This window comes from Saccostrea echinata, unplaced genomic scaffold (assembly GCF_033153115.1).
Source record: "Saccostrea echinata isolate AGI-Se365-2 ecotype Australia unplaced genomic scaffold, CSIRO_AGI_Sech_v1 ptg000033l, whole genome shotgun sequence".
NCBI classification, from domain to species: Eukaryota; Metazoa; Mollusca; class Bivalvia; order Ostreida; family Ostreidae; genus Saccostrea; species Saccostrea echinata.
Window position 1 is genome coordinate 12,660,307 of NW_026889782.1, and position 56,277 is coordinate 12,716,583.

At 32.8% G+C, this 56,277-nt stretch overlaps 2 protein-coding genes and 1 long non-coding RNA gene across 5 annotated transcripts; 1 reads left to right on the forward strand and 2 right to left on the reverse strand.

The window, feature by feature from the left end:
* Positions 1-1,079: 1,079 nt before the first annotated feature.
* Positions 1,080-23,210, forward strand: LOC133198995 (uncharacterized). Of its 3 annotated transcripts, XR_009722706.1 has the most exons (6): positions 1,080-1,225; positions 4,030-4,125; positions 9,717-9,821; positions 10,035-10,132; positions 20,324-20,396; positions 22,346-23,210. It is a non-coding gene; the product is annotated as an uncharacterized LOC133198995 (long non-coding RNA). The 3 variants fall into 3 exon arrangements; XR_009722705.1 differs by lacking the exon at positions 20,324-20,396; XR_009722707.1 differs by lacking the exons at positions 20,324-20,396; positions 22,346-23,210 and adding an exon at positions 17,274-17,361.
* Positions 23,211-30,848: 7,638 nt separating this feature from the next.
* On the reverse strand, positions 30,849-31,424 carry LOC133198138 (cytochrome P450 2D3-like). The gene has a single exon (XM_061334281.1). It carries the CDS (start codon positions 31,422-31,424, stop codon positions 30,849-30,851), a length of 576 nt encoding a protein of 191 aa, XP_061190265.1.
* A 9,907-nt stretch (positions 31,425-41,331) lies between these two features.
* On the reverse strand, positions 41,332-47,945 carry LOC133198671 (steroid 17-alpha-hydroxylase/17,20 lyase-like). The gene is made up of 6 exons (XM_061334708.1): positions 47,393-47,945; positions 45,489-45,698; positions 44,946-45,075; positions 44,166-44,428; positions 43,652-43,779; positions 41,332-42,233 (listed from the first exon to the last, which is right to left on the reverse strand). The coding sequence occupies exons 1-6, from the start codon at positions 47,939-47,941 to the stop codon at positions 42,020-42,022; spliced, it is 1,494 nt and encodes a 497-aa protein (XP_061190692.1). The 5' UTR covers positions 47,942-47,945; the 3' UTR covers positions 41,332-42,019.
* Positions 47,946-56,277: the final 8,332 nt, after the last annotated feature.

Consider the following 56,277-nt stretch of genomic DNA (forward strand, 5'->3'; position numbering starts at 1 on the left):
AATCCTTCAACGGTCAACTTTGTCCTACTCTCTTTACATTTTAGATACACTCGCCAAAGGTCTCTATCACGCTGAATACAGTGAATGTTATCCCCGATCTTATCATGAATCGCCTCATAGAGTTCAAAATCAGTTACCCTGTTACTTTGGTCAGATTGAAGATCTCTGTTCTTCAAATAAATCGGCTTGAACATTATGTTTGCACCGTCAGAATTCATGATTGTTGACAATAGGCTTACCTGAGGAGTACTCACTCGTGAACTCCGCGACACGGTAAACAATTGTATACAAATACACAATACTCAAAATTCCATATCCACATTACAAAATCACATAAACTTGGTTTGAACTTGATAATCACCACTTCTTATGTTGCTTTTGAAACAGAATGGAATTCTATATTCACACAAAATACGAAATTTAATATTATTGTTAATGTTTACAAATAGTGAAATACTGATACTATGAAATTTTAATGGACATATAGAAAATATACAAGTACAACCATTTATTGTAAATCACATACATGAAAAGCTTCTTTTTTTTTCAAGCAATTGGAAATTCTTCATTTTTTCATGAAATTATTTTATTTCGTATGTATGATAATTTATTTCGTATTTTAATTCAGTCAACAAATCATTGTCGCAGCCTAGTTCCCTTCATTATTTTCAGCAGTTCAGTGACAGAGATAAAATGATCATTTGAAGGTTTATACCCCCCCCCCCCCCACCAAATGAAACTGAAAAATGTTTGGTTTTGGTCCCCTTCAACTGAAATTGATTCCTACTTACCATGCTTACAGGCTTAACTACGAAGATGTGACAGGGAGTGTCATAACAATAATTGTTCAGACGGATACATATTAAAAGCTGATCAATATACGTATCAAATTTTAATGGATAGATAGAAATTAATAAACAATTACAACCATTTATGATAAACTACATAAAGATAATTTTTCAAGCAATTTGAAATTCTTCATTTTTTATGATAATATTTTATTTCGTATATATATGTTTATAGGTTTATTCGTATCAACAAATCTGTGTACGAGTTAATAACGCAGCCAGGTTCCCTGCATTTTCAGTGACAGAGAACCAGAACGCTGATACTAAAACAAGTCCCACGGACGTGACGGAGAAAATAAGTCCCACATGAGTCCTACGTGAGTCCCACAGAACCAGAATAAGATTGCAGGGAAACAAGCCTTGTTACAAGGTTTGAGGTTTGTTTATTTTATATTTTAATTTACACTTTTTAAAAATTATCATTATTATGCAAAAATCTGTGTGCATATGAATATTTACATTTTAATGTTATAAGTCGTTTTGTGGTTCATTTATTTGCGGTGACTGTCCCACGTGTGTTTACCTGTTTACATTCACTTACTGACCTAGCGTCTTCAAAATATACCTTCTGTAATCATGACTGTTGTAATCTTGTTTTTATGTTAGTTTACCGTATGTAACTTGACTGTTGTATAGATTTATAGCGATCACTGCAAGCTTTTAATATTTAGGTGAAGAGAAATTTCAGACTATCAATCACAGGCACTTGTTTCATATACGGTGCACCCCTACTTATTTTTACCACAAGGTGTCTAACTCAATTTCAGGCACCCCCGCTTCAAGCTCGTATTTTGTTCATGTATCATTATCAATCATTAACCTACTTTAAATTATTAAAATGACATCGTTCGCTTCAAGAGACTTTTTTCTTGTCAAATAAATCGTTTCAGACGTCTCTGGTCGAGCCTCTTTATTGTAAACCACTCATTTATTCCTCGAAAATTACCTCGATATATTTTTAGGCTTTAGATGGGATACAACTTCCAGTTGGGGGTAGAATAAAACCAGAGACTTCCGAGTATTCCATTCCAAGGTCTCTGGTTTTATCCTTCATTTATAACCCCAACCGCAAATTTGTATCGAAAAATTACCTTGATACATTTTAAGACTTTAGATGGGATACAAATTTCATTTTTTTCACAGGTCACGAGGTTTCAACTTAAAAAAGAAAAATTCTCACCATTAAGATATGTTGGAAATTTTAGCTTGATGTGTTGATAATTTGCCAAATTATTATGTAATAAAGGGGACTTTATATGATCACCCGGCGCTGTCGCTTTAGTTCAGTCTTCACAACAATTCTTTTTCAGCACATGCCCTTCGGGCATGTAGACCTATCATTTTTTCCCAGCCCATTCAAATTTGTACATGTCCTACTCAAAATTCTTACATTTACCAGTATTGTGCAACAAAAAAAAAACCATTAGGTATAAAGGTTTTATATTAATTTTTTCAGCGTCGTAAACCAACCATGGCCTGTGATTGCCATTCTCTAAAGCGTTTTTGTTCATAAATAACTTTTGAGTTGCATGCTGGTCATTTGTTGGCCGGTTTAGCTGAACTGAATTTCAGAAATGGGATCATGACTGTAGTGCCACAGTATGTGGCATTGATGAACATCTCGTAATTTAGCAAGCAACTTCGAGAAAACAAATAGGTTAAACTAAACACTTCAATGATTAGATTGACAATCATTTGACAGGTCGTATCGAGAATGTAGACAGGCAATCCATCGACATTGCATACAGCAAGGTTTAAGCGAATAATGGGGGTAGGACAGAATAAATGGCAAGTAAAGATCATACAATGAAAGAAGATTCACATATGCCCTCTTCGGACATGTAATTTGGCAATTTTTACATGCCCGGCTGCAAATTTAACAGGTCCCTGGCATTGGACTCCCGGGTTATTTGGAAGACTGTTAGTTTAGTTTCATGAGGTCCGACAACATTGATTCTCAATGTCTGCTCCCTCTACCCCATACACTTATCTTGATAAAATTATATAAATTATATTATTAATTATATAAATTGATATAAATTATATAAACCGGTCTTGTTTATATAATTTTACAATGTCATAAACAGCTGCTTAAGTGCATATAATATTGTAAATGGATTTATATATAGGATTAGGGAAAGATCCTCACTTGATTATGGCAGCATATTTAGCTCGTAGGGGTTTATTATCTACCACACATGATCAATGTCACTTTTGGACGTGAATGACTTTTGACACCCTAACTTCAGTTCAAATCAACGTTAACTTTATGTGACGTCTCTCTGAATCTTTTTTGGCATGCAACTTGGGTAAAAACAATAAAAGTACTCTTGATGCATTTGATTTCTCTTAGCCCGTTTAAACATTTCCAAGGTCTATACCAGTTTTTGCAGGGGCGAAACTATGTAGAAGCTGGAAAAGAAACCCATCCCCTTTTTGACATATTTGGTTTTCGAGGGGTGAAAATTTTCAATGTTACACTCAACTACATGCAATATTTATTATATTATACTGAATGTTTTATACAAATACAAATAATAGTGAACCTTGAGCGCATAAATCTGCGCAGTCACTGTCACTATTTTTTGGAATATCACCCGTCGTCAAGCAATGTTGACTGTTGCGACACTGGGCGTAGCTTCATTATTCAGCGGATAATAGTGCTTTTTAACAAATGTTTCTTGACGAATCAGATTAATTCATCTAATATACCTGAAAGTACAATATTAATTAATTGTCATCATTTTCCTATATTAGCATTTTTACTGGTAATGGTTTTGAAATGATAGGAACATGCACTGTTCAAAAAGTCTTAAAATGTTGTTTTGGCTCAATTTCTTTGTTAGATTACTGTGTTGAACTAAGGCAGGTCAATTAAAGTAACATGATCCTATAGATTCCATGTACATTTAGTACTGTAAAGTAGACAAATTTATTGTTCTCAAAAGTAGTTCTCAAACATTGATTTAAGCTGGTCTCCTGAAGGATGTAATAATGCAATTGGTCTGCTTAAGGTACAGTGTATAATATAGAGATGCATATTTTATTTTGAATTTGTATTATGTCAATCATTAGAAATATATGGATCTTAATTAGAAAACATTGTTTTCATTAGAATTTAAGATATGTATAATAGGCATATATTCTTCATGCTTTTCCATAGTTAAGTCCTTTTTTACAGGGTCTCTGCTAGAATCATGTGGACCCCAGTGTAACAAATCTATGGAAAGAGAGAAAATCTCAGCTCAAGGGTCAACATGTCTTTATTCCAAGAAAGGTAAATTGATAATTTTTTCTGCTAAAATACTCTTTTATAAATTATAATATCAATGCAAAAGAATAAACAAACAATGTACCTAAAACATTTTGAAAATGAAAGTGCAATAACAGTTAATAATTATGATCAAGTGAATGAATGTTAATAATCCAATCAAAGTCCTTGTTGTATATCATTTTTGCTAGGGCTGTGTATTGAGCAAAAAAAAAAAAAAAAAAAAAAGATTGACATTTTTAATGCGATATGCAATATATTGAATTCTTTAACAATTCTGTCAAAAAAGTCTTATAAATCATTATGCATGAATTTTATAAAAATAATAATTGTTTTTTACTCATTTTTAATTTTTTGTCTCACCGTTTTTAAAAATTACACTTCAAATTCAAACTTTTCTTGACTGTAAAATCAACATGTTAAGTAAAGTTGTCTATGTATTTTTATGATTTTGTAATAATAATCTAAGATGTGCTACCTCCTTAATGATTATATCATTTTTGATCAGTTTTAATTCAAAACAGTTAAATATAATCTTTGGTGATTGCATCTTCGCTAGCCAAGGGCTTCTGATACGCTACTCTCCTCATAAGCCCTTGGCATACGGTGTTAAAAAAAGTTGAGATTTTTTTCTCAAGTTGTGATTGGAGTTGATCGACATCGTTCGACCAATCAGCAATTGTGATTTGTAAATGACGATATTTGCGTTCGGGATATATCTTGACTCTTTAATATCGGTAATGTAAAACGCAAGTAAACAATGATCCGTAGGATAACATGCCATTCTATGAATAGCAATATGGTGTCATCCAATTTCTAAAGCAACGTGCAAAAGATGTGATTAAGAATCTATACTGAAGATGTAGATTTGCATTTTTACATGTTTAAATAACAAATTAACATAACTCAATGCCTTCTTGTTAATTATTTTTTAAAAACAAATTTTTTTTAAATACGCTTTTTATTTCTCTCGATGACGCAATCTGTGCGTACCTGGTAAGAATCATGATCACGTGACAAAAACAATCCCGTCTTTTGTCAGCACCGTATGCCAAGGGTTTATGAGGAGAGTAGCGTATCAGAAACCCTTGGCTAGCGAAGATGTGGTGATTGAAATTCCCAACTTTTTCACAGAATTACATAAAAAAACTGCCTGCCCAAAATGTTTTGGAATTAAGTTATTTTTAGCTCACCTGAGCCAAAGGCTCAAGTGAGCTTTTCTGATCAAAATTTGTCCGTTGTCTGTCGTCTTTGTTGTTGTTGTTGTTGTTGTAAACTTTTCACATTTTCATCTTCTTCTCAAGAACCACTGGGCCAATTTCAACCAAACTTGCCACAAAGCATCCTTGGGTGAAGGGGATTCAAGTTTGTTCAAATGAAGGGCCACACCCTCTTTCAAGGGGAGATAATTAAGAATTAGAGAAAATTTAGTGGTATCTTTTAAAAATCTTCTTCTCAAGAACCACTGGGCTGTAAAAGTTGAAACTTAGGTGAGATCTTCATTACATAGTGTAGATTCAAATTTGTTCAAATCATGACCCCCAGGGGTAGGATGGGGCCACAAGGGGGGATCAAAGTTTTACATAGGAATATATAGAAAAATCTTTAAAAATCTTTTTCTCAAGAACAACAAAGCCACAATTAAGCATATTGATATGGAATTATCCTCAGGGTAGTGCAGATTCAAGTTTGTTCAAATCATGACCCCCAGGGGTAGGGTGGGGCCACAATGGAGGATCAAAGTTTTACATAGAAATATGTAGGAAAAATCTTGAAATTGTTTTTCTTAAAAACAACAAAGCCACAATTAATCATAATTTATATGGAATCATCCTCAGGTAGTGTAGATTCAAGTTTGTACAAAATCATGACCCCCCGGGGGGGGGGGGGGGGGGGGGGGCACAATGGGGGATCAAAATTTGACATAGGAATTTATAGGAATAAAATCTTTAAAAATCTTTCTCTCAAGAACAACAAAGCCACAATTAGTCATATTGATATGGAATCATTCTCAGGTAGTGTAGATTAATTTTGTACAAATCATGACCCCCAGGGGTAGGGTGGGGCCACAATGGGGGATCAAAATTTTACATAGAAATATGTAGAAAAAAATCTTGAAAAATCTTCCTCTCAAGAACAACAAAGTCACAATTAGTCATATTGATGTGGATTCATCCACAGGTAGCGAAGATTCAAGTTTGTATCAAATCATGACCCCTCGGGGTAGGGTGGGGCCACAAGGGGGGATCAAAGTTTTACATAGGAATATATAGAAAAAATCTTTAAAAATCTTTTTCTCAAGAACAACAAAGCCACAATTAAGCATATTGATATGGAATTATCCTCAGGGTAGTGCAGATTCAAGTTTGTTCAAATCATGACCCCCAGGGGTAGGGTGGGGCCACAATGGAGGATCAAAGTTTTACATAGAAATATGTAGGAAAAATCTTGAAATTGTTTTTCTTAAAAACAACAAAGCCACAATTAATCATAATTTATATGGAATCATCCTCAGGTAGTGTAGATTCAAGTTTGTACAAAATCATGACCCCCGGGGGGGGGCACAATGGGGGATCAAAATTTGACAGGAATTTATAGGAATAAAATCTTTAAAAATCTTTCTCTCAAGAACAACAAAGCCACAATTAGTCATATTGATATGGAATCATTTTCAGGTAGTGTAGATTAATTTTGTACAAATCATGACCCCCAGGGGTAGGGTGGGGCCACAATGGGGGATCAAAATTTTACATAGAAATATGTAGAAAAAAATCTTGAAAAATCTTCTTCTCAAGAACAACAAAGTCACAATTAGTCATATTGATGTGGATTCATCCACAGGTAGCGAAGATTCAAGTTTGTATCAAATCATGACCCCTCGGGGTAGGGTGGGGCCACAAGGGGCGATCAAAGTTTTACATAGGAATATACAGGAAAAAAAACTTGAAAAATCTTCTTCTCAAGAACAGCAAAGCCTTGTTAAGTCATATTGATATGGAAGCATTCTCAGATAGTGTAGATTTAACTTTGTTCAAATTATGACCCCCAGGGTTAGGGTGGTGCCACAATTGAGGATCAAAGCTTTACATAGGAATACATAGGAAAAAACTTCAAAAATCTTCTTCTCAAGAACAGCAAAGTCATGTTTTGTCATACTGATATGGAAGCATCCTCAGGTAGTGTAGATTCTAGATTTTTCAAATCATGACCCCTGGGGGTAGGGTGGGGCCACAATGGGGGATCACAGTTTTACATAAGAATATATAGGGGAAAAAAAACTTGAAAAATCTTCTTCTCAGGTCAACAGCAAAGCCATGTTTTGTCATATTGATATGGAAGCTTCCTCGGGTAGTGTAGATTCAAGTTTGTTCAAATCATGACCCCTGGGGGTAGGAAGGGGCCACAATGCGGGATCATAGTTTTACATAGGAATATATAGGGAAAAAACCTGAAAAATCTTCTTCTCAGGAATAGCAAAGCCATGTTTTGTCATATTGGTATGGAAGCATCTTCAGGTAGTGTAGATTCAAGTTTGTTCAAATCATAAACTCCAGGGGTAGGGTGGGGTCACAATGTGGGATCAAATTTTTACATAGGAATATATAGGAAGAAATCTTTTCATCAACAGAAAAGCCATGTTTAGTCATATTGATATGGAAGCATCCCCAGGTAGTGTAGAATCAAGTTTGTTCAAATGATGGGGGGGGGGGGGGGTTAGGGAGGGTCCACAATGGGGGATCAAATTTTTAACAAGAGAATATATAGGAAAAAAATCTTTAAAAATCTTCTGCTCAAGAACAGTAAAGCCACTTGTTATATTGATATGGGAGCATCCTCAGGTAGTTCAAAATCCAAGCCCCCTCCCCTTTAAACTTTTCAATACTGAAGTGATCTGTGCTTTTTCCTAGCCAATGTGCTCAGGTGAGCGATGTGGCCCATGGGCCTCTTGTTTTTGATACAATATATTCATTAATCTAGATATGTATTGATATATTTGATGCAGCCCTAATTATTGCTGGTTCATAAAATAACTAAAAAATAAACAAATGAAAATTTCGGCATGGTTGGCATTGCAACTGTATCTTACACATTCAAATCAGGCCATTATTACGAGTTTTGGAACATGTTGGGTTCTTCACTAGCTAGTGCCGCTACTACAGAGAAGACAGCTTGTTTTCAAACTGTGTCATTCAAAGTTTCAATATATGAGAAACACAACAAATCTAAATGCTTAGCCATTACACTAAATGATGAATCTACTTTATTGTGTTATTTATTGACATTTGACAATCATGATTCATAAATCATTTTGAAATTTTATATGTATCATATCATAAGGTCTGTGTATTATCCCAACCCTATATACCTACATATCACGATGTATCATTTCAGCATTTACTCATATTGAGATGCCACTGTCCCACCTGCCTGCTAACATGGAAACAAAACTCCCCTCTGTAACAAAAGAGTGCACCAATGGAGATAATCTCAAAACTTGTGTAGTAGGATCAACTCCTAACAATGCACCACTTTTCAGCATTTATATTCATTGCTTAAGGGTTTATTCTTACTAATGAAATAAGTTGTGGTGATGCATATATTTACTGTAAGACATTTGTAATAACGAAGCATTTGTGAGATATACCTTTTATCAGTTATTTACAAACAAGGCATTTGAAGAGGACGAGCACAGTGCATTTTTTTTTTATCTGAAGTTAGGTGATTTTAAGCAAAAGAACATTTCTTGTCCATATTAAGAAAGCAAAATATTTTGACCTAGTTTGAAGTTTTTTAAACCCATTAAACTTAATTGTTAAAAAATTAAGTATGTAAACTAAATTTTGAATAAAGAGTTGGTCCTCTTTGTAAAACTTGCTCTGTGAGCAAGTTGAAATTACAATGCCTTTCATGATTCCTTCACAAAAAATGGGGTGATGACCCACAATATTAATAAATGTAGGTTTTAAATAATATTTTATATTTCATAAATTAAACAGTGAAATTTAAAAAAAAAAAAAAATTAATCATTTTTAAACTGTTGTTACATTTAGGCATGTGGGTATATGTACATATCCTGTTAAAGTCTTTGTGTATCACATTATATCATGATATACTTCAGACAAATTAGTACACCCGTAGTTTTGAATACAATTCATACATTGATTTCATTTGCCACAATGGTCTCTTTAATATTGCAATAATGCATTTGGTCTTCCTAATGCATGTATAATGCAGGTACTGTATATACTCTATGTCCAACTTATAGGTGAGTCATAAAAAGATTAGTATTTTGAAACCAGGTTAAAACATCAGAGCATTGATTTGAAATTGTCAATTGTTGTACCGATTTATAAGCGAGTCAATAGCAAATCCCTCCAAAATAACCTCAAAAAATACAACTGACTTATAGGTGGACCACCTTATAGGCAAGTATATATATGGTATAGTTTTTGTTGAATTTTGCTAACAGCAAAACACTATATATGAATAATGAATTTTGGAAAAAAAAGATTATTAACTAAAGTTTAATGATGGATGTATGTAGTATAGAAATATTGTTCATATGCCTGTACATGGTACAAATATGCATTTTACAGAGTGTACATATGCCAGAATCATATGGACCCCAGACTGGCCCTGGTGATTCCGTTAAGAAAAAAGAGGAAAAATCAGTGCTTGTGCTCATTGGTCATTGGACAAAGGTAAATAGATTTATTTCATGAAACTAAACATGTAAATTACTAGGATATTAAAATATCACAATTAAAATACATGTACTGATTTATATATATATGGATATCAATTGGTCTCCTTGATGGAGTTAAATGCGTTTGTTATCCCTTTTAAGTGGATCATTTAAATATTATGCAGTTTATTTAGAAGCTCTTTATTATCTGCACTGTTCACTTTTACAGGGTGTATGCCAGAATTTTTTCAAGAACAGTCTGAATCTGACATGGAAAAAATGAAGAAAAACAGCCTTCCTGTTTATAAATCTACATTCTGACAAAGGGTAATTTTGTTTAGTTCAATTAGAAGTGCACATTTAACATCAGTTGCTTTCCTTAATGATATATTATAGCATTTTTATTCCCTTAAGAACAATATGTATACTTGTAAAGCATGTATCACAAAATCTTCTGCAAACAAAGTTTTGGGTGTATAGTGTTTGTTGTTTAACGTCCCTCTTGAGAATTTTTCACTCATATGGAGACGCCACCACTTGTCGGTGGAGAGCTGCAAATTTTTGTCCTATACTCAGCACTTACGGCCATTGAGCATTGAGGGATCTTTATCGAGCCAGCACCTACTGTGACATGGGACCTCGGTTAATACCTCTGTCTCATCTGAAGAACTGGTCTCCATGTCCCACAGTGGGATTCAAACTCGCGATGTAAGGATCAGCTTCTTTCTCCGCGACTCTAGAGTAGACGCTCTAACCACTGCATCTGCTCTACTTTGGCAACTTTGGGTGAATATAAGCATAGGAATCATCATGTCCATCTGTCTGTTCATGTGTTTGGCCACTTTTATGATTAGCTTTTTTGTTCCAATTCTGGCTGAGATAAATTGATTTAAGTCATCTAAATACAAACAAATTAAGGGAAATTACTATGGTATTGGAATGAACATTTTGGAATACTGTCTAATTGTTCCATTGTAGTTGGTTTCTTTAATGTTGAAATAATGCATCTGGTCTTCCTAATGCATGGCATACACTGTATGCATGTGTAATGTTAAAGTTGGCTGAATGTAAAACAGTTCTTGTGTTATGACAAAGGTAAATAGATTTAGTTCATGTAACTAAACATGTTAATTATTAGAGTATTAAAATCTCAAGTTTTGAATACTGATTTACATGTGGAGAGTAGTTGGTCTCCTTAATGCAGTAATAATACATTTGGTCTCCCTTATGCATACTGTATATTATATAAATTTAATGACTGACATGTACGAGGGTTGATCCAAAAGTTCGTGGAATTTCTTCTAGTGTTGTACCAATAATCAGAAAACATCGATTGTCGACAAAAAATGCTACCGATTCCGATGATCGATTATAGTTTTTCATAGTCGATCATCGGAAACATACTTCTAATACAATACATTCCGGAATTATCCATTTCTGGTTTAAAATTTATTTCTTCTTAATGAAAGAAAATGGCATCTGCATCTGATACTAGCCAACTAGCACGAAGCAGAGGTGATTAAGAACCGAAGATGCATATACAGTCAAACCTGTATTAAGCAGTCACCTGCGGGAACCATTAAAAGTGACCTTTATAGAGAGGTGACCATTGAAAAGAGGTTCATCTTTTTTTCAAGAAAAATTCTTTTCCAAGTTATGTTAATTTTGTGTTTTAAAAATAGTACATCATAGAATATTAAAGAAAGATGTGTTTTGGACATCAATGGTCTCAGTTAGATTTTTTAAAAATTTAAATAGTCTCAAGATTAAGTTCAAGATAAATTTGATGACTCCAACAAAAAATATATTGAGTCTAATAAGGGTATTGCATTATCCTCCCTCCAAACAACAACAAAACTTTCTTTTATTATAGAATTACATTATCATGTTATGTCATGAATAAAATAAATTCTATTTTTTATCTAAACTGCCTCTAAAATATCAAGTTTAGTTAGTCTTGATAATTGTATGTTTAACAATACAGTGGCGCCGCGTTTATCCGGACGCCATTTATCCAGACGCTTCACCATCCGGACGATATATTTTGGGAACCAATTTTTTCCACGTTATTTTGTCTCATTAATCTGGAAATTCGCGTTCCATATCCGGACGGTCAATTTCTACTACAAAACGTAATAGTTTATTGAAAAATGACTTGTTTATCCGGACGGTAATTTTTCAAAAAACGATTTTTTTCACACTTCGCTTGCATTTGTGTTAATTGTTGTAAAAACATTGGTCATGCAGTCAGTTTGAAGGCGGTTCCCTGTGACCTACAAACAATAGCGTCTATAATTAGCATGTGTTTACCCTAATTCAATCACACGTATATCTTTAATATTTAGCTTACACTGTGCATTAATTAAATAATAATCTGTTCAAAATCATATTGCTAACCGTATGTACATCGGTAAATTCATGAGAATTTTGGAGAGTTGTAAATAAAATGAACAATAAATAACAAGCGATTTCGTAATGCTCTTTATCATGTTGATCATGTGTTGATTGCGTTAGTTTAAAATACTATTTTCCATTTCTAAAAAACGTAAATGTATTTGAAATGCTTTTTTCCCCACAAGACAGTTTAGAAAGGTACATAACTGAAGAAATATCTCTATTTAATGTTCTACCGTTTACAAACGTCCATTGCTTTAGAAAAGATATATAAAACTGGCATTACGTACAGAAGTTGATTACGTTTATCAAGGTATTTTTAATGATCGAAATTCAAACTTAGCGTCTGTAGCAAAAAATATTTTTAATGATGATGCTGAACAGTTCTGTCATATCATATGAGCTTCAATAATTATAATATATGGCTGAATAAAACAACTGTAGATCAAAATTTGCTCAGCCCATAAAGTTACAGGCCAAAGAGAAGGCGAATTAAAATAGGAGGTCTCAGCATAAAATTGCCCATCCATTTTTTTTATTGTGTAAATTACATTTTAACATATTTTTTTCTTTAATCAATTACTGCTTTTAAAACAATAAACTAAAATATAATTTAGAAGTTTTTTTTCTTTGCTGTCACATTTGAAACAAGAATGTGCATATATACAATGTACATGCTGAGCGAGTGCTTTTTGAGATGTGATTCAATTATCCGGACGATTTCGTTGGGGACAGAGGCGTCCGGATAAACGAGGCGCCACTGTACATAAATTGTAGCGTAACAAACAGACAAGTTATAATATTCTCAGTTTATCAAAGCAGTGCATAATACAAATTGATATATGAAATTCACAGGTGTTGTGAGCAATGAAGCGTGACTAATCCTAACGGTCATCTTACCTAGTTGAAAATCATGATAATCAGAACACATTGTGTAAACAAACACAGTTAATTAGGGTTTCTACAAATAATATGTTTCCTATGTGTTAAAAACGGCCTGTCATGCGTTTACACAATTACACCTATCGGAGTTGGGCATGCCAAACGTGAACTAACAATTAGAAAACAACTAATTATTGTCTCCATTAATGAATAGGTAAATAAGGGTGCCTTGTGTATCACTCAGAATTTTTTAAACCAGATTCCAATTCAATAAGATTAAGATTCTCGTACGTCCATTTTCCTTATAACCTTTTCGGTCACTAGCACCCTTGTTTTGTTTTGTTAAAAAAAATTAATAAATTATCCAATATTTTAAATGGTTTTTAATAAGGCCAATTATTTTTTCCATGAACCAATTATTTACATTAGTGAGAAAATTGAAAGTCACCTGACTTTAGGTCTGGTCACGTGATCGGACAAAATAGCCACTATATACGAGGTAAAACAGCAATTTTACATGAAATTTGACAACCGCTGACCGCGTTACACAGGTGACTGCTTAATAGAGTTACATTATATAGGAAAATTCATTGGGAGGAAATAAAATGACCGCATAGGACAGGTGACCACTGGATAAAGGTGACCGCTATGTCAAGTTTGACTGTATAGGGCCTAAAAAAAATATTTTTGTTTCCTGTAATAACCCGACCGACCCATTCAATTTACCCCCGGGTGAATTTTTTTTCTGCCAAATCTGTGTTTGCTCTTTGGTTTGATCAATCAGCTGATTCTTTTTATTCAAAAAATGTTAATTGTATCTTTTATTTGAGATATAAAATATGCAACTTAGTCAACATTTACCTTAAATATAAAAGGTGATCAATTCCCCCCACAACTTTTTGAAGTTCGTTTTCTGCCGCTAGGCAGCCATGTTGGGTGTCCACTGTAAATATTTTTAGGTCTAGAAAGTGTAAAAGAAGCAAAACAACAAAGAAAATAATATATTATGTATTTTATATATTCATGTTAAAGAAATAAATGAAATTATTGTAATAGTCTGCTTTTTGTATACAAAACTATGAAGAAATCCGATTATAATCGGTGAAATCGCATCAGAGACAGTAACCAATTCCAACCGATGATCGATTATGAAAATTAACCGATGTCTCATCACTAATTTCTTCATATTTATTTTAATTTATTAGTGAAAGCAGTTGAATACTGATTTACATGTGGAGAGTAGTTGGTCTCCTTAATGCAGTAATAATACATTTGGTCTCCCTTATGCATACTGTATATTATATAAATTTAATGACTGACATGTACGAGGGTTGATCCAAATGCTCATGGAATTTCTTCATATTTTATTTTTTTATTAGTGAAAGTGGTTGAATACTGATTTACATATGGATAGTGGTTGGTCTCCTTAATGCAGTAATAATACATTTGGTCTCCCTTATGCATACTGTATATTATATAAATTTAATGACTGACATGTACGAGGATTGATCCGAAAGTTCATGGAATTTCTTCTTATTTTATTTATTTATTAGTGAAAGTGGTTGAAAATTACAAATAAGAATATAGACACTTGTTGAATTTTTTTAATAAAAAAATATTTTAAATATAAATGATAGTAACTTTATGGCAGTTGCCATAGCAAAGGATGTTTTAAAATGCAGGGGAGACATTTACTCGTTCATTATCATTTTAATTCTTAATACGTGATATAAGAAAAAACCTGCGCTAAGTGGCAAATAAAATGAGAATTTTGTCATTATTACGATTGCTTGACCACTAATATACCTGTCTGTGAGAGTTTTACTGATTTAACTTGATATTTAGATTATTAGTTGATGATTTCTTGTTCATCTTTTAATTGTTAGAGAACGTCACATTTCAGTCAAGTTACAAGTTTTGTTAAAATCTTAGGAACACTCTGACTTAAAGGGGTATTCTACTGATACAGGCTGGAGAAAAATGCATTTAGCAACTGATTTTCCAGTGGCGTGAGAAATTTAAGAACAATAGAACTTCCATGAAGGTTGATTAAAGGTGTGGCTGCTTTTGGAGGGTCTGTTTTTCTCGTAGACAAATTAAGCGTTGATGGATGTTGACCGCTGACTTACTGTGCTGGACTTTGCTACTGAAATTGGAACATCATATGGAAAGATGGGGAGTATTTTTGAAATATGATTGTAATATAAAGATAAGTCGATTGGTGTGAGAGGATACCCAGGCTTTTCTTGAGAGAAAAAGGAGAAAAAGGCAGAATATTCTGTAGAATTACTTAGTTGAATTGAACATGAGGGTGAGATGCTCCTATAACATGACATGACATACTTAACTTGACGTTACGTCGAAGTCTCCCCCGGATTTTACAACTATCAGTGTTCAGAAAGCTCATGTGACCTTATTGGTAATTGGAATGTGGTGAAATTTTCCAGTATTGTTGCATAATGACTATATTATAAATATGCCTATTGTTTGCTTTCATCAAATTTTAGAAATAATTAAATTCCATGAACTTTTGGATCAACCCTCGTATTAGAAAAAAGATGGATCTAAGATTGAACAGGTTATAATTCACCTGAGTCATTTAAATTACTTATTGCTATCTGTTTTTGTTCAGTCATCATGTGTCAAGTATTGTCTGTAAACTATTGAACATTTTCAGCTTCTTTTCTGGAACCAGTTTCAACTAATTTCTCGGTTGAAGTACTGTATAGGGGATTAATTTCAGGGGTTGTAATTTTCATGTTTTTCTCTCCTCTGACACGATCGGGGTTTGTTGAATTTGCGGAATCGGTATATAATAAAGGTTACATGTACCTCCCTTCAATGTCTATATCAGTTTAATCCATAGCATAGCTAGAAGGCAGTAATCAGCATTATGTATTCACTTCAGGAACAACAGGGTAGATTTATATATACATCAGCAAGTTCGATAGTTATTTGAATGATTTTTTAAAACCAAAATGTCGATAAAAACATGATAATGCAGGTAACAAATACACGTCGTAACATAGTTACGTACGGGTATTCAAAACCCATGACCCTAGTGTTTTGATTGATGAAACATGTAGCGTTGGCTATTAAAACAGTTTTTTTTTTACAAATACAGGTTATTATCTGCTGAGTGATCTAAATTAATGTCAAGCGTGATAATTAAAATAATTGAATGACAAGTACGATTCGTAATTACTGAAATGACCATGCACTGCACGTATATTTACCTATCGTAGCCTATTCTCAAATTTCCAAATATAACATGTAGGTTATTGAGAAACTTATTCACTGTTTCTTGAATTCACGGATTTATTCACACCGTAAATATAGCGAATATTAACACCGCGAGTTATTTCCCCCCTATACAGTATACAGACATAATATAGAAATGATTTTATCGACTTTCTCAATCTATCATGAATTTGAAAATGTAAATATAAGCATTTAATTGTAAATATTAAACATTTAGCATCTCATAACCAGAGTTGGAAATTACTGACTGCCCGAGGCAGTCTGTTTTTCAGGTAGGTAGGGACAAACTTTAGATTAGCCTTGGTGGTCGGGTCATTTAAACAGGTAGTTCCTGTTTTCCTTTTTTTTCAGGGTATAGTAAGTCTATAGAAATTAAGTAAAATATAGTATATCAAAGGAACACTTCTAGTTAAAAATATGAGATGACCTATAGGACCAATATTGGTTTCAGTCTTTAGAAAAAGCTTATCGATATATGTTCCGGTCACTGACTTTAGGTCACATGTGTGTAGTTTCTTGTTTCTCATGTATTGCTTTAGTTCTACATTAATGGTAATCTAACAACCAAGCTTTATGATAAACGTGATGACTTTAACTTTTCAATCGTCAACTTCCCTTACTTATTCAGCAATATACCTTCATCACCTGCATACGGGGTTTATATCTCTCAGTTGATTCGATACGCAAGAGCATCCTCTATGTATGAACAATTTTTAAAATGAGGTAAGTTATTGACAAACAAATTGCTGAAACAAGAATATCAGCTGTCTTGTTTAAAGTCATCATTTTGTAAGTTCTATGGTCGATACAATGACCTTGTCAGCAAATACAATTTATCATTAAGTAAAATGCTGACTGACCTTTTTCATACTTATTGTTAGGCCATTATTTACACACTGAATTGTGTATGGATTTTTCCATTGTTTCCCAGTCGTGACAAGGAGCACACAGCGGGTGTGACTGGTCTGCAGGGGATGCTCACTCCTCCATGGCACCTGATCCCACCTCTGATGTTTTGGAGGTCCGTGTTTTTGTATTTTTTGATGGGCTTTTGAGCTTGAATACTGATTGTTATCTCGATATATTTCATTCTACTCAACTGTGTGTTCATGTGATCCTACCTCAGTATTTACAGAATGATACATCCTTTGTTTGAGGGTCATTCTTGATGTCTGACTGAGTAATGGCAACGGGACATAAAACCTTAACTGACCTTACCACATTCTTTTCTAATCTGAAAACCCTCATGCATTTTTAGCATAACATATCGCCAATGCACACATTTTTCCCGAGGAATGAACTGCATCTACTCTGCATAGAACAGTATCTCTCCCACTGGCACAACAGTACTATTACATGTCATTATGTTCTTGAAAGGCAAACACAGCAATTATTGCTCGGCATGATTTTTTTTCGTGACACCTGCAGTATCGAGTAACACAAAGTGAATGATTCATGTCCTCGAACAAAGTGTGCTTACAATGAGGTTTAGTTCCGGTTGATTGCGTTTAGTTAAAGAGAATTTATGATGTGCATTTCCATAGATGTCTTTTATATCAACACCAAACATGTATTTAAGGAAGAAAATATATTAAGTAAAATGCAAAAGCCTGTATTAAAAAATCAAAGGACAAGTGCACTTAAGCAATGCTTAATGGGCCCTTTTTCAGTGCCGTATTACTTTAGAATGTATTACCAAATTGTTCTCTTCTGGTAATAGTTAAACACAAGTGGACATTTCTAATTAAAATCACATTAAAACATCACCTAAATCAGCATGGATTTGAAACAAATGAAGTTTTTTAAATGCCTATAGATACTCCAAATCCGGAAAAGTCGTACCGAACCTATTTTGAGTTTCGTTTATTTAAATCAAGGGGAGGAGACATTTAAATCAGACACTTGAACAATCTGATGGTGGATCATTGACAGGTGCGTTTGCCGAATGATACTTCTTGTGCTATTTTACCCGAGAAAAAAATCGAATGAAGTTGTATAGATACCTGTATCCATAGTGATCAAATTAAGAAATTTGCATGCTTGCATTTGAAATAATACAATAAGTATTAACATTAGTTCCTGTAAATTTTAAAATGAAAAAAAGTGTATTTAGGTGGCTTTCAATACCAGTACCATTGTCTGGCATGAATGTTAAAAATGTTTGAAACTTTTATTTATGATGACATTTTAACGACACTAAACTCTCCTAACCATCCCGTGTTCCTAAAACCAAATACATACAAACTTCTCTATGCGGCTTGACTTCGATATAATGATATGAAACGTGGCTATGTTTTACAGTGAGCATCTTTGAGGAATGTTTACCCGGGTAGAACTCACGTGACTACCAGTATTTTAAATAATTTATTCCACGGGTGGGTTCAACATAGGTCATACAGGTAAATAGCTCTTGCTTGTTATAGGAAAAACATTGAACTTTTCATACATTTTTAATATTTTAAGTACAAGCCTAATCATGTACAAATTTCCTACTTTCACACAAGTTTTGTAAATGTATAATGCATTTTTTGTCAATCGCACAAGTTTGTACAATGTTAGGCTGACAATAAACAAAAGCTTTGAAATGAATGACCGTCCTCGATTTACTATAGAAAATCACGAATGTCGGCTGACCCCCTACCACATTGTATGGCTTTGCTCTTTGTATATTCATGAATTTCAGCGATAAAATTTGTTGAATCTTATGGTTTAGATATCAATTAATGATCTGAGATGGAAAATTATGCTTAATTTAATTCTTCATTTTTTCACATTTTACCGGGGCCCATAAGTGCACTCTTTCTTTAGTGTTTATACAGGTAAAAAGTTTGAAAAAATAAAAATGTGCCAACAAATGGTTTCGAACCAGGACACTAAAAATGTTCATGGTGAGAGTCTGCGGTCTATCGTTCTGGGCTATGCTGACTATGAGGACATTTGTAATAAATATAAACCAGTATGATAGAAATAGGTTTTCACGTTTTTTGTAGGTTTTTTTTTTTTTTTATGAATTTCGACCCTAGGCACCTCTAAAAGAACCTTTTTTTAAATAATTGCTTACTAGATCAAAATCTATCAAAATTTCATATTTAATTTAGGGGCAGGCAAAGGGTGATTATATTGCATCTATCGGGTATAATTTTCTTATTAGAAAATTGTAGAGATATGCAAGGTTAATTAATGACAACATTTATTTTTCCGTTTTGCCTTATACTTTTATGATTTTCACTAATAAATTGATTATTGAAAAAAGCCTTTAATATGACTGCTGATTTTATCTCCATCTGTTAATTATACCCCCGCTCCGAAGGAGAGGGGGGTATACTGTTTTACCCTTGTGTGTCTGTCCGTCCGTCTGTCTGTCTGTCTGTCTGTCTGTCTGTCCGTAACAAACTTTGGTCGCAGTTTTCTCAGCAACTACTCATCAGAGGTGCTTGAAATTTTAACACACTCTTTGTTTAGGCATGCCATATGGTGGGATTCATTTTTGTATGAATTCGATGTCAACTTCCTGTTTATCCGTGCGTCTGTCCGTACCATACATAACAAATTTTGGTCGTAGTTTTCTCAGCAACTACTCATTGCAGATGCTTGAAATTTTAGCACAATCTTTGTTTAGGCATGCCATATAATAGGATTCATTTTTGGAACAAATCTGATGTCAACTTCCTGTTTATCCGTGCGTCTGTCCGTACCATACATAATAAATTTTGGTCGTAGTTTTCTAAGCAACTACTCATCGCAGGTGCTTGAAATTTTTTCTTTGTTTAGGCATGCCATATGCTGGGATTCAGTTTTTACAAATCCGATGTCAATTTCCTGGTTATCACTGTGTTTGTCCATAACTGAACTTGTGTATTCACATCAGAGCGGGGGTATTATTAGTGAGCATTGGCTCACAGACTTCTTGTTTTCAACACCTTTTCTCATGATTATAGTAGATAGAGAACAGATTATGATTTCTAACATTTACTTTTACAGATCATTTCCTTGAGATAGGTGGAACCAACAGTCAAATACAAACACTTTTAAGAAAAGTAAAAATCTGGCTCAGGTAAAAAAAAAAAAAAAAAAAAAAAAAAAAATCATTTAAGTTTTAACAATAAGTAATTTTACCTTAGTTAACTGGAATTTGACGAAATACAGGTCAAGAATGTAGAGTTTAAAGCCTAGTAGGGAGTTTGGTCAATCATTACAGGTAATCTGCAGTCCCTCTCGAGAATTTTACACTCATATGGAGATGCCACCACTTGCCAGTGGAAAGCTGCAAATTCTGTCCTATACTCTGCACTCATGGCCATTGAGCAGTGAGGGGTCTTTTTCATGCCAGCACCTACTGTGACACGGGACCTTGGTTTATAAGGTCTCATCCGAAGGACTGGTCTCCATGTCCCACAGTGGGATTCAAACCTGCGACATTAGGATCAACTCCTTACTTCGCGACTCTAGAGCAGACGCTCTAACCATGGCGCCACGCTTGTGACTAGCTCCGTTTTAAAGAAATCATTCAAGATATTTTTTATCAAACTTAATATGCTGATACATATATAATTAGTAAGACCTATTCAACTATTTCAAAAACTTTTGACCTTTCCTGTGACCTTGACCTCACTTTCCTTCAATTTGCATTTTGCATGGTTTTAAAACCATTTAAAATATTGATATCTAAGGCTATGCATCTATACATAATTTGGTGAGAATTTATCATCTATATCCATTTTTTTTAGATTTCAATTTCAATTTTAAAGAAACTTTTCAAGATATTCTCATCAAACTTCATACACTAACACAAAATTTCATGTTGCATTACTATACACTCGGCGGGCATACATGTCCTATGGACATATTTCTAGTGTATTGCTATTTCTGTTGTTTGTTTACTTCCGGTCAGTAAGTGCCCCCTAGGGGCAAGCCCCAGTCCTGTTTTCTTTTCCAGGGTTGCAACAGCGCCCCCTAGAAAAACAAGTTGCACCATCCAATCAAATTGTGTTTTGTGCTGCTTTATGCCAATGATATTAACGCTGGACAGCATATGTATTATATTCTGACCAATGGGGTTGCAGTATTTTCAAAGAATTAGGATAGACTTACCACTTCAGCATTCCTTTCATCACTGAAGTGATATACATTGTCAAAAATTGACTAACTTTCATTTTTGTGTCAACTGCAGAGCAGAACGACACTTAGAGATCACTTTACCTGGTGTCTGTCTGTCCGTCTGTCACACCTTATATCTCCAAAATTTTGAGAGGCAGGGTTTTGATAATTAGCATTTATATATGTTTTTGAGCTCATGATACTATACTTTGAAACTGTATGAAATTCAGTTACCACACAAACTTATATTTAAATACTATGAAAATACATTGGGATCAGTATTCCACAATGAATCGTGTTGACTGACAAAGTGACGTCAATTAAAGTAAAGACAGTCTGAAATTCCTTTCCTCCGAGGATTGTTGGAAGCACCTACATGTGTATTAATAAAATGATAAATAGTTATTCCTCATAATTTCAATTAAATTATTCATTTGAGGACTGTGGAACCATATTTTCTTTGATTGCCAGATTCTATCCCAGTCTTTTACTTTTGGATCCTTTTTTTTCCTTGCAGGCAAATGCATGAACCTCCATGCTAATATTAAATTAATAGCTGACCACTCTTAGATTTATTTACCTCTTTAATGATGATACCTAGCAGGTGTTATATACATTCCTTGAAACACTCTAGTTCCTATTTGATTTTCACTAATATAAAGATTATTGAAAAAAGACTAAGGTGCTCTATAGTGATCAGTCTATTCATTCATCTGTCTGTCAAATACACATATCCCTTGTTCAGAATACAGGTGACTCTAAATACTTCAAACTTTATATTTTTTAATTAGATAAATGTAGCTGCTTTGGAACATCTGAAAGGTCTATTACATTATCACTAGTTTTACTAGTTTTCTTCATGTAAGTTGAATATATTTTAAACTTTTAAATTTTTATTTTTTCCAGGTAAGAAAGAAATTCAGGAGTTCTTAAATTGCCCTTGGAGTTCTTGGATTGCATCAAACTGCTAAAAGACCTCAACAAAAACAGCGTCTTGAAAATAAAAATGAAAATATTCAGTGAAAAAAAAATGATGAAAGAGCCACTAAAAATCTTCAAGCCTTTGAGCTGAAATCTGGAAGTCAATCTGTGGACTTTACTAGTATGTCTTACTAAGTCATCATTTGTGTATAATAAATACACTAAACTGTAAACACTTGTTAAAATGTGTATAATTTTTAGATATAATTTGTAGCTCACAGACTTCAATAGTTTCATGTAATTTAAGTAATAATGAAAATTTCCTGTTGTCTAGCTAGATTAGAAACTATTATTGTCCAATTTTGGATATTGTGAAATAATTCAGCTGTTGTTCAACTGAATATGATAAAACTGTGGATGAAAATAATTTGATTTTTGTACCTTTGAATGTATTGAATTAATTTGTAAAAGCTGTTATGATACAATGTTTGATATTTTATAAAAGTTTTTAGCATATGCAATCAATAAATGTATCAACATTTTTATTTTATTATACTTTTTACCCTGCAAACTTCTTAAAAACAGAATAGTAATGATCCATTTAACTGATACTAGGTTAGTGTCACATTGTACTGGTATATCATGTATACTGAACTGTAAATAAGAAACATCTAAATAGGTAAAATCACAGCATGAATCATTGGATTATGTAAGAAGTGCACTATCTTGTGCTTTGGTATGGTATTAATAATAAATGTTAAACTATCATTTTTTTTTTTTCAAATTAACAAAGGATATGCTTGAGTGACTGTATTTTGACTAGCAGTAAAAATAAAATGATTTTTAAGCATTTGAATTATTTTGATTCATGGTCTCTGCAAGTTTAATGATAGCAAATATGTATATTGAACATGGCATCCACATATTGCTATACTGGATGGGGCATAACTTTTACTGAATCTTAATCACAACCTTGAAATTTTATGCAGTACATGTACTCTTGGTTTCAACTGGTCAAATGTATTCTTAAATCACAAAGAATTTAAACAAATATAGGCATAGGTCAGAACTTCATCAATTAGTTGGAAAGCGAATGCACTCGGTGACTATATGGTTTAAAAGAAGCTGGGTATAAATAGCAGGAAAAACTACTTGATGTCCACTGTACATGTGAACTTTGTGTCCTCAACAAAACAATATGGAGTATACTATACTTGGTCTAAAGAATAATCTATGTCTGCATTCACTTTAAGGTTAAACTGTTTTGGACATTGAGAGTTTGTTTGTTGTTTAACATCCCTCTGGAGAATTTTTCACTCATATGGAGATGCCAACACTTGCCGATGGAGAGCTGCAAATGACCTATGCTCGGCACAGTGGGATTCAAACATGTGACAAAAGGATCAACTAACTCCACGACTCTAGAGCAGAGGCTCTTTCCACTGCACCACGTGGGCGACAGCATAGAGAGTTAAATGTGGATATCAGAACAAGCTACTCTAGGCTTATACTCTCTATATATTGATTGATTGTATGTTGTTAAACATTCCTCTCGAGATTTTTTCACTCATATGGAGACACCACCACATGCCGGTGGAGATCTGCAAATTTTGTCCTATACTCAGCACTTACGGCCATTGAGCATCGAGGGATTTTTTTCGTGCCAGCACCTACTGCGACACAGGACCTCGATTTATACGGTCTCATCTGAAGGACCGGTCTCCCCATCACACAGTGGGATTTGAACCTGCGACGTAAGGATCAACTCCTTACTTCGCTACTCTAGAGCAGACGCTCTAACCACTGCGCCACGGGGGCAACTACTCTACTCTCTATTTAAGTCACTTGTGCAATGACTTTAATTCAAAGTTTTGTACTGATCATGTTGAGTCACATTAGCACAAATATCTTTCTGCTGACCTTGACTAATGACCATCCGCAACTATTCTGGTTGGAAACAATATGTTAATCAATGCATAATAAGTGAAATTACTATGAAAGAAAAATGGTCTACTTAAACCACAAGTTATATTTATAAAAAATATACACTGGTCTCCTTAAGTCATATGAGAGAAACATAAAATATTAAGGAGACCATTTTTTTCATATATTTTTAGGAGGCATTTATTATGAAAAAATAAAGCAAGAGTCGACTAAATGGTGTTCTATAGATCTTTGATCTGGTATTTCTTTTTAGAAAAAAGCTAATTTAAAAAATCTGTATATTGTCTCCTTAAGCCATATATAATGGTCTGGTCTCCCTAGTCCTTAAATCAGAGTTATATATATATATATATATATATATATATATATATATATATATATTTATTTATCTGTCTATTTATTTATTTGTTTGTTTATTGATTTTATTAATTCATGTATCTGTTTATTTATTAATTTGTCTGCTTATTTATCTATTCTTTTTTTCTCCATTTATATATTTATTTTTTTATTCAATCTATCTATTAATTTATTTATTTTGTTTTATTTAATTATCAATAAACAAATGGATTTATTTAAAATTTTTATTTATTTATTTTATTTTATTTTATTCAATTATTTAATTTATTGATTAATTAAATTTAATTCATTTTTTGTAGTTCTTCATATACAGTGTCCGGGTAAAACAAATTTGCTTCAAACTATTTTTTAAGCATATTCAAATTACTTTTAATTCTTTTAATTTCATGATGGGTATCAAAATCATCGTCTTATTACACACAATCTGAATCTGGAATTTGTTTTATTGTTTTCTTTTACTTTGGTAAAATGAAAATTTCCTCAAAAACTTGTCACGGTTGTGAAAGAAATAACACCTGCAGAGTGGATACGGTCGTGCTGCCACAGAATAAACAGTGTATAGTGGTCAGTCAAAAGAACAATAGGTGTCTGATCTGTGTACCCAGAGTCACTGGTCAACTATCAACAGCTCAGAATTACTTTGACAACCGAACAGTTTTTGAGGAACATTTCTATTTTTCGTAACAAAGTAAAAGAAGCAAACAAATTCCGAATTCAGATTGTGTGTAATAAGACGATTATTTTGATACCCATCATGGAATGAAAAGAATTAAAAGAAATGTTAATATGCCTAAAAATAGTTTGAAGCATCGTTTGTTTTTCCATAAGACTGTTTATGGGGAACTACAAAAAAAAATAGGAATTGAAAAAATTAATTAATTAAAATAAAATGAATAACAAAATAAAGAAAGAAAGAAAAGAAATAACATTAATTAATTAATAATTGAATAAAACAAATATTTAAAAGCAAAGAGATGAATATATTAAATAAATAAATAAACAGATAGATAAAAAATAAATAAATAGAAAAATATACAAATAAATAAGTAAAAAAATAAATAAAATATTGATTTTGTACATAATAATGTGTTTGAAGTTCTTTAGTAAATTTATCAATTTAATTGAATTTAATTTTATTGATGTATAATTTTTTATTTATTTCTTTGTCCGTTTATTTATCTATTTATATTTTCATTCATTTATTAATTTTATCTATCAAATTTATTTTTTACTGTGTATTTGTTTTATTTACATGTAATTTTTAATAAATTAATATATTTATTTATTTTTTTTATTTATTTTATTTTATTTTATTTATTTCCTTTATTTTAATTTATTGATTAATTTTATTTAATTCAATTTGTGTAGTTATTCATTAACAGTCTCCGGGTAAAACAAATTTGCTTCAAACTATTTTTTAAGCATATTCAAATTACTTTTAATTCTTATAATTTCATGATGGGTATCAAAATCATTGTCTCATTACGCACAATCTGAATCTCGAATTTGTTTTATTGTTTTCTTTTACTTTGGTAAAATGAAAATTTCCTCAAAAACTTGTCACGGTTGTGAAAGAAATAACACCTGCAGAGTGGATACGGTCGTGCTGCCACAGAATAAACAGTGTATAGTGGTCAGTCAAAAGAACAATAGGTGTCTGATCTGTGTACCCAGAGTCACTGGTCAACTATCAACAGCTCAGAATTACTTTGACAACCGAACAGTTTTTGAGGAACATTTCTATTTTTCGTAACAAAGTAAAAGAAGCAAACAAATTCCGAATTCAGATTGTGTGTAATAAGACGATTATTTTGATACCCATCATGGAATGAAAAGAATTAAAAGAAATGTTAATATGCCTAAAAATAGTTTGAAGCATCGTTTGTTTTTCCATAAGACTGTTTATGGGGAACTACAAAAAAAAAAATAGGAATTGAAAAAATTAATTAATTAAAATAAAATGAATAACAAAATAAAGAAAGAAAGAAAAGAAATAACATTAATTAATTAATAATTGAATAAAACAAATATTTAAAAGCAAAGAGATGAATATATTAAATAAATAAATAAACAGATAGATAAAAAATAAATAAATAGAAAAATATACAAATAAATAAGTAAAAAAATAAATAAAATATTGATTTTGTACATAATAATGTGTTTGAAGTTCTTTAGTAAATTTATCAATTTAATTGAATTTAATTTTATTGATGTATAATTTTTTATTTATTTCTTTGTCCGTTTATTTATCTATTTATATTTTCATTCATTTATTAATTTTATCTATCAAATTTATTTTTTACTGTGTATTTGTTTTATTTACATGTAATTTTTAATAAATTAATATATTTATTTATTTTTTTTATTTATTTTATTTTATTTTATTTATTTCCTTTATTTTAATTTATTGATTAATTTTATTTAATTCAATTTGTGTAGTTATTCATTAACAGTCTCCGGGTAAAACAAATTTGCTTCAAACTATTTTTTAAGCATATTCAAATTACTTTTAATTCTTATAATTTCATGATGGGTATCAAAATCATTGTCTCATTACGCACAATCTGAATCTCGAATTTGTTTTATTGTTTTCTTTTACTTTGGTAAAATGAAAATTTCCTCAAAAACTTGTCACGGTTGTGAAAGAAATAACACCTGCAGAGTGGATACGGTCGTGCTGCCACAGAATAAACAGTGTATAGTGGTCAGTCAAAAGAACAATAGGTGTCTGATCTGTGTACCCAGAGTCACTGGTCAACTATCAACAGCTCGGAACTACTCTCACAGCCATGACAGTTTTTGAGGAACATTTTTAATTTTTTTACCAAAGTAAAAGAAGCAATAAAACAAATTCCGAATTCAGATTGTGTGTAATAAGACAATTATTTTGATACCCATCATGAAATTAAAAGAATTAAAAGAAATGTAAATATGCTTAAAAGATACTTTGAAGCATATTTTGTTTTACCTTACGACTGTTTATGCGAAACTCACAAATAAATTGAATAAAATAGAATTAATTAATTAAAATAAAATGAATTAAAAACTAAATGAATATATAATATTTATCAATTAATTAATAATTCAATAAGGAAAATATATCTAGAAAGAAATATATGAACAGATTTAATTAATAAATTAGTCAATAAATAAATAAAACAAATAAATAAATACATGTGGATATATAGATAAACATATAGATAAATATAAATATTTTTACTTGCCATTCATAACAAGACACAATAAATTTGTAATTCATTCTTTTCAAAGTAACTGGCATTTATTCTCCTTAAATTTTATCTAAAAGCTACATGTAGTAAACTAAAACAATCAAATACAATCATATTAAGAAATAAATTACTCAAGATATTCAAACAAATAACAATTGACTAAATATATATTGTCACAAAACTTAAGAATTGCCAAGAGTAACGTATTTCTCACAAGTAAATAGCAACAAAACATATTTTAACCCTTTTTCCTGGTCAAAATGAATGTCAGGGGACGACAGGGGGTTGGCAGGGTGGTCAGGGACTTAGTCAGGGGACATCAGGGAGTTGACAGGGACGTCAGGGAATGTCAGGGGACATCAGGGGTTAGACAGTGGTAACAGGGGCAGAGTCAGGGGACGTCAGGGAGTAAACAGGGTAGTCAGGGACAACGACAGGGGATCATAGGAGAAAGTCAGGGGGAGACAGGAAAATGTCAGGGACAGACAGGGGAACGTCAGGGGATTTTTTGGAATCTAAGTGGAAAATCATCACAGTAGTGGATGTGCCAGAAACCATCTTTGCAGTCGACAACAGAAAAAATCCTAGCTTTGCTCAGTTCTGGCAATATGTCTTCTATAGTTGGTATTGTGTAATGGTTACGTTTTAAGGCTTTGTTTAGCTGCTTTTGGTCAATGCACAGTCGCATTTTCCCACTGGGCTTCTTTACGGCTACGAGTGATGAAATCCAGTTGGTCGGTTCCGATACTGGTGCTACCACACCTATGTCTCTCAGTCTGTCGAGCTCATTTTTTAGCAGAGCTTTCATAGCGATCGGGACCTTTCTAGTGGGAAGTTTAACGGGAGCAGTCGAACTGTCAATCTCAAGATGCAGCTTTCCACTTAATTTTCCAAGACCATTGAATACGTCATTGTATTTCTCTTGAATGCTTTTGTTTTGACTCTCGGAGTTGACGGCAGCAATGTTTTCTCTGTTGACGGTAATCATGTTCATTCCTTAAATTACCTTTGCTCCTAAGATTGGGTTCAAATTTCTTTGAACAGCAACAATTTCAATATTGTAACGCTTATTGTTTTTGGGATTTCGCACACTTACTCTTCTTTTGCCAAGAGGGTTGCATTCAGTTTTGTTAAACATGACAAGAGTCATGTCTGCTTTCTGAAGCATGCTGAGATTAGGGTCATTGCATACCTGTTTATAGATTTCTTCGGGTAGTACATTCACGGTTGACCCATAGTCTAACTGGAATCTCACAGTTTTCCCTTCAATTTGGATTTCTGCATACAGTTTTTTCTCAATGGAATTTACGTTTTCAATCATGAGGATAAATTCCTCATCACTTGTATCATTGTTGATTTGTTTGATGTGGCCACGCCTTGGTTTGAGTTGTGGGCATTTCGTTGAGAAGTGGTTCATCTGGCTGCATTTTCTACACTTTTTCCCCATGCTGGACACAATTCTTTTCTAAAGGGGTGTTCCTTACCACAATATAGACATTCTTTGTGACTTTTAGAGGTAGTCGGAGATTGTTTAATTTCTTTCCTTGTTGTTTGTTTGGTTTTTATAAATGTCTGCGGTTTGCGTGGCGATTTCATTTTTACGGCATGTACCTCTTCCATAGTTTAAAGCTGGGAGGTGGATTTTTCATTAGCCCTGCAGATGTCAACACATCTCTTTAAGTCCAACTTCGGTTCCTGAAGTAATTTTTTTTCGCGTGCCAATTTCCCGTATTCCTAATACAATTCTGTCACGGATTATGTCATTTTCCAGCGCATCAAATTTGCACGTTTTTTTCAAGTGATCTCAGAATTGCCACATATGTGTCAATATTTCCAGTCGTTTCCTGATCTCGTTTATAAAACGTATATCTCTCATAGGTTTCATTTGTTTGTCCAATGTAGAAGGCTTCAAATCTTTCAAGTACTATATCTGTATCTTTTTTGTCATCTTCATTCTCAAACTGGAGGCCATCAAAAATGTCTAATGCATAAGGTCCAATGCATGTTAGAAAGGTAGCAGTTCTCACGTCTTTGTCTTTCTCCTTTAAGTTGGATGCAGTTTCGTAGTTACATGTAGTCCACATCCGCTTGAACTTTTTCCAGTTTGTTGAGAGATTTCCCTTGAGATCCAATTTTCCAGGTATTGGAATTGATAGATTCACAACAATAGGAACGGGAGCATTTGCGTTTCCCTCGTCACCCATGGTATCCAGTTAAATCCAGAGATTCACAGAAAGACTCAGAAAAACACTTCTGACACCATGTAAAGTAATGGTTCTAACACGTGTGTGTTCTACACACACGAGTTTATTGCAGACTGTTTAGTATAAACAAAGAGCATATAGATATAGCATGCAAGCACGTGGTTACAGAGTGCACAGGAGATAGGGATAATCTCAGAATACAATATATATACTACATAGGTAGAGTAACCACTGCATGATCACCCCCCCCCCCCCCCCCCAGTCAGATATTGACAACAAAGGAGAAATATAAAGATAAAGGAAAACATAAACATAATATATACACAAAAATATATAAGTAAAGTACGAAAAAGAATCGCCATCCTGAAAAAGAATATATTTTGTATCATAAAAAATCGCCGATATTTCCATTGCGCACCTTAAGTAGTAAATAATCATAATTACATTTGTCCGATATTAGTAAAGTACGAAAAAGAATCGCCATCCTGAAAAAGAATATATTTTGTATCATAAAGAATCGCCGATATTTCCAATGCACACCTTAAACTGTACTGAGTGGTTTTCATTGGGGGTTCTCTTGATGTAAGGTTTTGTATACATGCCAGTTTATTTGGGGATAGATTTCACATTTTACTCGAAGACGTCACCTCGATTCAGTACTTTCAGTACTTTGGTTAATGATACACATGTATGTAATTGGAAACTATGCGAGATAATAAATAAAAAGGAAAAGCAGAGTTGCCGAGTATTATGCTAAATGTCATTAATACCGCGACTTACCAAAACTTCAATTGTTTCTAAAATGAATCTCTCTACAAGATCACTAGGATCAATGCTTTGACCTTCTAAGGTATCAATCTCTTCCTTCATAGCAAGTAAGTTGCCTTTAATTAGATGTTCAATCCGCACCAAGCCTTCGCCATAAGCGTTTAACATTTTGTACAGAACTTTCCTTCGTTTTGCCCACTGCTGATCCGGCGATGAAAAAGCAACATCTTTTTTGTGCATATAAAAATATTTTTCAAAGAAGAAATCAGGTCGTCCGGCCATTTTTGTTGCGTTTGGCTCCCGGAGAAGAAGATCACGCATGATGTCTGACGAGTTAACGCAGACAAACTTTCTACCAAGACACATGAACTGAAAAACGTCACCATAAAGTGTCTTCCATTTATCAAATGTAAAATAAAGGCGGATAAGGTCTAGCTCCATCAAAACTCCCAACACAGGCCAGCCCTTTGGTCCAGGTAATGGTTGCTGCTTTTGCCATCGAAGCAAAAGGATAATCAAAAAGTAAATAAGTGCTATCAAGAGGAGGTACAAAACGGCCATTTTTACGGATTTCAAATTTTACAAGCCACCGAGTTTGCCACGGGTATTGGTTATCCTTTAGTGTAATACATATTGTCTGAGGAACTATGACACACCAAACGCGTCAAGATGACGAAAGTAAAGGAAAAGTTGCAAGATTTGTGTTTTCATGATTTATTTACAACAAACGTCTTGAAAAAAAATTAATCTAGTACACAGTTATATAAAAATTAAGCACATGCCATAGCTTAACACAGAAAACATAATTATGGAAACTATTTTTTTAAGAAAAAATCAAATGTAGCTTTACCCCCTTCCAACACCCCCCCCCCCCCCAATGCAATCGAAAGAAATCAAAATGCAAATATTGAGGCTATGGGTTTGTATCTAGATAAAAAGTTCGTATGTTAAGACTTTATTTGATTTTTGTTCATAAATATCTTAGTAACTGGTGTAAGAATAATGCATTTCATTTAATTTTCTTTAATTAGGTTGACAATACTGGCATACCGTAATTTGACATACATAATGGTGAACCTGTACATTACGTAATTATACATTGTTATCTTGCTTTCAAAATCTTCAAAACTAAAACGCTGCATGAAACTTTAGTAATCTTCATAGCCAGAATATTTTGTTGCCTTTTCATGTATTTAAAAAAATTCAAAAGTAAGGTAGCTTATACTATTTTATTCTTTGTCTGATTTTTTTTTTAAAAATGTAAGAGTACACAGAATGTTTCTTTATTTTCAACCTGATAAACGTTATTCCATAATAAGTCCATAATAAGTCAATTCAATCAAATAGTACCTACAAGAGTACATATGTTGACCCGTCATGCAGGCACGCACATATTGTCATTTTGGGTGGGGGGTGTTTTTCTTTTTTTCTCGAGAATAAGATTTGGCTATTAATCTAGTATGGAAATTGTCAATAAAAGTATGGTTTGAATCCCCCAAGAATATGTATTATTATATACCTCATCATAATTATTCTTGGATATCATGATATAGGTTGCATTTTTTCCGTAATACTTATCTTTCGAGAGCAAGAAGACGTCACAAAATCTTCAAAGTTTAATCTACCAAGCAGTGACCAATTAGCGATCTTCCTTCCAACTTAAAACACAGAACTCGAAGACAATGGACGATGAAGTGTCCATGAGACCGCAGTACAGTATATCAGTGTTTTTTTCATCTGACTAAAACTAAAAACTAAAAGTAAATTTGAAAAGAAAAGTAAACAGCGTAAATACGGTAGAGTGGACACATCAGCTCTTAGCGCTGGTATTGATCAAGTAAACGGAGAAATCAGTAGGCAAATCTAGTATGAAAATAATGGCCAAATAATTGTTGAAAAAAATATGATAATTCAATGCAATGATGATTTGTATGCAAACAAGGTCATTAAATCGACCATAAATTTCCGGAAATGCTAATTTTAAAAAGAAGACTGAAGAAAACCCTGTTATATCAACTTCGGAGTATTTGCCAGTAGTCTACCTTCATTTATAAATCGTTGGTACACAGAACATGCTCTTGCGTACCAAAATAGACGAAAGACCTTGAAACCATTTGTAGGTGATATATGTAATGGAATTTTTCTGGATAAATTTGACAAAAATGATGGTGCGAGGGTTGAAACAAAGTTATGTCGTTACTACTTTAAAATCTTTAATAATCGAATAAAACAATCATCAAAATTTAACGTACTTAAACCCTTTCTATGTTGACATTTTAAATATATTTCATTCGTTTGTTAAAAATATTTTTTAAAATATTAAAATAAAAACAAAGTAATATTTAGTCTATTGCCATACGCCAAAAAAGTTTCCAACGTCGTTATGACGTTACTTTTCGGCACTCATTTTCTTTTCATCTTCAAATCCTAATAATTAACCTCAGAGCCTCATATTCTTCTCTTTAACAATCGTCCGTGTTTGCTCTACACCAAATTTTTATCGCTTCATTGGACTTACGAGATTGAATACTATTCGTTATTTGGCTCTAAATTCGCTCTTGAGTACATCTGGGAGACAAATAAAGAATTCTGTAGACACGTTTTTTTCTTAGATTTCTTTATGTGTATTTGAAGTTTTGACTCTAAATAGGACCAAAAAATGTTTGAATAGATAATCAAGTCAAAAATAAATATTTTATTACTGTTTGAAATATGTGTCACGTAACACACGACAGACATATAACGTAACATGACAGACGTATGATAAAACCTGACATGATTAAATTACATTTCTGATGCTTAGCAATACAAATAATCCGTAAAAAATAAAATTAAACAATTCCTTAAACAAAGCAAAAATTTTTTTCACTCTTACATAGAAGAAAAAAGATTTTTAAGCTACTTTTGATGTACAAACTGATGATCGTAACACTGACAGACTTCTTTACTTAGCAAGCCAAATATACCATAAACTTTCATTATTTTATCAAAAAGATAATGTTGTCCTAAGAAATGGATATTATTCAAATTTTGATTCCTTATAGATTTTAAATTTGAATTTTTAAAAAATAAATCTCTGCTATACGCTTTGCAACATACAAAATTTCCACTATGCAACATACAAAATTTCCACTATGTCTGTCATGTTACGATACTTCCTGAGCAATACCTGTTTGAAACGAGCCATTAAAATTTATCATTCAAAGCTTATCTTTTATTCTTGGAAATTATAATACACAAGACATTATTATTTATGAAAATACTAATGAAATTTAAAAAAATAAATTATTTCATATAGATCAAACCTATATCGTAACATGTACAGATGCACGTAACCCTGACAGACTCGTTTTAAAAACTACAAGAAAACAACTACAAAATTGTATTGTTTAAGTTATAAAGACAAATTTTGCCTTATGATACACTAATATACTTAAATAAAAATACTTTTTGGTTTAATTCACTGAACGTACAAATCTGAATGCACCCGTTTGATTCACATAACATGAACAGACATTCGTTTTGTCCGTCACCGTTACGATAGTATTCAGGCAATGTCTGTCAATCGGTACGTTATGTAAGAAATGTCAAATTTTAAGTGTTTATGTAGTGATGAAGAGCGTGCAAGTTCATTTTTTTTTTAAAATCCAAAATACACCTACTAGCTGACAATATTTGATGATATGTGTTTAAAATCTAGGATAAAGACAATTTACATTTTCATGAACGTAACATATTTTGTGTAACGTAACACTTGACAGACAAACGTTCGTGGCTTCTCGGGCTCTCTCTGTAGCTCTTCTTATCGAAATGTAAACATATTTGCATAGAACACTGGAGAAAATTTAAATATTCATAACCTTTAAGTCAGATGTATAAGAAGAAGCATCTCCGAGCTCCATTCTTAAAATAGAACGTAACGCCCACTTGCCATGACAGACACAGGAAGCATCCCACAGATTTGTTAATTTCTAAGCACACGTGCTTTTCTGTTGAATCTGCCATCACTTAATTGATAAACAGGTAAATTTTCTATCAGTAGACAAGAAAGATTAAATAGTTTGCATTAACAATGGCCCATTTTATAACAATGTACTCGGTGTATTGAGTCTGACAGACGTTACGTTCAAAATATGAGAAGAAATAAATTCCAATTTTTCTTTTATTTAAGACATAACGTGCATTAAAATACTTTTGTATGTTAATTTTATCCTTCCTAAACAGTAGTGAATGAAGATATTCTGTGTACAAGGTATTGTCGCCTTATATTTAACTTTTATTTTGACATGGTTGAAAATGTCCCCCTACACATGCGTAATTCTAGTGGAATTATCAAATTCATTTCAAGAAAAAAAAGTAAGTTGATGAAAAAATCTGCTTATTTTATCTTTTTTTTTTTATATATTTGCAATATACTTTTCAATATAAAACATTTCTTATTTCAATTTTTAAAATAATTTATTTTATATTCCTCTTGTAAAAATCATAGGTCAAGATGTACTCAAGAGCGAATTTAGAGCCATTTTCATATTTCACTTTATACCATTTTGCTATGAAGCGTCTCGATTTGAGCTGTACTTTTCAAAATATTGAACTTTGTCCAAATGTTATTTCTATTCTCCTATTCGTCAGACTAAAGAAGGAAGTGACGTTAAAGATTGATTGATTGTTCACTCCTTTCTTCTTTCTCAGTTTAAATAGTTGATAACCTGACTTAAAGTCAGACTTAACGTCCAAAACATTGACAACTATTAATGAAATAATTAACATTAGAAAGATACAAAAGATACATAAAACACCAACATAAATGGAAACAAAATGAAGAATGAAGGATTCATGCTTGGAAGAAGAAAATGCTTAGACGGTTATATTTTCACGTAATTTCCTTTTGAATCCCTCGCTACGCTAGATCTATATGTACATATAGCGAAATGGATATGCAAATGCACCATGAGTGAAAAAACCCCCCACATGTTTTCTTTTTTGTTTCTTTGAAATTTTCAGGGTGTGTTAAAATGTTGTTTATGATTGGGCAGAAAAAAATATTTACGTCTATTGAAGTAAATTTATAGCAACTTTATTTTTCTCTTCTTCCATCAATGGAAATCGTCTGGAACTGTTTGATATACACAGAGAAGCCCTTACTTATTGTGAAATCAGAAAGTGGATACCGGGAGCATTAAGCAGCGGTATGCATACCAAATGCATACATGTATATTCTACACTTTTCTCGAAACAAAGCGAATTTTATACGGATTGGGCTGCAAAACAACTCCAGATTCCATTTTATCAGGTAGAAGATCTGGAAGTGTTTTGACCTCTGGTTCCAGGATTTAAAAGTTCTATAGAAGAGTAACCACAAACAGGAACATCCAGGACTTAGCAAACACCTCACGAGTCCAGATTCAATCTAAGAAGATCAGATGGTCAAGCAGTTATTCGAGCTAATGGGGGACGCTATTAATTGAGACTTTTATTTTGTATAATACTTACTGTTTTGTGTTATTTAATTAAACGATGGAAAGGGTAATGATAAAGAAAATTATTTTTCTACTCAATGAGAGGTTCTTCTTAATGTCAAACAAAACTCCCGTTGAAATAAAATGATATTGAAACAGTGAGTGACGAAAATCCAGGTGGGGACTTAGAAATTTTGACTAGTTTATATCGACAACGTTTTATCAATTAACAATAGTTATTTCATTTTTTTCGACTTGATATATCCCAGTGATCTCGAAATAAAAGACAAAGTCTTCCACCATATCTGTTTCACGTTTAGATGTTTTACTGACAATAGATGTTAATGGCAATGAAACAACTAAACTATATGGCAAATGGGAAGAGCTCAGCTTTGTTTTCGTCAACTTTCCTTATTTAATGAGTAATATTCCACAGTTACCTTCATATGGTGTTTGTGTCTCCCTACTCTTCGGAACCCAAGGGCATGCTATGAGTACGATGAATTTTTAAATCGAATCAGGCTACTGACATATAAGTTGACAGTAAAGATTTTTCACTAATCTCGTTTAAAGTCCATATTTCGCAAATTTATGGTAGATATAATGACCTTGTTTGCAAATACAACCTGTGGGTTGTATTTTTGACTGACACATTGCATACCAGATTTTTATATTAAATTTGATTTCTTATTATTCTCTTTACCTGATCTGATCATTACAGTGGGATAACGGTTGGTACTGGTCGACGGGGATTCTTTACCCTCCTATATCATCTGATCAAACCACTGGCGTTTCAAGCAGTCAGTGTTTTTGTCCTGTTCACTATTTGTACTGTTTAAAGGATTTTAGATCGTTCACTGTTCGATATCTCCGCCTGTTTCATTGAAAGACAGGAAAGAAATAGTGAAGAAATGTCACTATTGCTAATCGAAAAGGGGAAAATACATGCAAATAAAATGTTAATTAATTCATTTAGTCTTATACAATGTAAAAAAAAAAAACAACTATATATTTCTGTAAGTTTGGTAAGTATTATTTTATCCTCCTGACTTGTTTTCATTTTTATTATGGCAAGGGTTTCCGATACTATCAACCTGCATTTTACGTAAATTTTCAAAATTTTTAGAATGTATATTTGTTAGTGGTATATTAGTCTCATGTTGATGCGTTGGTTTATGTTCATATAAGACTGGAGTCCTAAAATGTCACAAAACTGCTTTTAAATCATGCAGTTTACATCCTCTTTTTCCATGACACAGGAATTTATTTGTATTTTTCATTAATCTATTACATTTTTCCTACCGAATTCAGGAAGCAACAGAAGTGCATGTAGTGACTTATATTTGTAAAATGTAGAGGCGTTCCCATTATCCACGGAAAGTCCAGAGGGAACAGAAACTGTGTTAAAACTCTTCTCTCTAGACATGCTAGACTTTCTGTGGAAAATCGAACATGGCTTCATTTTATATAATTAGAAATCACTTTCGCCGTTGCTTTGGATTTTATGTGCTAGGTATCATGTACGGCTTGGATCGATAAATTTGGAAAAGGCAAGCGCAAACCGGCAGAAGATAAAGAAAGAAATCATTCAATCTTTTTCACAGCTAAATCTCACCTGTCATTGGAAAGAAAAGTGTTGATATCGATTGAAATCAAGTCTGAATCGAGGTACCCCATGATGGCGAGTGTCGCCCTTTACTTTCTTTAATGCTCAGGAAAAAAAAACACATTTCTTAACACAAGAAGTTCTAATTTCAGCACTGTTCGATTTAATTTTTCATCATCGTATTCAGACAGATATAGATGCACTTAATACACCATCCTGAAACCTTATAACAGGATGGGAGAAAATGTTTCGGACCAGGCCAGGATTCGAACTTGATCTAGACAGGTGTTCTACCAACCGAGATACATGTATTTGGCCACCAGCTATCCATCCCGTCTTACAGCCACATTCCTCCCACCTTGACGCAAGAAAATTCAACCTAGATTCTTTAACCCCTAATAGGTCTTTCATCTGCAAATTCAGGAGTGATCATTGGCTCTTTCAGGAAGGACGAAAATGCGACGGACCGTGTATACAAGGTTTCGAACACGGCCCTTCCGAACTCTCGACAGGTGCGCTACTTAAAATATTTTTTAATGAGGAGTAAAAGTATGAGTATTACTTTGCCATTTACAACCTAGCAAACTCCTTAACGAAGTTGGATCCTGATATTTAAAGTCTTAAACTTTTTTGGTCAAGTATATTTTTAGTTTCTACACACATAGCTTAATTAAAAATCAAAACAAAAAAATGGGGGTCAATACGCTTCTTATGGCGCTACAGAACATTTAATATGACCTTTTTGCACTGAAATTTGTGTCAATCAAAAATCACATCTTCGACGTTTTCCCTCCAATGTTTTTATCCAAATAAATCATGGGACAAATTAAACTATTAGTCTATTTGAAAAAAGACACTTCAAAATTGTGACTAAGAAAAAGTTTCAAATTGCTTCGCATAGTCAATTATTTGGCCTTTCTGCACTCAAAAAATGTGATTTTTCTGGCATTAAAAATTTAACAAGCAAGAAAATTATTTTAAAGTCTTAAACTTTTTCTGAATTTAGGCAGATTGATCAAAGTTATCTTATACATTCAGAAAATAAAAACAAAAGTGGGGGTCTATGATGTAAATTTTTAGATATTACTAAAAAAGTGTTAATTTTATGTTAAAATTGGCTAATTTTTTTCCTGGAGTTTCAGAATATATTTACTATATTTGTCACAATATAATGAAAGAATTCATAAGAAATAATTTAATAGGTATTTCAGAGGCAGCATAAAATATTTCACTGCAAAAAACAGCTCTGTGTGTTACCAGCGTGGAAAAATAGGAATCTAAACTTAACAGTACTGTATATATTTCAAAAGGGGACAAAACGATCATTTTCCCCTAAAAAACCTTCCGCCACAAAACATAGTTCCTGGCTTAATCCTCTTTGAATGGAATTTAATCGCGATTTTTTCCATTGGATATAGTTTAATTTGCATTGTAGAATTCAGATTTAATGTTTGAACTTAGAAATGATGCAGAATTTTATAGATAAAGGTCCAGACCAAAATCTGCTCAAAAGCTCAGGATCGAACCTCCTTAATAAGAGCATATATATACTGAAAATTTCACATTTCAATGGAAAGTTCTCCATTGCGAAGTAAATTAAAAACACAAAAACATGTGTCCCATATGGACATGCTTTGTCTCTAACCGTTTCTAAACAATGTTTGACCCAAAAGCGTAAATACTATAAAAATCACAGTATTCCAGTTACATAATGGGTCTCCTAGAATTAGTTTTGATGGTGAGTGGATGATAGCAAACATCCATATGGATATAAAAAGGTTTAACATAAGAAAAAAATGTGCTTTTCGTTTTCTTCACCGAAGTGCCGAGCTCAAAAATCAAAATATGATGAGAGCAAAAGTTTAACTCGTACTGATTGATAAAATATTAATAACAAATTCCAAGTAGGGCATAATGTACAGATGATGTTTGTAAACTTCCTCTTAGCATTTCCACTATTAGCATATCATGAAAAAGGAGGATGAAATTACTTCGGTAAACTGTGAACTGTTGTATGATCAGATACATCTGTTACTTCTGACCTATCAAACAAAGCAAATTCCTCACAGATCTTGAAAAATGTATCAAATCATTTTTCCTAGTAAGATGGCGTAAATTACATTGCAGTTTTCTTCTCTTTATGGCTATATATTTGACATATTTTTTGTGGAAAAATACTCCTTTTGGTAGATCTAAATGCTTTAATTCATTAGATTACCATACACACTGCATTTACTTTGCAAAAAACTTTGAATTTGCGATGTAGTTTTGAAACGAATAAAAGAATATAAGTAAAAAATGGCCGTTATTCTGATTACTAAATGTGCGGAGAATGTTATTGTATCGTGAGCCGGATGTTATTGTATCCTGAAGAGGATGTTATTGTGTCGTGAGGAGGGGGATATTGTATCGTGAGGAGGATGTTAATGTATTATGAATACTATTCATAATGAATAAAATTCATTTTTGTATCATGAGGGGGATGTAATTGTATTGTGAGGAGGATGTCATTGTATCGTGAGGAGGATGTTACTGTATCATGAGCAGGATGTTATTGTATTTTAAGGAAGATTTTATTGTATCGTGAGGAAGATGTTATTGTATCGTGAGGATGATGTTACTGTATCGTGAGGAGGATCTTAGTGTATCATGAGGAAGATTTAATTGTATCGTGAAAAAGATGTCATTGTATCGTGAGGAGGAAGATATTTTATCGAGAAGAGGATGTTATTGTATCTTTAGGAGGGTGATATTGTATCGTGAAGAGGATGTTATTATATCATGAGGAGGATGTTATTGTAATGTGAGAAGGATGTTATTGTATCGCAAATCTACAGTGCTGGTATTCCATGCAAAAAAAATCGATCAAAAAATGTAATTCATTTTTAGAACCCTTCACTAGACGTTAGGAGTCATTGCTTAGAGATAGATATTTTTCCTTGGGAATAGTGAACTTTTGCGAGAAGCACTGACTTTTATAGTCGACGGCTTACTTCGACAATAAACCTGCCTTATGTACGGAGGTAGGGAATTGATAATAACATTCTAGAAGGAAAACTTAGCAAGAGTTGGTCAATATGGGAAGGGAAGGGGTTGAGGGCAGGGTGGTTGCCGTTCCCTTCCTAGACAACGTAATATGTGCTTTAAAATGGCCCATTATAATCGTTTAATTAATTGTAAAGCTTAATATTTATATCTCAAAAGAGCTTCCGCATATTGTCTTAGTGTTAAAGTAAGCCATCGATTGTAAACGTCAGCGCTTCTCGCAAAAGTCCATCAAAAACAATTGTTTTTTACAAAGAGCTTTTAATATCATAGTCTTAAAACATTTATACAATTCTTCTAAGCCGTAGAAGTTAGGGAGATAAAAGTTGGACTTCAAAATATCAACAAAAACAGCAACAACACAAAACAACAAATTTTTAATGTTATTAATATGTCGTCTACATTTTGTTTAGTAAATTTAAAACAATTAATGAAATGCTTGTATAATAATGGCATCTTTGTACACTTGATATACTGATACACAATTGTAAATATTGACATTTGCCTTTTTTGTTTGGCTTATTTACTATGTTACCTGTGAACATGCTTTTTTTAAAGTATACTCAGGTCTAATAAAGAGCTGTGGGAATTTCAAATCGTTATCGTATTTTTGCTGGCATTTTGTGACAATTAAGTCTGTGCGATTTATACATAATTACATGTAATATGAATACGATTTTTTTTACCCGAAGAAATTTTATACCAGAGTAAGCTTAAGTACACCAAAAGAAACGTTTTTTAATAGAATCATTATTGAATTAAAGTTCGAAATTAAAATCAGTCAAAATAGTTTGATCATATAATATGATTGCAAACTAAATGTATACAGGGTATACTGTATATGTATTATATATAACGTGTGCGATATTTAGCGGAATTTGATTTTTGAACAAGTTAGCGTAGTCTTGATTTAGCGCATTTCTAAATGTTCTTATTTATGCATATATGTGCAAGAGATTTAGCGTTGTAGTTGAATTGGCGGAAGTTTCTTTCCGCCAAAAGTGCTAAAAAGAATACACAGCCAAATGTACTACGTTTACAATATTCTATACTTTTCTCGAAACAAAGCGAACTTTATATGGATTGGGTTGTAAAATGATTCCAACTGCCAACTCATCCGGTAGAAGATCTGGAAGTGTTTTGTCCTCTGGTTCCAGGATTGAAAAGCTCTGTAGAAGAGTAGCCACAAATAGGAACATCCGGGACTTAGCAAACACTTCACCGATACAGCTACGCTTTCCCAATCCAAATGTAAGTATCCTATTTGCAACAAATAGCACATGCACTTTCATTTTAGTTATTACAGTGTATATATTGTTCTTCATTTATTGAAGATATATTAAAAAGGATTTTTCTATTTAAACTAACGTTATGGATATCCAAAAGCCTGTTACACTGTCTGTTCTGCAAAATTGCAAACAAACATTTAACTACAGTACATGAGACTCACCGTTGATTGCTTATTACTGTAGATCACTTAATTTTCGCGACACCATATTCTCGCGAGATAGTCATTGACACTTTATTAGCGAGACAAAATTTTCACGAATTGAGTTAATTGCCCTTTATTATCTTAAGGAATACTAATATACTTGAGAATGAAATTTTTGGCGAGCACACAGTCTCGCGTTGTTACGCGAAAATAAAGTTCTCGCGAATAAAAAGTGATTTACAGTACCCTTCCTGTTTTATCGGTATTGGTTTTTAGCATGGCATAAGGTCAGACAACACGTATCTTAATAACAAGTACATTTTCCCAAGAATTTGTGGTTGAAGCTTTTCTACTTTAACAGGTTTCCTCACAAAAAATTAGGAACATTATAAAGCATTTATCCTTAGATACAATGGGATGATATTCCCAACATAATATATCACTTGAATGGCTGATATCACAATTTTTGGTGATTGTATTTTTAGAGAAATTTTTAAAAAGTTTAGAAATCACTTGATAATGGCATATTACAAAGAGATACAGAATCAGATATTCAAGGAACGTGTCTTCGGAGCTTAAGTTAGGACTTTATGTGCAGCTAATGACGTCTAAATAGAATGGGGGGGAAAATCATAGATGGAACAGCACTAATTCAAAAGACTTTAACGATGTTCTTGTACCTGTTTTGTGTATATTTATTTAGTTTTTTCTCAACAGTAACCACAGAAGGTACACTGTAATGAACTTCCTTCAGGCTATCACTTGGGGATATCTGTTGGACATTTCTACATACTTCTTTACAGGATCAGTGGAAGGTAACTTACCTTCATATAAAGGATTCTAAACCTGTAGGACATATCTACATACCTCTTCTTTACAGGATCAGTGGAGGGTAACTCTTCATATAAAGGATACTGATCCAGTACCACATTCATAGATACCTCTTCTTTACAGGATCGGTGAAGAGTAAGAAAGTCCATATAAAGGATACTGATCCTGTAGGACATAGCTACATACCTCTTCCTTACAGGATCAGTGGAAGGTTACAAACTTCCATATAAAGGATTCTGATCCTATAAAACATTTCTACATACCTTATCCTTACAAATCAGTGGAAGGTAACGTTCCTTCATAAAGGATGCTGATCCTGTGAAACGTTTCTATACCTTTTCCTTGCAGGATCAGTAGAAGGTAACACACCTTCATATAAAGGATACTGATCCTATAGGACATATCTAGTACATACCTTTTCCTTGCAGGATCTGTAGAAGGTAACAAACTTCCGTCTTCCTGTAGGAACCTTTCAGGGTTAAAAGAGAGAGGATCTTTCCATTCTTTTTCACTATGATGCACAGTCCAAAAATTACAAAGAACCTACAGAGATGAATTAAACAACCTTCATAGATGAACTAAATTATCTACAGGGATGGATTATACAACCTACATGTATAATGTTTTATACATTATAAATACACTGTGATAAGTAAATACAAAACTTACAACAATATAGAAAAATGGTTATTCTTTACGTTTGAACTACTTCATCTATTGAGAGATGTACCCAAACATTTTAAATAATTTCATAAATTTATCGTTTTTGTTGCTGTTACAATTTGATTGATTAACAAATTACAAAACTTCTTATTCTATACCCAATACAAACAGAAATGTAGAAAAGTGTCATTAACATAACACATTGTTTTACACGAGAACGGAAGAAAAAACAAATTCTGAACAAATTCAGAAAAAAAACAACACACCGTAGTATTCTTCTCCACCAGCACACCATTCACTTCTGTGTCGTCAGTTGTGCTATGGAAAGCGACGGGAGAAACTGGAATATAACGAAGTGTTTCCAATATCACGGCCTCCACCAGGTGGCACTGCTGTCTGTCTTTTAGATCGGGTTCCCTAGCAACACCAATAACATTGTCGATTTCTCTTTGTATAGACTTCTGGAGGTCAGGTCGTTTTGCCAAAATTTGTATCAGAGAAAGCAGGGTTCCTCTGGATGTCAAGTACGCTATTACAGAAATAAAATCTTACAGTCAATCCTCGTTATCTCGAACCCGATGAAGACGAGAAAAAATACAATATAAATGAGATTTTTGCTTGGATATATATCGGACCATTCGAGATATGTTCGAGATACCAAAGTTCAATTAAATTTTAATCAGGAAGTTTTTGTGCATAGTTTTTAAATGTATCATATAATTTGTGCAAAACATTTTTGTACATGTTTGATACAAAAATAGATAATCATCTGTAATACAGTAAATCACTTTTATTCGCGGGAACTTTATTTTATCGCGTATTTACGCGAGACCTTCTATTCGCGAAAATTACATTCTCTCGTATAATTTTATTATTAAAGATTATATAGAGCAATAACCAAAATCCGTAAAACTTTTGCTTCGCTTTCAAATACCAAACAACAATCTCGCGAAAATAAGGTGTTCCGAAAATTTAGTGATCTACAATTAAATAAACTCTCTGTGAGTAAATAAAAGGAGTCTTTAAGCAGCGATGGATTGACCTACTGCTTGAAACGATGTTGACAATTAAACACCACAGGTTGACTTCACTGAACCATGGTTGCCCGGATTTATCTCGTTCTTGGAGCAGTTTCTTTAGTAACAGATATACACCTGTGCTTTCAGGATGATTGTTCTGCATGAAATGGATATTATGTCTCATGTTTGATATACAATGTATAATAATAATATTCTATAATTATTGTGATAATAACTGCAGTTTCAAAACGTAAAGATGTCTTGATGCTATTACAGTATAAATATTGTACCAAATTTAGACAGAAAAAAATGTGATTATCAGTAAGACATTTTTTACTCTTGTAAATTGATTTCGAAAAAAAAAGACCAATGTTTTAGATCAGACACCCTACTGACCATGCAATATATGTGGTATTAAATTAAAATGTCTGTATGTTCCACAAATTTAACACATGTATGCACTTACAAAAAAAAAAAACAAACATGTAGAGCATTATTAAATTAATATCTGAATGATATTTTTTTAGGGACACAAGGTTAAACAACCAATATATACAAAAGAAAGCGTACCGATATCTTCTCTAGCATATCCATCATTTTATTCTTTGTCTTTTGTAAGTTTTCTAGGTTTTTTGTGTGTTGAAAAGGAAGAAACCGAAGAAAGGGAAAAGTGTTATACAGCATGTCAGGTCCTAGATTATGGCTCTCATTAACGAAGACGTCTAAGTCCTTCATTATCTCTTTCAGCTCCCCATGCTTTCCTGAACTTTTTCCAATCAACTGTGATACCACAACAAAAGAACTGTGTTTAAATATTCTTTACAACTTTATATTTAACCACATCAGCTTGAGGCATATCAACCCTCTGTTCCCTAACACAGAATTCTGTTTTAAGCCTATGATTTCTTAAAAGATATCTAATTTTAAATAATGTAAATTTAAACCATTTCAGCATACCTCGCTAGGCAAAATTTGTCCAAATTGCCTTCAATTTGACAATTTTTTGAAGAAGAAAAATAAACCGTCTCTCCGAGTGAGAGTTTTACGTCTTATCAGAGGGTTGATGATCCTTAAGATGAGAATTTCACTGGATTTGCATTTTGAGATACAGTGTATATAATCTTACAAAAGTTGTCTTCTTGTAATTAATATTGAATCTATATCCCCTTTTTCAAACAAAAAGCTGCAATGTTAGAATTCCCCATGAACCTTCGGCATAAAAATGACCTTTATTTAAACAAAGGAAGTAACCTTTTGATCACATTTATCATCTTTATGACAGATCTTTAAAGGACAATATGTTCTTAAAAAAAGAAAAAGTCAAGAGAGATAATAAGTAAGGGACACAAGACGAAGATGGTCTAATATGTCAGATAAGGGACTGGGATCAGGTGCGAAGCACCGAGTCTCAGTCTCGTATCTGACGTAAAAGACCATCTCAGTTTTGTATCCTACTTAAACATTTTTTCAATGCACTTTTGTATTGGCAATTGTCATAATACGATACTGGTGGCGGTGACCAAACCAGATGGATGGGGCGCTTAGGGGTTTAAGAGATTTCTTTCAAAGGGATGAATAGTTTTTGAATTGAAAACCCTTACTGAACACCAACCATATGTTATTTATCGTTGTGGCACTCTACGGATGTGTTAAAAAGAGCTGAGCAACTTCCTGACATTAAGCGATTCTGAGAGTATTGTGAAGGATCCTTTTTTTAACGGATGAAGATTGTAAGTGACCAGTAGGCAAATATTTCAGGAAAGCGCCGGTTTTTTCCCTTGCATATCGAAAGCACCAAATCTATAGTAAATTAATTTGGAAATATATATTGGAATTAACTTTTACAGGAAAAGCGATGTATAGGATATATTTACAGATCGAGTGTAAACTTGTCCGCATTTCGTTTTTTTTCCTCCCCCGAATGCTTATATTTTTCAATGGACCACTTTACGTGGATTTATTTGGATGTGGTTTCGGAAAAATCATAAATATAATATTAAATGTTAACTCGACCATATAATGTGCTTCAATACCGGTAGTTTCATAATCAGTGACCTGAGTGTAAATTCTAAGGGATTTCTGCATGGGATGTTCCTACTTTGGAAGTTTCGTTGCATGAATTGGATTACGAGATGTTGATTTCCATATAGCTTGCATTGGATTCTATATAGCTTGAATTTGATTAATAGCTGTTCATTTCTATATAAATTGCATATGTTTTTGCCTATTTGTTGCCTTATTCATTCGTTGCGTAAAAGCTAGGTGACGTCATCCTTTGTTTTACACAGTCCAGTATTATTTTGAAGTACAATGTTAGATATAATACTGTACTCCTGAAAATAATATTGGGCTATAGCTAGTACACTCTGAAATATGAAACTGTAGACACAAAAGACGTCACAAAAATGTTTTAAATCTATTTAAATGCCACTCTAGCAGTTATAATGTTAAAGAACGATTAAACTGCCGCTTACCAAAACTTCAACCGTGTCCAAAATGAATCTCTCCACAAGACTACTAGGATCAATAGTATGACCATTATAGGTATCAATAACGTCCTTCATGGCAAGCAAGTTCTCTTTAATCAGATGTTCAATCTTTACCAAGCCTTCGCCATAAGCGTTCAACATCTTGTACAAAAGTTTCCTTCGTTTTGCCCACTGCTTATCCGGCGGTGAAAAAACAACATCATTTTTGTGCATATAAAAATATTTCTCAACGAAAATTTCAGGTCGTCCGGCCATATGTGTTGCCGTTGGCTCATGGAGAAGAATATCACGTATGATGTCTGACGAGTTAACGCAGACAAACTTTCTGCCAAGACACATGAATTGAAAAACGTCACCGTAAAGTGTCCCCCATTTATCAAATGTGATATAAAGGCGGTTAAGATCCAGCTCCAACAAAACTCCCAGCACAGGCCAGCCCTTTGGACCAGGGAATGGTTTCTGTTTTTGCCATCTGAGCACCAAGATGGTCAAAAAGCAAATAATTGCCATCAAGAGTATGTATATTATTGCCATTCTTTTTGGGCTGTCAACCTAACCAACCATCGAGTTTATACTGCGTATTGGTGACCTCTTTTTCTGTTGATCTATGGTCACCCAACCGCAATAAAAATAAAGAAAATCAAGGAAAAGATGTATTTCCTTGTTTAATTTACAATGGACTCATAAAAATTTACATTATGTAGTACAACTAATAAGCTGTAGTTTATAGTCCAAAACACCCCACATAGTTTTTCATATTATTTTTTTTTCTTTTAATCAATACTTTTAAACAGAAGAAGAAAAAATAATTCAATCTCACTTAAGTTTTCCATCCCTCCTATTAATCCTACCGTTAAAAATCAGAATAAAAATATAGAATAGGGTCACGTGTAGATATTTAAGGGTTTTATTTAATTATTTTTTTTTTCTGATTTGCTCAAAATATCTTAGTACCTTGAGTCAGAATAATGCCTTGTATCTAATATTCCTTAATTGTGTTGACAATATTGGTATACCGTAGTGACCTACATAACGTTGAACCTGTGCATTATGTAATGGTTTAAAAAGCTATAATTTAATTTTGTTTGTATTCTAGCCTCTGATTGGTTAATATCCAAAAAGGAACACAAATTATTTCTGTATAACCTGTTTTGGTATGGGACACACACACCTGACAACTAGCTGAATCATCTGTATCCATACAATCCTCTCATTTCCAGTCCTCGGGATTCATGGAAAATTCCAGATTTAATAAATGTACCTTTAACTTCAAACAATAATTCGATCTTACCACATGTAAACAAATAACAATGCCTATGTATCAGTTTTTACCTCCCCTCGCTTACCATCACTTCCGTTACTTCCGTTCCTACGGTTGTATTATTGAGCGGCAAATTTGAACTAATAAAAGGCAACGAAATTTTACACCCATAGTTATTTAATGATTTTAAAATTAAATTATAAGGAATGACTCTTATTCTTGGCCAAATTTTTCGAGTATAACCTGGTTTGGGTCAGTTTACGCTGTTTTATAATCCGCTTTGCGGATTATAAAGCGTAAACTGACCCAAACCAGGTTATACTCGAATAATTTGGCCAGGACTTAGAGTCGTTCCTTAATTAACACTAAAATCTGCACATAATTACTAGTAATCTTTATAGCTTTTTCTGCAAGCTATTATCAGTTATTAAAAAGTAATGGACTGACAATATTGCCAAACGTATTAAATTATAATACACATTTATAAATTCTGTAAAGGATAAACATTTCTTCATCATTACTTTGTTTTCTTTAAATGAAAAAAATGAAGATAGTGATCGATCTCATAAATCCTTTAAACAATACAAATTGTGAACAAGACAAAAACACGGTCTCCAGAAACACCAGAGGTTTGATCAAAGGCTTAGGAGGATAAAACATCCCCCTGTCGAAACAGTCACACCCACATTGGGAACTCTGTAATGATCAGCTAAATGGGGTAATATTTAGTGTGAAAACAATGGCCAAATAATTGTTTGTCGAAAAATGTTCGAGTAGTCCATGATATATAGAGCTTGATGCTGAGAGAAATTGATGGACATTTTCCAGAGAAAGCCAATCATTTAAACAAAAATTAAGCATACTTTAAATATGTTGTTAAAAATTAAAGAATTCCCCATAATGTCTGAGTTATTATTAGAAATTGATATGTATGAGGGTTGTCCGGTAAAATCGTGGACAGAGCGTTTTAATCGTAAAATAATGGGCACACTAAGCTGAAATTTTTATCAAATGTTTATTTATCATATTTTAGTATATCTTAATATCTTTAATAAATTATATTCAAAAATAAGGATTTTATTATACTTGAATGTGCACAACCAAACGATGGGGGTTTTATCAGGAAATATTCCAGTATTAATTCGAATTAAAAGTATTAAATTAGGGATGTCAACGAATATTGAACATTCGAATATTCATTCGATGAGTTGATATTCGAATATGAATTTAAGATTCGAATAATCGATGTTTTCAGAAGTACTGTGATTAATAAATTTTGATTAAAACAGTGCTGGAATTACCCTGTTTAGTTTACTAGCGATCAATTTTGATCGCCTGATTTCTTTCGCTACGCATGTGAGTTAAGGCTAGGTATAGGCGTTTCTATGCAAATGAGCTAATAAAAACGCATAAGAGGCATATTTATTATTCAGAGAAAGTGTTGATTTATTTTCTTATGCATACTTAGTACCCACGATATGTTATAGCCAGTAAACATTATGACGTCACTGATCTTACCTACTGGAGGTAATATAACACAACAACAAAACAGCTTCGGCGCAAGGGATTACCCTATTTATTTTTACATAAAAATTGTATAATGTTAAGAAGAATATTCTATAGATTAATAAAACTGCTGCACAAATCCTAGGCATTTTCTCATTTGATCGGAATGTGAGGAAACTTATAGCGGACTGTACATTTTTACCCTTATTCAACTTAAAACATTACAAATAGAAATTATACAACTGAGCTGCTGATACAGTGTATTTGTGCAGCAATACCAGCAAACTTTGGAATATTTTACTTCTAAATATGCCCTGTTTCAGTTAAATAAAATAGAGCATGCCCTTGCGCCGAAGCATTTTTGTTGATATACATTATAATCTTGTGTAGTACAGAACAATGACGTTATAATATGACGTCATAATTTGTATTGGCTATCTTATGTCGTGGGTACCAAGTATGTATTAGACAATAAATTTTAACTTTGTCTGTGTAATAGATATAGCCCTTTGGCATTTTAATTACATAATTTGCATAAAAATGCCTATATCTAGCCTTAACTCACCTGCGTACTTTCTTATCCTATAGATCCACTAAATTATTTTGTTTTGAATAAGGTGTTAGAGACTTAAACAATAATTTATATATTGCTTTATATATAACACAAAAATCACATCATAGCTTTTATTAGTTAATAGCCATTCTCTGTAACCACTTAAATTTTTGTGGCACGCATAGTCACAGATTTTTTTTCAAATTTGGCTAGAATTTACCACCTCATAAACTACTCCAAAAAATATTGTTAGATCATATGAATGTTGAGTAGTTACCATGGAAACGGTGTCTAAAGTTGATTTTTTCTGAAAAAATGCAATTTTTGGGAATGTCAATCAATGAAATGCGGCTACTTCAATTCATGTTACTCACAGAAATAAAAAGTATGACATCTGACTTTAAAAGGTATTTAAAAACATTGTTGGTATTCAGTCTATAAATATAAGAAATCTATGATTAAAATAGCAGACATTCATTTAAAAATTGAATTATCTCCCTTTGATAATTGTGAGCTCTTTAGTGCGAGAGATAAAAAAATCATTGGACAAAACTGACTGGAAGTTGTTTACATTATCAACATGTATCCTGGATTTCAAGTAAAATCAAGTATTTTTTTCTGTTTATTTAATGTGCATACTAATTTTAACCTCTTTGTTTATTTCCTGCATGCAACAGAATAATTTTGATGAGTGAACAGTGGCGAAATGTAAAAAAACCACATGGTACAGGAAATCAGCTCTGATTCATTCATGATATTGAAGCCTAAGCCTCAAGGTCTTAGGAGTTTTAAAATGGAGATAAAAGATAAACTTGAGATATCAGAATTATATTGAATTGGTTGTAAGAAGAGGTACAATGTCTCAGTCAGAGTGATATATTATAATGAATACAGCCTTGGAAAGTCAGTGCCTTTTTAAAACAAATGTGAAAATAATGTGAGAGAACTAGGCTATTGATTTTACCTAAATAATTAAAGTCAAGCTACATTTACATGTTTGTACAGAACTGGAAGTTGAAGTTTGTATTGAATGATGTATGTAAGTTGATGTCTGTCATAAAAGGGATGACCATTTGATGCGGGGGGGGGGGGAGGGGGGGGTTTACAGATTTTAGAGACTAAAGTCCGTTCTTGAAAATGTTGAAAATATATAATCTGTCTTCAACTGGCAGGAAAATAAATAATCCATCTTTGATAAGTGCTACAACCTCCAACCCAAAGGCACTTGTTTCGGTAATAATTTTTTAACCCATATTATAATAAGTATTATTATTATACTATGGGATAAAAAAATTATTCCGGAAACAAATGCCTACATAAACTGATACTCTTTACACCCTCATCCTAAAATTAAAGAACGTAAAAGTATATTTTATCTCTATCTAAAGGCTACATGTAGAAAACAATCCACACCTAAAAACCCTGTTTTAGTGAGGGATGTAAGTGAGGGATGTAACAGAAAACTCAATCTTTTTAATACTACTGTTTGCCTTTATCTGTATCTGATTCAGAAAAAAAGAGAGAAAAGTTATCTGTGTATATTTCAGATTTGAACTTTTTATTTAATATATATAAATATAATAATATATATATATATAACGCTTAATGTTTCACAAGGGATCCGTGTTTTTCTTACAATTATGACTCTTACCAATTTATGTGGTGTAAGTGTTTTTACATGGTTCCTGGAAGGGATAGAGTAAGTCCTGGTCATTGGTTACTTTATCATGTTCATTTTAAAAAATGAAAACCATAGGAAGAAGGCAGGGACAAATTATTTTCAATATTTTCAAGGACTCAAGTTAAATGCTATACTAAAAAGCTAATTCAGAGAAGCTGTGTCCCCTGCTTAAGGAAAAAAGAGCATGTACGGATCTTGAGGGATGGGGTCGGAGGATGGTGCGGTTGGGGGGACGGGATACTTTAAGAGTTGCAGGCGGGACCAAAGGGAGTTGTGATATAAAATTTCATTGCAAAAGCTTAAAAGCTTCTTGAGATATCGCACGGAAATGAAAATTTTACACACAAACAGAATGTATAAATTTTTGACCTTGACCTTTGACCTTTTGAACTCGAAATCAATAGTGGTCTTCTTTAGGCCATAGGGAGTTTCAGTGTAAAATTTCATTGCAAAAGCTCGAAGTTTTTGAGATATTGCGCGGAAATAAAGTGTTAAAACAGACAGAATTTATGAATTCATGACCTTTACCTTTGACCTTAAAATCAATGGGGATCTTCCTTAGGCCACAGGGAGTTGTTATATAAACTTTCATTGCAAAGACTCAAGGCTTCACGAGATATCGTGCAGAAACGAAAGTGTTGCAGAATGACAGACTGACAGACGGATAGACGTCAGACAGACCTAAATAAATATCCCCCACTTTAAGTGAAAGCAGGGGACAAAAAGGCAAATTTTATATACCATTGTGTCCTTGAACTTTGACCTTCTGTCCGTATTTACCAATTCATGTGATGCTAGTTACATGTATTGTCAACCAGAACTGTAATTTTGTTTATTCATAATTATGTTGTTTAAAACACAAGTATTAGTTATGGCATTGAAAAAATGTGCTTAGTTTCCTTACTTTTCCATCTAAATCGAGCCATTTTGACCTTGACCTTTGACCTTTTGTTATGAAAATCGATTTTTTTCTTTGTTTTTGCTATTGTGTACTACATGTACAAATTTGGTTTTAATCCATTTTAAAATACTCAGGTATTTATATGGAAACTGATAGTAGATACCTATTGCCCTTGTCTGGAATTCTTAAAAAAAGCATTAGTTTGTAACCATGGTAACATGAAAACAAGATATGAATACCAAGTGGTTCTTTGCAGTTTATATTACAACTATATATGGACTTTCAAACTAATGTATTTATTTTTTCCAGTATGTCCGCAAAAATTTATACCAGGCTTTTCAAAAGAGCCTAAAATCTACAATTTTTCCTTAGAAAAATCATACTTAAATAGGGGGGATATTTTTTCTATGAGGTTAAGTTATTCAAATACTAGAAATTATCTAAAGAACTATAAAAATGATGTATTTTGACAAAAAGATAAAGTCATGTAAATATCTTGTTGTATTAAAGACTTTTAATTAGTCAAAAATGGTCATTTTTCATCAAAATTTAGCATTTTTTAGGCCATGAAAAATGTATGTTGGTTGCCATGGTAACCATTGACCATAGCAACCATTTTATTATGAATTTTAGTTTCATACATCATTATAGGAATGTGTGCCAAGTTTCATAAAAATCCAAGACCTAGCGTGCCACACTCCCTATATAAGAGTTTAAATGCTTACAGAGAATGGCTATTAAATACGATCGGATCTAGAATGAGGACAACAAAATGAAAACCTTCTTAGGATGTCTAATAGACGTAACGAGTACATGTATACGCGTCAGAATAGATTTAATTGATCATTGAATAAATGTCCGATAGAATTAGCCTTTAATTATGTTCCCCGAACGAAGTTTGGGAACATATTGTTTTGACTCCGTTTCTTACTGTTATTATTTTTCTTCCTGGGTACTTTTTTGTCCGTGAGTGATCTCGGAGACTACACATCCGATTGACATGAAACCTTTTTAGGGTTAATAGGAATGTTATGTAGATTTGCGGAATTTTGCATGCACGTGCATGCGCGTGTAATGAGTAAAATGACCAATATACTTGATATATCCATTACTTTCATATCTTTTGAAGAAGTATTTTGATATTCAGAATATTAGGGTAAATAAATAGTGTAGACAAGATGACATGGTCAGAATGAACATGCAAGAACATGCGCGCATGCGCAATGATTGAAATAACCAATACAATTGATATAGACCTAACTTGCACATTTTTTAATTAATTGCTTTGAAACTCAGAATATAAAGATATATTAGAAGTGTAGACAAGATGACATAGTCAGCGAACACATGCATGCAGGCGCGTGCAATGAGTAAAATGACCAATATACTTGATATAGCCATGATTTTCATATCTTTTGATGAAATACTTTGATACTCAGAATATAAACTACCGATGTTCTTGATATAGGTTTAACTTTTATATTTTTTGATGAATTGCTTTGAAACTCAGAATATAAAGATATATTAATAAAGATATATTAATAGTGCAGACAAGATGACATGATCAGCGCACACATGCATGCATGAGCGTTCGCGTGTGTGTGCGTGCAATAAGTGGAATGACATTTACTTGATACAGATGTTACATTTTTGATGAATTGCTTTGAAACTAAGAATATGAAAATATATTAATAGTTTAGACAGGATGATATGGTCATCATGTGCATGCATGCCTGTGCGCGCGTGTGCAATAAGTGAAATGACCAATATACTTGATATAGGCGTTACATTTATATTATTTGATTAATTGCATTGAAGCTCAGAATATAAGAATATAAAAGTATTCTAGACAAGGTTATATGGTAACTTAGCAAGAACTCACGTGCATGCACGTGCGCTTTGCTATCATTGGCTGAATCAAAAATCTCAATAACTCACTTTTTTTTGACAAATTACTTTGAAATTTAAAATATTTGTATATATTATAAGGTTCTACAACATGTTATATACGGAATTTCTTGAAAACTTGCGCATGAATGGGTGCTGCAGTTTGACTTTCTGAAACGTAAAATGACTATAACTTCCTTACTTTTTAACAAATAAGGATGAAATTCAGAATACATATAGGTGGAATTGTTTCCTACATTAACTTATTATCAAAATTGAATACAGTATACAGAGAACGAAGCACCAAAAGGGAGTTGGGGAGCGTTTGGGGAACATTTGTAACGGTCTCTGTTGCAATTAGAACTAGTTAATATTGTTAAGGGTCTCAATTTCATAATGAATTTGTAAATTACTTCAATACCTATGGTTATACATAATCCTGAATTTTGTATTCATTATCGGGAAATAAGTTAATCACCTAGGAAAGTTGTCTATGGAAATATTTGTTTATATTTTAAAAACATTGTATCAAAGATTATAATCATATCTCTTACTAGGCTTATAATTCTTATTAATTACACGTATTGAAATCTGAACAGTATACGACTATCTTGCCTTTGCTATAAGATGACTGGTTCCTCAGTTGGAGCTACTATAAATACACTTGTATCATTTGTTAAAATTATACTTTTCTACATTTAAATCAATTATTTAGTTCGAACGTTGACAAATATCAAATGAAATTCCTTATTGTACAACTACAAAAGTCTTCATACAATTTTACTTTCAATATAAGAATGCCTATGCAAAACCTATTATGAGAGTAGGATGATGCATATTTTAAATAAACCAAATTTTATTTATCTTATCGAATATTCGAATATTTTCGAATACTTTCATTGAATATTCGAATATGAATTATTGACAAAATTGACATCCCTATATTAAATAGATAAGATTGGGGTAAAAATTATCCTATGTTTAATCCACTATCTATTATGTCGTCTTTTGGAAAATTTCAAGGCATTTGCTTAATTTTTGGCAGTTTCCTGAGCATTTGAAATTGGAAAGTGGTAAACGA

Coding starts and splice junctions, on each gene's coding strand:
- LOC133198138 (XM_061334281.1), bottom strand. CDS start 31,424: ATGGCCGTTTTGTACCTCCTCTTGATAGCACTTATTTACTTTTTGATT.
- LOC133198671 (XM_061334708.1), bottom strand. CDS start 47,941: ATGGCAATAATATACATACTCTTGATGGCAATTATTTGCTTTTTGACC. Junction 45,076..45,488: donor ATATGCTAGAGAAGATATCG/GTACGCTTTCTT, acceptor CATTTCATGCAG/AACAATCATCCTGAAAGCAC. Junction 42,234..43,651: donor ACAGATCCTGCAAGGAAAAG/GTATGTACTAGA, acceptor TGTTGCAAATAG/GATACTTACATTTGGATTGG.